General features: G+C 34.2%; 6 protein-coding genes across 7 annotated transcripts in view; 2 read left to right on the top strand and 4 right to left on the bottom strand.

Moving 5' to 3' along the window:
- The window catches only part of LOC120770542 (putative polypeptide N-acetylgalactosaminyltransferase 9), a 110709-nt gene extending 90057 nt beyond the window's left edge, over positions 1-20652 (top strand). The window contains exons 7-11 of one of the 2 annotated variants that reach the window (XM_040098099.1): positions 3806-3948; positions 6482-6572; positions 7370-7474; positions 17925-18032; positions 20471-20652. In XM_040098099.1, coding sequence (XP_039954033.1) covers positions 3806-3948; positions 6482-6572; positions 7370-7474; positions 17925-18032; positions 20471-20632 — 609 coding nt within the window. In that variant the 3' untranslated portion in view covers positions 20633-20652. Of the gene's footprint in view, positions 1-3805; positions 3949-6481; positions 6573-6812; positions 6924-7369; positions 7475-17924; positions 18033-20470 lie in introns of both variants that reach the window. The other variant, XM_040098098.1, reaches the window with a different exon arrangement.
- Positions 20653-31875: 11223 nt separating this feature from the next.
- Positions 31876-37492, bottom strand: LOC120770763 (putative polypeptide N-acetylgalactosaminyltransferase 9). Its single transcript, XM_040098347.1, has 12 exons — positions 37430-37492; positions 36025-36294; positions 35722-35935; positions 34948-35117; positions 34551-34715; positions 34301-34488; positions 34027-34245; positions 33818-33951; positions 32447-32537; positions 32282-32389; positions 32103-32210; positions 31876-32034 (listed from the first exon to the last, which is right to left on the bottom strand). Exons 2-12 carry the CDS (start codon positions 36281-36283, stop codon positions 31876-31878), a joined length of 1815 nt encoding a protein of 604 aa, XP_039954281.1. The 5' UTR covers positions 36284-36294; positions 37430-37492.
- Positions 37493-40250: 2758 nt separating this feature from the next.
- Positions 40251-41000, bottom strand: LOC120772213 (trypsin-1). The gene has a single exon (XM_040100693.1). It carries the CDS (start codon positions 40998-41000, stop codon positions 40251-40253), a length of 750 nt encoding a protein of 249 aa, XP_039956627.1.
- Positions 41001-41592: 592 nt separating this feature from the next.
- Positions 41593-43654, bottom strand: LOC120772233 (cilia- and flagella-associated protein 161). The gene is made up of 5 exons (XM_040100724.1): positions 43529-43654; positions 42955-43467; positions 42784-42885; positions 42577-42663; positions 41593-41816 (listed from the first exon to the last, which is right to left on the bottom strand). Exons 1-5 carry the CDS (start codon positions 43607-43609, stop codon positions 41715-41717), a joined length of 885 nt encoding a protein of 294 aa, XP_039956658.1. The 5' UTR covers positions 43610-43654; the 3' UTR covers positions 41593-41714.
- A 19514-nt stretch (positions 43655-63168) lies between these two features.
- LOC120771615 lies at positions 63169-64429 on the bottom strand. The gene is made up of 2 exons (XM_040099704.1): positions 64013-64429; positions 63169-63950 (listed from the first exon to the last, which is right to left on the bottom strand). The coding sequence occupies exons 1-2, from the start codon at positions 64419-64421 to the stop codon at positions 63259-63261; spliced, it is 1101 nt and encodes a 366-aa protein (XP_039955638.1). The 5' UTR covers positions 64422-64429; the 3' UTR covers positions 63169-63258.
- Positions 64430-71440: 7011 nt separating this feature from the next.
- LOC120770902 (putative inorganic phosphate cotransporter) overlaps positions 71441-72089 on the top strand; it is a 79138-nt gene continuing 78489 nt past the window's right edge. Inside the window, exon 1 of the mRNA XM_040098574.1 lies at positions 71441-71798. The gene's annotated coding sequence lies outside the window, so the exon portion shown is untranslated. The remainder of the gene's footprint in view (positions 71799-72089) is intronic.

Below are 72089 nucleotides of genomic sequence, written 5' to 3'. Positions count from 1 at the left end.
CTGGTGACGGAACATCCATATTATTTCAACGTAGAAAGTCTGATATTTTCATGTGTTTTGCTGTATTTGTTACTCAGTCCAGCTAAAGTGTCTATGCAAATAGTAGGTATGTAAATAAGCCTTAATGTAAGTAGGCATATAAAGCACTTGTGCGCACTTAAACCTTCACCCAGAGTGAAATAAGAGCTTACAATACGAATATACCTTCCATCATGCCATACTCCCACACTTTGGTTGCCAAGACCCCCAAGGATATTGTGCAATAAATAAACAAGCCACCTGGCTAGCCAAGCAGACCGTTTGTTGTCCGTGGCAAAAATAAAAGCGCACGATATTAAGTACACACATACATAAATACATACAAATGGGTATCACCTGTCCATGAGCCAAGTGTTGACACTCCATTTGTTCGGGCAGTGCAGGAAAACCTATATGCTGTTTAACACCTGACGAACAATAAGCAACTCGGTTAAGAGACGGAGGTGCATAGTGGGAAAGGGAGTGCTTGGTGAGGATATACTCTCGTCTACAAATATAAATATCGGGGAGAATAAGTAGAGAGTAAAGTAAGCGGGATTGCTATTACTCGCATGTGTTGTTACATCAATTACTGTTAGGTCACGTGCTGAAAGCAGCGGTCGAGTACTGGCTGACTAGGGTGAGCGCTCGCATGGAAACCGAAGCTCCACAAAGCGAATATGTTGTGTAAGTTACGACAAAGTCGAAAGGGAAAGAGTTACCATATATTTTGGTTAACGTATTAATTGGTAACAACGAGAGAGTCAGATACTAAATTTTACTGAAGCATAAATCTTCTGCTGACTGTAAATTTTAGTTAGATCTAGAAAGTATAAAATGCTTATGATTAAAAATTACTGATAGACTTGGCGCAAGAATCACTTGTGCGGAGCTAGATCTCAAGATGCCGGAATACTACAGTATTTTTCAAACAGTCAAGTTTCATGCGGTCAAAAAACCTATTTAGATAGCTAATAACGCAGAAAACGACATAAAGAGCTTCAATATATATGTACGTCGATAGCCAAGCGGCAATTAAACCAATAATCTCACATCGCACTGTGTCAGAGAATGTTCTTAGATGCAGGAAGGCGGTAGATATAGTGGCAGTCGAATAGCGACTGCATATATACTGGGTTCCACACCACAGGAGCGTTCCGAAAAACGAAATAGTCGATAAGATTGCCAAAAATGTCAATGCGCCCTAAAAACGATGCACAAGGAAATTTCCGGAAGGGTTGACAAACAGATCGGAAATCGGAGCGGAAAGAAAACATACATGCTTTATACTCAATAGGTTCTTGAAACGACTACTTCACGGTTGACAGCTGAGGGGTATTATTAACGATGAAACATGTAGAAAGTGCAGGAAAGTACGCATGGCAGAGACGGTGGAGCACCTACTCTCTTCCTGTGTGTCCCTATCTAGAACTCGCTTCAGATATGTAAGAGCATATAATTTCAATGGCAGAAATATGCTAAGTAAGAGATGGAGTCATGTATAGAAGTTCACGCAATTGAGGAAAGTTCTCTGAGCGCCATTCACTTGGGAGTGGCCAGGAAAAATTCTTTTACATATGGCTCAAACAAGCATCCTCTTCTCTTTCTATATATTATCCGGCCTTAGACCAATTATCCGCTGGGTAGCCATGGAACATAAGTTTGAAAGTGAGCTAAAGTGGAAAGGCGAACCATCCCTCCCCAGGGTTATGCGCTGGGTTTGGTTTGGTACCCGTCACGTGAACAACGCCCCCAATAAAAACGTTACAACAGCCTCGGATGATCTCATCCTGCGCCAATAAAGAAGAAAAAGAAGCGATTCTGTCAGTAGCACACTGGGTAATTTATGATTATTAGAATTTTAAGGTCTGAAGAAGAGATATCTATTTTACAGTTCTTCCAAAGCGTGAATTAACTCCGGACTTGGGAGCTCTAAGCTAAAATGTCTTTGACCTTTGTTACTTCAAGTCTATATATGCACCATTATAGTCCACGCCACTTTTTCTCGAAAGTCTTTTCGGAATAAAACCATATAAAAATGTAGTCTAACCGTAGTTCTGTTGGGAACTTTTCAAAAATGCTTTGATGAGCTCCAGAATGTAATTAAGGGAGACTGTAGTACGGAAGGAAATGAGAATTGAATTCGACAAAGCTGGGAATACTTAAAACCCTCTTTATGAACACAATTTTCTGAACAGATATTAGCGAAAAGTAATAGCTCTAGTAAAGCGATATGTTGTCTATAATGAGTAAGACCCTTTGATATCCAAAAGCTCATGTTTTATTCATCGAACGGTATAAATGTAAGGTAACTGATCTCAACGACCTGAAGCGAGTAAGACGATTTGATATTCAAAATCGTATGCTCTATCCTTCAAAGAGTATAGACATAAGATGACACGACGAAGATCTAACTGACCTTAATCGCTTAGAGAACAATAGCAATTACCTCGATTGCCTTCTGAGATAGAAAGCGAAATTTATCGGGAAGCTAAAGAAATACCATTTCCTTTTTATAGAATTACAACAACTCCAACTTCATACAGCGGCGTGAAAACAGTTTTGGATCATATAACATTCTGCATTTATCAAAATATCACCAATTCCAACGACACTGGCTCGCGGTGGACTCCCAAGTTTTTTCTCCAAATATATGGCAACTCTAAGCATTTGGACGCACGTTCTTTTAACCACTGATTAAGCACACAGAATTTTCAAATATAGCTTAATTTAAGCACAGCAGCCAACAATAACAACACGACAAACACAAAACACTTCCTGCCAAGCGCATGCAGTCAGCCGGGCGCTGACGAGCTAAAAGCAACCAATTCTGACACAATGTCTACACACTTTCGGTAGCAGCAATTTTTCTTGATTTTTCCTTTACCAGCTTGTTGTTGCTTTTGTTACGTGCTATGTGCTAGGGGACATGCTTTGCGCTCATGTTTCAGCAATTATCGCTGCTGTGGTTTGCGGCAAGTAAGGACAATCATTTTCCTGCTGCTGCCAAGAACAGCATAAGAGGAAAGAATGGCAAAAAGGCAAAAACAATAATGCCGAGCAACTCTTTATGAACATTAAGTTGTTGCTATTGCTGCAAATATGTATGTTGTGTGCGTGTGTGTTGCACAAATGAAGTTGCTATGGTGATATTAAATGTGTTTGTGTTGGCTTTAGGGTGCGGCAGCGTTGCGTCTTTTTCAGGTGATGCTGAAATTATTTGAAAACGAGCAAATTGCGTAGAGGCCCCCGAGACCAGGCGTCCAACCATCGGGCAGCAGGTAATTAGTGTTTCAATGACGCTACAGCTGAGACAGTAATTTGGCATTTTATACACACACATGTGCGTATATACATACAAGTATATACATGTGTGTGTGTGTGTGCCTCTGCATCCTTGCATTGTTTGGTATAAATGAAGATTGGCGTCCACTAATGAAACATTCCCGGAATTCAAGCGCTCGAATGTGTTCGCCAAAAATACACACACACACATACATGCATACATATATACACAGTATTGCCAATTATAACGTTACTTTTATTGTTGCCTCATGCGCGCTCCATCTGCAATTTCCTTGCTCAGCTGCCACGTCTTCTTGTTATTTTCAATTAGTGCCCCTTTTTGCGCCGCTCCACCGTTCATCCGCTTCTTAACTCATTTATACATTTGCTCTGCTGCCGTCTTCGTGTCTATTAATTTACACAATTTTCAATTGTTTTTCAATTTCATGTTTCCCTTTTCCCATTTCAATTTTGCTCATTTCTTATTTCCTTATTTTTGCAGTGGCGCTCTGGTGTGAATGTGTTGAAGAAGAACTCGGTGCGTTTGGCTGAAGTCTGGCTGGATGACTATGCGAAATACTATTACCAGCGCATTGGCCAGGACAAGGGTGACTATGGCGATGTGAGTGCACGTAGAGAGCTCAGGTGAGTATGAAATGAACAACTCTATTGAAAGCTTAGAAAGTAAATTATCGAAATCAGTGCTACCAGTTGACCGCAATGAATGTTATGAATTTTGAAATATTTTTTTGACAGGGTCCACTTTTTGTGCAACAAATTTAATAAATTAAACGAAATATTTTAGAATTGGAATGGAACTGATGAGTTTCAAGTAGAAGCAATAAGAGATTTGCATTTGAAAATTATTACGGTTTTCAGCTTTGTTATCACAATTGGAACATCAGAATATGTATAAAAGGCTAAGAAATACACTTATAAATCGAAAATGTTTAATCAGTGTTGCCACCTATTTAAATTTTTTTACGAATTTTTGGTTGTTAAAATTAATTACGTGTTACAGTTAGAACATCAGCATAAACAAGTCAACTTTTTAAACAGCGTTGCCATCTGTTTAAAAATGTTTATTAATTTTTCGTTATTAAAATTAATTACATGTTACAGTTAGAATAGCAGCATAAAGAGGGCTAAGAAATATAATTTAGAAACTTTTTAATCAGTCTTGCCACCTGTTTAAAACCTGTATTATCTTTGGTAAATAAAATTAATAACGCATATGGTACCGTTAAACATCAGCATAATGAGGACTATAAAAAAAACTTTCAAATTTTATTCAGAGTTGCCACCTGTTTAAAATTTTTTATTAATTTCTGGTAATTAAAATTAATTACATGTAACAGTTACAATATCAGCGTAAACAATACTTTAAAATTTTGTTCAGAGTTGCCACCTGTTTAAAATTTTTTAAATTAATTTTTGGTTATTCAAAATTATTACTGGTAACAATAAGAACATCAGCATAAGCAGGGTTAAGAATTATGCTTTCGAAATTTTTTAATCAGGGGAGCCACCTGTTTGAAATTTGTGTAAAAAGAAAGTTAAATTTAAAGAGAAATGTATGTAGGGGTCACAGTACATTAGTTTTAAAAATTTTTGTTTCAAAATATTATTTAAATCAGAGTTGCCACTTGGTAATATTTGGCAAAAAATGTATAAGATAAACTAAAGTTGTAATATACTCAAAACGAAGAAGTACAGTAAACGTATACTCGAAGCATATTTTTAATAAAGGTGGCAACCTATCTAAATTGTTGTTTTTTATTAATTAAATATAAAAATGTGCGCAGGAAACTAAGAACTTTCAAGAAAGTACTTTTGAGAACTACAATACTTAAAAATATATCTGTTGCATTAGGGTTGCCACATACATACATATATACATACATACATGTATGGTATTTAAAAAGATAAAGTATATCTGCATTATAATCAACAAGTTTAGAAAACGTATGCTCGGAAACGTATGATATTTTTGATAAAGATTGCCACTTGCTTACAGTTTTTATTAAATTCATTTGTTAAAATAAATTAAAATTTACAATATGCAGCAGCTATATATCTTTTAGCAAAATTTTTCTTGGAAATATTTATGCCAGTGTTGCCACGGTTCCTATATTTTTGGTAAATATTTTGAGTAGATAAAATTGAACTGCATTATAATGAAAGTAAAGAAGTTTCGAAAATATTTACTCGAAGATATTTTTAATAAAGGTTGCCACCTATCTAAATTGTTTTTTTTTTTTATTAATTAAATATAAAAATTTATCAAGATATCGAAGACTCAAAGGAAAAGAGTAGATCAGCGTTCTTGAGCCAGTGTAACCGCTGTCTCTTAATTTACTGAACTACATATGTCAATTTCGTCGTTTAACATGTACAGGTCGTCGTTCCACTGACTTCGTTATTCGCCATGAGGACTTGCAGAAGTTTGTCTTTGTTCGTCGAGATAGGACTTTACTTCTTAATTGCCTACTCAGTCCGAAGTATCAGCTGTTAGCAAGAGCTATTCTGCGTTAGATATCGAGCCTGATATTGTTGTTGCTATTCCAGCCTGGAGAAAGTAGCACTAAAAAGCTTCATACTTCGATAATACGAGTATGATCGATTAACACAGTTTTATCTTTATGGCATGGTTCCCAAACTCTCAAGACATTTTTCCATTTTTGCTTATGTTAAAGTATTGTTTAAAACTGCCTCGGAATTTTTCGGAATAACTTTGTTTTCTTATTTAAACACTTTCCTTGTAGTTCAATTTTTCCATCGGCTTATCAAATTACAAAAAAAAATATTTTTGGGCTGACGTTATAGTAAGCTTCAGAGACCTTCTAATTCAGCTGCAAATCCTTAATAGCACTGCAGCATATTTCATTCCATTTGTTATTTACAAATTAAATATAAATATTTCGCCGCTGAAAAACATTTTCATTCGTGATGCGCAGCAACCATGTAATTCTCAACATATTTATCGAAATCATATTATCAAATACACGGGTTATAAATAGGTAATTGTAAGCGTATTGGGTATTATTTGAAACATAATTTCTGCGGGTGTACAGATACGCTATATTAGTGGTACGCAATTCTTTCTGCTTTTTTTGTTTTTTCTGCTTCTTTCCACATACTTATATTCACAATATATTTTTATATACTTCCTCCACAGACGCAACCTTGGCTGCCAGAGCTTCAAATGGTATCTCGACAATGTCTACCCAGAGCTCTTCATACCTGGCGATTCAGTGGCGAATGGCGAGGTAAGTTGCACGTTCATTGCTAATGCAACCCACACATATTACTTGCCTGAATACTAATACAAATACGTATATGTCAAAATTTCCAAGCAAATAATATAATATAACAAATTTATATACAACAAAAAAACAAGAATAGCCAAATGTATATTAGCCACTGCCCAAAATATATAACTACATTCTGTATGTACGTAATTAACCACAAATTTTAACATGCCAATACAACAACAATACGAATTACAGATAAGAAATCTAGGCGTTGGCGGTCGCACATGCTTGGACTCCCCGGCGGGCAAGCGGAACTTGAAGAAGCCAGTCGGACTGTATCCCTGCCACAGGCAAGGCGGCAATCAGGTTTGTGCAAAAGTGTTTACAACTAAACACAAAACAACAACAACAGCAATAGCTGCCAGCAACAAAAATAATTTGCATGTTACAGCAGCAATGAGGAACCAAAACTATGCGACCGCCACAAGCTCCGTACCACAAACCAAAAACAAAAGCAACAATAGCAAAAATATTATCAAATATTTCATTTTATGTATATTTAATGTGTTTCGAGTAATTAATTTTTATACTTTAAACCACCCCCAACACCCACTTAGCGTTAACCCTTATAACATATATTTCCTATGTTGAGAGAAAACTACTAAACAACAAGAAAAAAATTGGAAAAAATAATGTTTCGGTTAAAAACAAAAATGGTTATGGGTTTGCCTGCAAATGAAAGTAAAAACAATAGCAACCACACTAGGCTTTCGTACTGATCGTTTGCAACCGAACTTCATTGCCAATTTCAGATTGCAAATATTTACACTGATATGTGTCTCGATTCGGCCGCGACTGGAAGCGAAGTGCAATCGGCCGTTGAACCGTATCCTTGTCATGGCCAAGGCGGAAATCAGGTACTTTATTTTACATTGCCTTCCTTACTCATACGTTCTACGCGCCAACTAGCGACACCCCACCCCACCAACCGAAAATTAACTTATTTTGGCTTTTTTGATTTATAATTTTTTTGTTTTCGTTTTCACCTTTCCCAATGGCGCCTACCTACCACTATAATTTATACCATTATCATCCTATTTATAGCGTTTATTTTAGTAGTTGAAAAAAATTCTAAAAATTCGCCAATCGGTTTGAAGGAAAATCATAGCCAAATTTTGTCTGCCTCAAACTAAAGCCCACGAAATGTATCATGCTAAAAACATTAGATTTTCATATTTTACCCATTTTAGTACTAATTTATTATTTTGGTGTTGGTAAACACACTTGAAGCTGTAGCTGGGGTTTTGGGTTGCGTAAGTGGGCTTATCAAGGGCTTGGATAGGAAAGCTTAAAATATAGCTTGAGCGATTGCAACTTTGTAAGGAGCACGGCTCCCAAATACAACTACTTTTTCACTTTCTCTCCCGCTTTTATATTTTTTATTTGCAGTTCATAAGCTTTAGAAAAATAGGAGGTCCTTACCTCGTAGAATATTTGCGACTTTCACACATTACTTCAAAAAATTCTTCATGCTAAACTCCATTATTTGCACTTTCACAGAAGCTTAAAGCTTTTGATTGAACATAAAACCACATTTTTTTAGACGAAAAGCTCATTAAGAGCTTCTTTGGCTAAAGCTGTATTAACAAATACTTACAAGCTAAGTATTCTACTAGCAATTAATAAAAAGAGGGATACTTGAGTGAGTTTATAAAAGTTTCTGACCGATTTATAGTCTAAAAATTTTCTTCAATACTTTTTGATTAAAATTACTGCATAAAATTTTAAGGTTTTCATTGAAATAGTTTACTAAACGACTTCTAATGCATTTCAGATTTATTGCTGAACTTGTCTCCATGCATAAAATATGCCGTCAGCCTAATGTGAGTTTCTCCAATGAAAGTTTCTTTCAAAAGCTTTTAGAAGAATATGTACTGACTTCATAATCTAATTAACTCTTCCTTTTCGGTTTGCCAAGATCTTCGATTCCAGATTCATAACCATACTAAACGGTTCTCAATGGCAAGCTTTCAGGGTATTAAAAAACAGCCAATATTATGGTGTAACTCAAAAGTTTACTGAAAGCATAAAAGTTTTCACAGTAATTAAGACAGTAATTATAAAATTCATTTCTAATGCTAAAAGTTCAGAAGCAAACTTTTGCATAGTTGAAATACTAAGCAGTTTTCAATGGGAAGCTATTAGGAAGTTTTATGGTATCCAAAATTGTAGTTTAACATAAAAGTTTACTAAAAGCACGAAAACTTCCACAGTTTTCAATTTTGAATAACGTTCAAACTGTAGCTTTGAAATGTAGAAGATACGTATTTTTATAATAGCACAATTTTTGCGCTGACCAAAGCTTTTTTTTAAATTTCTTTTCTTAACTTTTCATATGAAGCTTAAAAAGCTTAAAGCTTTATGCTCCTATTTTTACATCTCATCAAACTAAAAACTGTGTCAAAGAAACTTATAGAAGTGCAACTGCTAATTTCTGCCCTCGTACGCGAATTTAAACATCCAAAGCTTGCATTAAAAGCTTACAGGCATTTTAAATCTCTTTATAAAGTAAGAGTTTGAACTAATGGAGTATATATGAATTAGTATTGTTATATTTTTTGTTTTATTTCAACAACATTTTTTAGAAACTCAGTGTTAAAAGAAGCCTAGAAGTCTTCGAATTGAATGAGCTTAAAGCTCTAAATTTTAAAGCGTAGTACATATTTACTTGCTGAATTTCTCATGTAATCGCATAAATATTTTTTTCAAAAAAGATTTAGCTTATGTTTCATACTTTTTTTCAAGTCTATAAGTCTTCGAATTAAATGAGCTTAAAGCTTTAAACTTTAAAGGGCAGTATTTTTTTGCTTAATTTCTCATGTAATAGCAGAATTATTTTTTTCTAAATGGAATTAGCTTATATATGATCTTTTTTCAAGTCTAGAAGTCTGTGAATTGAATGAGCTTAAAGCTCTAAACTTTAAAAGCCAGTAATTATTTGCTGAATTTCTCATGTAGAAGCATACATATTTTTTCCAAAGTCAATTAGATAATATGTGAACTGTTTTCAAGTCTAGAAGCCTTTGAATTGAATGAGCTTAAAGCTCTAAATTTTAAAGCACAGTGCCATATTTACTTTCTGAATTTTTCATGTAATAGCATACATATTTTTTTCCATAGAAAATTAGTTAACATATGATTTTTTTTTCATTAATATTTATTCAAAAGGCTCGGTTTGTTGTTATTTAATATGTTTTTAATATTTAAATTAAAATGCTTCTAAGTATTTATTTAAGTCTCTCAGTATTATCGCTACAGCAAAATATGATACATTTTTTCACTGCAGAAAGAAAGCTTTTTCTGCTTATAATCCCAAAAAACTTGAAGTTCCAGGTTTTCAGCTTATTAAGCTTGAAACGTGCGCCCATTATAACCGTTATAAGTTGAATACCCGAAAAACGATTTTAAATGCAGCAAATCAATCAATTGGCCTCAATTATAAAGCTATAAACGAATAAATCAACCCACTTAGTCTAATTTTAAACTCTTTCATACAGTCGTGCTGAAAAAGTTTGCAGTCACGCTTTTTAATTAAATTCTCAAATTTTTCATATTCTCTCTAAAGAAATTTAAATTATTTAATTATTTTTTGTTGAAAGCGTGCATCAATTTAAATATTAAACAAACACATAACGGTATAGCAAAAAAATATTGCAAACTATTACGAAATAACGGTAAAGCATACTTTTCAGATGAAATAACTGAGGAAAATTGCGAAAATAAACACAAGATAAACTCGTATAAAAACGTCGAACTGGAGCATTGCCAAACGTATTGTTCTCGATTATTTTATACACTGGCTTATAGCGAGCTGCAGTTTTAAATTAATTTTTTTTCTCAAACTCTTTACTCATTTGCATCCGACGGCAATGTTGGGTGAGCCGACAGATTGCACTCATGCTATGATATAGTATACAGGTTTATACATACATATATACATGCTTTATAGTACATATACAGTTGGGCATTCTTAACTCGAACTCTTGCATTGGCAGTAGAAAACAAATTTCATCCGTAACTTGAAGTTTTTTTGTGGTCTATGGTGATTCGAGTTAGGGAAGCTCAACTGCATATATATAATATATTTATTTAAAATCTCATTTGTACTTTTCCTTTGGTCTGAGTTTAGCATAAGCGTACATTTACTTTGAATTAATTGATATTTTTGGTTGATTTTGGTAAAAAAAAAGAAACTAATTCACGGAGTTTGTGGCTGCGGCTTAATCATTGACCTTATTGTTATATTAAGTACATACATACGTACATATTCATCTAATTTTTTATTGCTGGCATGCTTTAACATCACATTGCAAGCCATATTGCGGCAATAAAAACACATAAGTTTTTATAGAAAACATATTTTATTCATAATTATAGTGCGTAAAACGGAATTTAGTAGAAAGTCATAATTATTCATAATTTTAAGTAACATATAATTGCATAAAAATCACATACATACATACCTACATTAATATGCATATAAAATACATAAACATGGTGTGAAGAGAAAAGCGAGAAATTTAAAACTGAAAACCACAATTTCATAAGCGGCTCGTTAATTAACCCAAAAATGGTAATTTAGGAAACATTAAAATCCAGTAAATTCCTGGATAATAACAAACCATAATTTATTAAACGAAAACATTGTTAAAAATAACTAATTGAACAAAAATTAATATTAATTCATAAAATATGGTCTGAAGTATTCATTTTTATAATTAAGTTAATAATATAAAATAAATTAAATTATCAAAATAACAAAAGCAACTAAAATTTTATAATAAAAATGTTTACAATTTATAATTAAGATTTATTAATAACACAGTTCTAACAAAAAAATATATATGCCATATAAAATACATACAACCAAAAAAACTATATATAAATATAAATATATATAATAGAATTTCTTTTTACAATCATGATTAGGGTTCTGGACCCACCTTTTGCGCATGTAAGCTTCACGTGAGGCACATCCTCAGGCTTTCACATTTTCATTGTGTAAAATTTCCACGTTTTTCCTTATCGAAAATATACGAACAATTCTGCGGAAGATTTGTAGGCTTAATAAAATCAAACGTGGAAAATTCCAATTTTATTTAATGAAAATCTCCCTTTGCATTTCAAAAGTAATTTGCATGCGCTCAGAAGAATTTACTATGCACTGTGACAAAAAGGTACCCGGTATCTAATTTGTCGTCTTCAAAGTAATGCTCACCAGTTGTAATACCCGATTTTTTCCAGTACTCAAAACACCTTTCATAAGCACTTTTTGGTATGAGCTTCAGTTCCTGCAGGGAATTTTGTTTTATCTCTTCGATCGACTGAAAACGAGTTACGTGGAGCGTCAATTTCAGTAAAGCGAACAAGAAAAAATCACACAGAGCGAAATCAAGTAAATACGGTGGTTGACCGATGGTGTTCATTGCGTTTTTGGCTTTAAATTCGGTCACAACCGTGGCTTCACGCGATGGTGCATTATCACCGTGTAAAATCCATGAATTGTTCTTCCACAATTCCGGTTGTTTTCACTTAAAAGCCTCAAATGGGCCTAATAGAAATCCTTATTGACCGCTTGTCTCTTCGGAAAAAATTCATGCTGCGTAAAACCGGGAATATCGAAAAAAACAATGAGCATCACCTTGATATTTGAGCGACTTTGGCATGGTTTTACTGGTTTCAGCTCATTTTTTCTCTCCATTCCGATGATTATTGACTTGTTTGCATGCCAACCTCATAAATCAATATCTTGCCGGCAGTTATAATACTCAGAATTTGGCATCTAAAATCCCACGATTAAGCATGTCCAAAAAACCTGTTTACGGTACTCTTTTTGAAAAAATTCAGCTTTATCGGGACGTGTCGAGCAAGAACGCGTTTCATACCCAAAATATCCACCAAACTCATGCGAACGGACTCGCGAGAGATGTCGAGCTTTCTTGCCATCTCTGTAACACTTGCCTGACGATTTTCAAGCACCATATTCTTCACTTTTTATTTCCATCATCGCGCTTATACTTAGCACAATAATTAAGGACAGTTCTGCCATCTTAGTGAAATACATTTTTTAGAATTTCCGTATGCTTTTTGCCACAATGTATGCCACCTAATTCACCGAAATCTGTGCAATCTATCAGTGGTAGTAAAAAAAAAGGCTGAAACATCTTCGCCAATGTCTTTTTTTTATTCAAATGAAATCAGGGATTTTGTACGTGATCAATTTAGGCATGGTTAAGCAATTTGAGAAATTGTTGGAAGTAATATAATAGTACTGTTTTGATAACAACAAGCTTAGTATGGAAGAATTGAAAGGTGGACGGTTCGGTGGTCCTCAAATGCTCTAAAATTCAAATATTTACACTAAAAAAAAAAAGACTTTTATTTATTTGCTTAAAAAAACAAATTTCTTAGTAATTAATTTTTTTTTTCAAATTTTTTAATAAAACGTATTTCTCTAAAAATTTTTATAATTTTCTAAAAAGAATAATATATAAACACAAAATTCTCTAAAAATTTTTAATTTTTTTCTAATAAAAAAAATAATTTCTCAAAAAATAATTTCCTTTTTCTACCTATTTTTTTATACAATTTATTCCTCTTTGTAATGCTATAAATTTTTAAACAAAAAATATTTACTCTAAATTTAGATTTCTAAATTTTTTTTTTAACTTTTTGTCCAAAAAAAAAAATTAATTTTTTGTCTTAAAAAAAATTCTTAACACATAATTTCCTTTTTCTACACATTTTTTATTAAATTGTTTTTCATTGGATATTTTTTTCTTAGATATTTTTTAAATTTGTTATATTAAATAGAGGAGAATGTATTTTCATACAAAATTTGAAAAAGAGTTTTTGTAATAATTTTTTTCTGTTTTTATACAAAAATATATTTTTCTCAAAAAGCTTTTTCTCAAAAAATATTTTTTTTGTCTTAATAAATATGTAATTCTGTTGAATAATTAATTTCATGCATATAAATTCCTTAGTAAATATAAAAATGTCTCAATATGGATTCTGTTTTAAGACTTTCTTAAAAACTATTCTTCTGCTTAATTATTATTGGTATTTTATCTAAAAAAGGCTCTTATTTATTTTCTTAAAAAAAAATTCTTAATAATTAATATGTTTTTTTACAATTTTTTTAATAAAACATATTTCTCTAAAAATTTTTATAAATTTCTAAAAAGAAAAATATGTAAACAAAAAAATTATAACAAGATTTTTTTTTTATTTTTTTTTTCATAAAAAAAATTTTCTCAATAAATAATTTAATTTTTCTACATATTTTTTTACACAATTTGTTCCTCTTTGTAATGCTATAAATTTCTAAACAAAAAATATTTACTCTAAATTTAGATTTCTAAAATTGTTTTTTAATTTTTTGTCCTAAAAAAAATGTCTTAACATATAATTTCCTTTTTCTACACATTTTTTAATGAAATATTTTTCATTGAATATAAAAATAATAATACATTTTTTCTTAGATTTTTTTAAACTTATTATATTAAATAGAGGGAAATGTATTCCCATACAAAATTTGAAAAAGAGTTTTTGTAATAAAATTTTTCTGTTTTCATACAAAAATATATTTTTCTAAAAAAATATTCTCAAAAAATATTTTTTTGTCTTAATAAATAGTTCTGTTCAACAATTAATTTTATTCATATAAATTCCTTAGTAAATATAAAAATGTCTCAATAGGGATTCAGTTTTTAAAACTTTCTTAAAAACTCTTTTTCTGCTTAATTATTTTTGGTATTTTATTTAATTTGTTCAGAGGAAATACATTTTCGCCACTAATACCCCTTACATATAAATTTCTTAATTTTGTATAAATATTTTTTTATTATAAACAATATGATAATTTTGTATAATTTCTTCATACATATATAATTATAAAAAGTATAAGCGACTAAATAAAATAAATATTTAAAACGTTTAAAACATTTAAAGATCCAACTTACAATAAAGAGAGAAAAGGTTAAACGCATCTTTTACAAATATCATAATAACAGCTCCCAAGTATTGAAAAAACTCAAACGCCATTTATACACAATTCACTACTTTATAATAACAATACAATTTATTATATTTTCTTTAAAAAAAATAAATTTACAATATTAAAAAAAATCATTTGACATACATCCACTTTTTACTAACTTCTCGATGAACAAAAAAAATTCAGCATAAAAATGCTGTTAAAAACTGGGAAAATATAATTTTCATTAAAAGGAAAATACAACGACGTCAATATATTATTACACATGCGCCGCAAACTATGCAACCTTCATTTTTTTTCAATTTGCATTCATTAATATTGCAAAATATTTCACACTTCCTATCACTATATTTTAATAGTGCCCAAATTAACGGCGCTGCGCATAAAAACCGAAATAAATTGCATTAAAATATGCACATGCTGTGCGCCTAGATGTATGCATGTACAGGTTTTTGTATGACAAACCTATAAAAACATGTTGCGAATATATTTAATAGGCTGCTTTTATAATATTTATATACATATATGAATATTTAATTATATTTCCGTAGCGTTTTGACATTTTAGAATGGCATGTAGAAAATGTTATTTAATTTCCATTTATATTTATGAAAGTTCGGAAAAAAAATATTTCAAGAGATAATATTGAGCGTAAGTTAAATGAAAATAATATATATTTTTTTTAATACGGCATGAAAATAAATAAATAACTAACAATTTTAATATAAATTTATTTAAAAGGCATTCTGAAATTAATAAAATAATCCATAAAGAGTGATCAAGAAGTAAAAATAAAAATTTTAAAAATATAATTTTTTCATACAACATGTATTTAATGGACTGAAAACAGCAAGTGTGAAATTTGAAAACACTTCTTACGCATTTCATTAAAATTACATTACATAATATTTACAATTTCATCATTTCGCGCAGCAACAAAAGAAAATGAGTACAAAAATATACAATTCCATTTGATCGCAACAATTTCATTCACATGCTCATTAAATTTGCTTCATATTGAAATGACATACATTTATGCATACACATACAAATTTTGAAATGAGATTCCAGCACATTGCCGATGCAAATTGCCATCGTTGCCTTAATGAAGAAAGTCTCAAAAGGCCGAGCATATTTATTAAACATACTTATGTAATATACGAAAAAGTTAAAGAAGCCTTGCAAAAGCCTCAAATATGAACCACAAGTCGAACTAGTCTGTCAACTGCCTTTTTACGATAGAAGTAGCTCGTTGTTTTTTCGTGATGTCGTCTGGAAGGTCGATTAAAATTATACCAGTTTTAGGCTAAATTACTAAAATCTTACCAGTTTCAAATTAATTAAAAATATAAATGTAGAACTCTAATTTAAAAAGGCCAGAATTATTCCAGTTTCAGACTACTTAAAAAGAGATCTGAAAAAATTGATCTCGAAAACTGGAATATAATTAAATATATTTAATTCATACACATAAAGGATAAAACTGCTTTCTGATAATTTCATATAGAATAAATTTTAATTTTTTCTTCAGGTGGAAGGTCTATTAAAGTTATACCAGTTTCATTTTACTTCAAAAAATATCAAAAATATATAGTTTTAAATGTCAAAAATTATACCAGTTTCAGGTTACTTCAATTTATTTCTAGAAAAATCTAGTTTAAAAATTAAAAAATTATACCAGTTTGATTTTACTTCAAAAAAATTTTGATTTAAAGAGTAAAAAATTATACCAGTTTCATTTTACTCCAAATTAAATCGGAAAAAATTTAGTTTAAACCATTAAAAATTATACCAGTTACATTTTACCTCAAAATAAATCCAAAATTATACCAGCTTCATTTTATTTGTACGAGTTGTTGTTCGAGTCGCTCTTCCCTAAAGTTTAGTGAGTTTCAGAGTGTTAGAACTCTTGGAAAATCGAACCGTATTTTATTATACTAGCTTACGTGTTTTATACCAGTGTCTATTCTAGTCGCCACTCCTCAGAGTTTAGCGACAGGTATAGGTGACTGTGAAACTAGTTCTATTTGATTACACCCATTTATGAGAATTAAACCAGTTGTGGCTCAAACTCAGCACTCTCGATTGTTTAGCTATTGGTTAGCTGACCACGAATTTAGTTATCTTGGATTACACCAGTTTATAGGATTTTTACCAGTTTTGGTTCAACGAGGCAAACTTCAAACTTTAATTTTACCAATTTTAATTATACCAATTTTTGTGATATCGGTTGCTCTTCGGTTTGCCATTATCCATAGTTTAGCGTTAGGTATAGGTATAGCTGACTGGGAGTTTAGTTCTTTTTTATACCAGTTCATGTGATTTATACCAGTTGTGATTTCAACTCACCACTCTCTTCAGTTAAGCTATTAGTCAACTGACCACGAATTTAGTTATTTTTTATTATACCAGTTTATGTGATTTATGCCACTTGTGGTTCGTTTGGTATTGTCGACTGGTTCATTTGGTATAACGACCTGCAAGTAAAGTTTTCTTTCATTATACCAGTTAGTATATTTATACCAGTTTTTATACCTGACTCGCTTTTTTCCAAAAATTTGCCGCATTAAATGAATTATTATAGTTGGTATAAGCACACATTTCTTACTTACTCGATTTCAGTCAGCAATCATAAAACTAGGAATCAGTATTTTTCCTCATTCGTAAAAGGCTTCGCTGGAAGAAGAAATTAAGTACACACACACTCCTCAGCAACATACTTACACGCAAACAATACCATACCCATAATCGCCTTTGGTCATATATTATTTTTCTTATTTATCATTCATGCATTTCACGGTTTTTCCATTTGCCATTTCTTATTCGCTTTTTTTGCTTATTTCTCGTACATAAATAATTTTGCTTTAATTCATTTTTTATTTCATTTCTCTTCCGTTTTCGCCATTTTTATTATTTCACGCACGCATTCCGTTTGCGCCATTTTTTTACAGTTGTTTCTTTTATTGTATTACAACTCCACTAACGAAATAAATTCAATATTTTATTTTACAACAACTTTGCCCCTTGGGATGTGCCTGGAATACACACGCACGCTCAACACAACTACATGCGCCGCACTTGCACTGCGCCTCACATTAATGTTGAATGGATACCGTTACGACATCGAAACACGTGCGTGCTGCTGTATCGCTGTGTATTTATGCCGTTATACAACCGACCAATCAACTAAACCCCAACCAACGTATGCTCGGTGGTCGCCACATGACAAAACCAAATACACGCACACGCGCTAATGTACGCAAACACACACGTATGCAACACCGTTATGTGCATGCAACGCGCCGCAGTATTGGATGCTGAGCAAAGGCGGTGAAATACGACGCGATGAGGCCTGTCTCGATTATGCTGGCAACGATGTGGTTCTGTATCCATGTCACGGCTCCAAAGGAAATCAGGTAAGCCTCAAATGGTTTATGAAACGCCGCGAACGTTTGGGGAACGTAAGTGGGGGTAAAGCACATAAACTTGAAAAAGATATATGTTTGAATGTATGGCGGAGAACCAAGAAGTTATCGGTTTATTTTACTGTCATCTAGCGCGATTGATTGCATAATTTGGAAACAGTATCGTTTTCAAGGAATGAAACAAAAAATTGAAGAATGGTTTTGGGGAGCTGTTTTAAGGCTTAGGAAAAAATATACAAAAATTTGTATCTAAAGTCTCAAAGGCTTTAAATTGATATGGTTGGTAGAGAAAGAGTATAGATATTATATAAATTCAGTCTGAGATCAGGAATCCATAGAGTAAACCCACAAAATTTGTTTGAATTATGAAACAAAATTCCTCGCAAGTCACCTATTGAAATGTAAGAATTTTGGAAAGAAAGTTGCGAAGGATGATCTGGAAGAAGCTCAGGTTTATAAAATTAAAAACCCCAACATTCTCTACAATTATATTTTATGGGCCATTTTTTCAATGGAGAATATGCCTTACGACGCAGCTAATGGAGGAGGTCAATTGTCAAACCACCGGGACTAAATTTACTCTCGCCCTCACTGTATTATCTCCTCACTGAACCAACCTGTGTTCCTGATGAAGTTCCTCAGTATAACAAGTTTTATTTGTGCAAACTCTGAGACATCGTCAAGAAACCCTCAACAGATAGTTCCGATTATTTTTCTATGCAAAGCTTTGCATTCACGTAGAAGTAGAACAACTTGTTCTCATTCATGTTCTACCTCCTGATTCTACAATAGTCATTGTATTGTGTGCCCAGTCTACCGTTACTGACTGCTAATTCGAAAGCGACCTGTTAGAACACCTACTATAGCTTCTACGTACTTCCCTTTGAATTTTAATAGTCGACATGTGCGACCCATATTCCATTTATACCACGTTTGCGTGCTTCTTGAATGTTGGGGATTAGATTTTAGTGGTTTCAAAGCCGCTTGGTTATTTATATCTATGGGTTGTGAGCACAATCTTTGTCAGAGCAAGAAAGCTCCCTTTAATTGCTGTGATCTTCGCTTGAAAGACCATGCAGTTGTCTGGTTGTCGGTAAGCGATTTTGCTAACTAATTTTGATGCAAAGACACCACCTGCCACTCAATTAGCTAGTTTGTTCCTATACGTATGGATACTTAATGCTTTGGGCCTATCTACCTAACCCCTTTCCCTCCCCTCTCTGGAGGAGAAGTCAATTTTGTGGACCGTATAGTAATATAATTGAATATTCTATAAGATTTCGAACATCCGCGTATTGGGTCGAAACGGGAACTTTCTAAATATCATAGAATGATCCCTTTTACAGGCGACTATTAGAAAGGATTCCTTTAGATTAACAGCTGACTGCGCTGCCATCTGCTTACAGAACTAGTCTGCAGGCAGTAAGCATAAAATAACAATTAGTGAATGACTTGCCGTTATTTTAAGAGCTTCGATACTCTTTCTAAAGGTTTTGAAGAGTCATTTTCAACATTTTGTATAAATTTGAAATTCTCTTCTAGAAAGTAAGATTGTCGAAATCGCTTTAAAAGCTAAAAGAACAAGTATTAGAAAGAGAATATTGAAATTCTTCAAAATACTAGAATATGATAATATTTATATAGATAATACTTACTAGATCTCTCGACCAGGGCGACCTATAGTGCCATGACCTTCATGAATTTTACGACCTCTACCGGCTCGTGCTGATCTCCCCCTTTTGCAATGGTTTTTAGGACACAAATGTAACAGAATTTAATGAAAATGTTGGCTAAATATTAATTTTTATTGTGTGTATTCGATATCCGGTTTGCGAAAGAAATTCTTTGTACTTAAGACAAAAAGCTGAAAGTGAGGAGTTGGTCCATTAGTTATACTGAGAGTCTTTGAAGTGTTTTTTATACTAAAACAATACATTCTAAGTATAATTTAAAATAAAGCGCTCGAGTCTCCAACACATAAACTGTAAGCTTTGTACTTGCAATAACTCTCACTTGCCCCACAAAGTATGCAAAAATTATTTCGCTGCAATTTAAAGCACTATGCGCCGTTGAAATTTGAAACAATTGTTAAGCTGTTTCAGTCAAGCATTTTTGGAGAGTTTACTGTATGGATATAGGTCTTCGACTAGTTAATGACCATAGTCAATAGCGATAAAATTGTTGTTTAGTTCTTCTTTACTACTTCCAAATGTAAAAAAATAAAAAAGAATTCAACTAGTCTGAAGGACAACCGTAAGATTAACGAAAGCGAAAATTAATTTTGCTTTTACTAGCCTAGCTTATTTTAAAACATATATGTATTTGCAATGCTCTTAACACATTTTTTCTCTTTCACATTTACCCATGTTCTTCTCACCACCGCTCAATCGCTCTGCCGCTCGCCAATGCCATCGCCTCTCACATTGCAGTTCTGGAAGTATAATCAGCAGAAGCGTCAAATACGACACGGTTCATCAGACAAGTGTCTGGCCATATCGGAGAAGAAGGACAAAGTGGTCATGGAGGAGTGTGATTCGAATCAATTGCGACAACAATGGAAGCTCGAAAATTACGATCCATCGAAATTGTGAGGTTACTTTTATGCCAACGGCACAGTTTTATTGCCGACGCACAAGCGACGAAAATAGCATAAATTACGCACAGGAAATGCACAACAAAAACAGCAACAACAACAATTGAAACAGAAGCACAACCAACAACAACAACAACACGGATATATAGAACATAAAGCGTCACAACAAATGAGATACGGAAGTGGCGGACAAGGACAACAGCAGCAGGGAAAGCTACAAAAGCAACAAGAACATCAACGACAGCAACATAAATTGCAGCAAGCAACTGAAGTGGCGCAACTGGCGAGAGAACGCTTCAAGCAACAGCAGCACCAGCAACAAAAACAACAGCAGCAACAACAACAACAACAATACCGGCAGAAACGGCCCATTACAGCAGCTGAAGTGCAATATGGTCACAATTATCCGTGGCTGTAATGTGAGGCGGCACTCACATACACACACATAAATAGTGGAGCGCATCACTCATACGCCGTGGCCAACAGTCGGGCTTCATATGTAAATATTATATAAATTTATAACCATATGTACTTATGGTTGCTTGCATGCAAGCTGTTGTCGAGCATTTCCAGGTAGCAGGATGTTGTAGCAGAAGTACTTACACACACACATACATACAGAAATACAATCATATAATCGTTAAGCTTCCGGTCGTGTTGAAAAATGTATAACTTCACATACATATACACACACACATTTGTGCATTTACGCAAACCAACTTAAATGGCGAAAACAAAGGACGACTGTTGTACAGTAACATTAAGTTTAGAGTAAGACTAAAGTAGGCAAAAAAATAAGAAAAAAGATAAGCGAAAAACATATTGTAATATAAAAAACTTGAAATTTAATAAAAAATAAAAAAACTATCATGCGATAAAAATATTTATAAAGCAGTGTATGTAATGAAATACAATTAAGTGCAGAATTTAAGATACACTATACATATATACATATACATATGATAAAGTAGTTAATGTTTATTTTGTAAAAGTGCATATGAAGTCAAAATAGTTTTGGAAATTAAATAGTAATTAAATTTAAAAAATGTTTTAATTTTAAGCAATCAAGACTTAGTCAAATGTAGTATAACGAAACTTAAGTATTAAGTTGGTAACGCTGCATTTAAAATTTATATCAGATTGTGTAGGCAAGCTGCTTCAAAAAAGTGTTCAAAAAGCAAAATATACGTAAAAATATATTTTGTGTGAGTTAGTGCGGATTGATGAACGTTGTAATTTTTTTTAATAACTGTGTTTTCTTAATAAATTTCAATTATTAAATATTTCAAATTTGAAAATTCCGAAATTTAAGATTAACTATACTGTGTTCAATATTTTCGTCAATAATAATTATTAAAAAATAAAACTTTTTAATGAAATAATTTATGTACATGTATGTATGCAAAAAAAAACTTAAATCTTAATTGTCTTAATTAAAATATTTTAATTTATTGATTTTGATTTATATTTCAATTAAAAAACTATTCATAAAAATCAATAAAAACTGTTATTAATACAAAAACTTGATAAATATTAAATTATTAAAATTTAAAAAATTAATCAACTGAACAACAAATTCACATTTTTTTTAATTAATTAATTGTTTTTCTTTGGAAATTTAAATTTTTTTTTAGTAAAATTAGTTTATTGTTTTTTTTTTAATTTTAATCTTAACATATTTTGGAATTATACAAATTTTAAATCACTAAACCAATCTTTACTGTTGTTATATAATTAATTAGTTGTTTTATTTAGAAATGTATTTTTCCAAAATTATAAAAATTTAAAAGTTAACACAATTAATTATTTTCTTTTTTTAATTTTAAGAAGAAGTTCATGTCCATATTCCAAAATTTTAAATTTACTAAATTCTTGCGAAATTTTTTTAAATGTAAAAACATATTCCAAAAAATATTTACCAAATCAAAAATTTATAAAAAAAATTAATTAAATAATTAAAAAATTTAATTTTATTAAAAGAAATTATTAAAAATTTAATTTTATAAAACCTAAATTCATTAAAAATAAAATTTAATTTTTAATTAAATAATAACGAAAATTTAAAAAAAATTTAATTTTTCAATAAATTTCTTTTAATATTAAATAAAATTAAAATTTTCTAAATTCTATTTTTTAACATAAATTTTTATTAATAAAAAAATTAAAATTAAATAAAAAATTAATTAAATTATTTTAATTTTTCTTTAATTTCAAATCTTATTTTGTTTTACATTATTAAACTTTAAAAGTTAACATAATTAATTAATCTTTTTACTCTTAAAAATACCTTTATTTCAATTTTTAATTCAAAAATTTATTCAAAAATAGTATTTATTAAAAAATAATTGCCTTATTATTAAATTGACGTTCTAAAAATAACAAAAAAAGAATTAATTAATTAAAAAATTAAATTTAGTTAAAATTAAATTAATTAAATAATTAAATTTAATTAAAAGTTAAAATAATTAGGAAATAAATGTGATCAATTTTGTTCAATATAATTAATTAAAATTAAATTTAATTTGGTAATTATTTTCGTTTACAAAAATTTATTTTTAATTATTTCAAATTAAATCAATTCAAATCAAAATTAATTAAAGTAATAAATATTGATTTTTTTTTTTAATTAAATAAAAAAATTTAAAATGTAATTAGATCGGAAGAGCACACGTAAAAATTAAATTAAATTCAAATAATTTAAAAATATGTTAAAATAAAATTATTAGTTATTTTGATTAGTTTTTAATTTAATTAATTTATTAGTTAATTATATTGAATTAAAATAACAAAACATAAATTTTTATTCTAATAATTAATTAATTATTTTTGAAATTAAAATTAAATTATTTATTACATTTTATTTTAATTAAACATAAATTTTTTTATTATAATAAAATTTAATTTTTTAATTGTTTTATTTTTCATTATTTCAATTATTATGAGAATTTTAATGGACGAAATTTTAAAATCTTGTGTCACAATTTGTGAAAAACTTTTATAATGCGAAACTTTTTTACAAAATTCTTATAAATAGAGATACAAACAAGAAAATAAATATATTTAACATATCAATATCAATCCACATTTCAAAAATCAATTGAAAACTATCACTTATATTGCAAAAATTTTATAATAAACTTATAAAATTATTTCAAAATAATTAAAATAATTAACATAATTAAGGCAAAATTTTTTGTAGTACTATTTCTAACTTATAAACTATATTATCAAAGAAACACACAAATTTGTTTAAAAAAAACTTTATTTTTTTCATTTTCTCTAAATCTTTTTATTTTTTTTGTGTTTATTTTAATTTTTAAATTTTATTTTCAATTGCCAGTACTGATTACTAGAAAAGTCTATTAAATACGATTACAGCGTTCATCAATACAAAAGCCAGCTTGATTGTGTGGTTAGTGATAAAGAGGAAGTTGCAACATTCCTGTACTAAAAAGCAAAAAAATAAAATAAAAAAACAACAAAAAAATAAAAACAAAAAATTTTAATACGTAAATAAAAAATAAATAAAATAAGCAAGCGTACGACCATTAGTTATTTGAGCCAAGTTACACTTCCATTTAAACTCTATTAAACCTAAAAAAATTATTTTGAAAATATTCAAAAATATTTTTTATAAATCGATCTGTAAATTTTAGTATTTTATTTTTAAACTGATTATTATTATCCGTTCTATTTTATTTTAGTATACATATGTATGTAAAATATTTTTTTTTTTTTTAATTAAACACACCCTATATTTCGTCACCTAAACTGCAAAATAATGTAACATCACATTTTATAAGTTTTCAGACGAAGGAAAAAAGTTAAAATAGAAACTACACATATTCAAAAAAATTTCAGTTTTGGTTATATATTGGATATATATTGGTTACATATTGGTTATATATTGGTTATGTCTGCCAACGGAGACTGAAAATGTTATGCTACATATGTATTTGCAATATGATGTAGTGAATAGTAAGCAATAAAAAACTCAATTTCGATTTTTTTTATGTTACGTTGTTTTGTGTTTTAGGTGACGATTTATAACATAATTATTTGTTATTTTTATTTTTACGTTTCGTTATAATTTTTTAAATTTACTTTTAAATACTGTAAAATATTTTTAAATAATTAAACATGATGCATTAGAAAACTATATATAAAATTTTAAATTATATAAATTAAATTATGATTTTTTTGATTATTTTCTTCTATTTAATTAAAAAACTCATTTTAAGAAAAACTAATATCTAATTTTCATTAATTTATTTTAATTTTCGTTTCGTAAATTTTATAAAATCTGCTTAAAAAATTAAAAAAAAAAATAAAATAAATGTTTAATTTTATTTAATTATTGTTTTTTGTTAATTAAATCATAATTTGTATGTGCAATTATTTAAATCAAACCAATTTGTTATATATAATATTATATAATTTGTATATAATCTTGCCAAAATTAGTTTATCAAATTTAAGTTTATGTGAAGAATAAATTCAAATTATTGTTTTATCAAATATTTAATTTAGTTGAAAATTAAAAATAAAAGAAATTCACTCACAAACGCTTTTTATTTCGTAAGTTCATTTGGTTTCTTCGACCTTATCTTGAATAAACTTAGAAATTATTAGTAACAAGATAAGTTTATTAATTTGAATACTTTTAATTTATTATTAAGGCAAGAAAGATTTTTAGGATTTTTTCAAATACCAAAAAATACTGGACTTATAAGCCCACAGTGACTGCAAAATTTAACAAAATAGGAAACTGTCGCCGAAAGCTTAACATTTGGCCAGACTCCATATAGTTTAATTTAAAGTTGGTACAGAGTGCAGTCAAAAAAAACAGTCCTTGCTGATGGCCTTCAAAACACTTCACAAACAAATAAGTCTCTATGCAAAAACTTAACTTTGAGCGTTCAGCTTGTATGGCAACTACATGCCATAGTGTCGAATATGGGCAGCTCCTTGTGGAGAAACGAACGTGCGCAAAGTTTCAGCTAGATATCTCAAAAACTGAGCGTCTATTTCGCACATATAGAGACGGACATTGCTGCTGACAATTTAAATATAAATTTTATTGGATTTCCAACATATCTATCTGGCTGTTATAAACTTCGTGGTGAACTTAGTATATCCTATTTTGGTAATAACTGCGGTAGAATTTGTGTGCTCCGAGACCTTCAACTGGATTCGACTAACTGCAAATTATGTTAGGTGCATGGTTTTGAAAATTTCGTTAAAAACACCTAAATTTTTATTATGTCAACATTAAATTTTATCATACAGACAGGTATTGTTCGATAGAAAATTGCCATACCACTTGAAAAGGAGCGCAATAAAAATTGCTTAAATTTTATTGTAGGATTTGTAACAATCAAATGCGAGAGAATATCATCACCTAAAATGCAGAATATCAAAACATCAGCATCATGATACGTTGTTTGGTATTTTGGGTGACGATATAAATTTTCTGGAAAAATGAAAAAATTATGAAAAATATATGTTTGATTTATATACTAAAGAAATTTATAGGCAAAAGCTCGTAAACTGCAATATTATTAGCATAGCAGTCTCCTACATTATTGACTAATATGCCCATAAACTTATCGGTTATATTGTATTATAAAATTTATATATTATATTACATAATAATATTGTATTATACAATTTTTCTACATTTTAATAAGTTTTTTTTTCAAAATATATATGTACATATTGCTCATATTTAAGAAATACTTTTGAAAGAAAGAAAGAGATAGCATATCATTTTTGGAAATCTTAATAAGTAAATGTTTAATTGAAAGAGGAAGTTAGAGAATTTTACGGTTTTTTATGCTAGTTGTGCGGTATTGCCTACATTTTGGCGCGCTGTTTTAAAGGAAAAAAGGGGAAACAGCGTAGTCGAGTATGTTAAAAGCGTTAAATTTTGTTTTTTTTTAAATTTACATTCCAATTTTCAAAAATTATAAATCTACTAAATTCTTATGAAATTTAATTATTTTAATGCAAAATTTTATTCAAAAGTTATATATATTAAAATATAATTGCCTTGTACATAAAATGATGTTTCAATATTATAAAAAAAAAATTACTGAAAAATTAAATTTAATTGAAACAATAAAAAATAAAATTAAAATAACTTAAAAGTATTTAATAAGAAATCAAATTTAATTAAAATGATTCAAAATTAAATTAAAATAATTTAAAATTGGATTAAAATAATTTAAAATTAAATTTAGTTTTTCAAATAAGTTTCTTTTCATATTTCGAAAACTTAAAATTTACAAAATTCTATTCAATTCGCTAATATTAGGTTTTTACCAATGTAAATAAAATTAAAATTAAAAAAAAGCTAATTGATTTATGATTTTAAACTTAATTTCCTTTGAAATAATAAAAATTTAAAATTAATTAAAAACTAATTTTATTTCTTTAATTAATTAAGTTTTTGTTTTTAATTTTAAAACGTCGAACAGCAAAATTAGAATGAAGCTATTTTGAAAGTTTAGAAAGAAAATTAGTTACTTTGTTTTAATTTTTCAAATTTTATAAAGTTTAAATTTACTAAATTCTTATGAAACATAATTTTCGTCAATGGAAAAATTTATTCAAAAATTAAAAACTAATTGTCTTGTAAATAAAATTACGTTTAAGATTAAAAAAAAAATAATTAGATTAAAAAGTTTAATTTAATTAACAAAATTAATTTTAATTGATAATTAAAATTTAATTTAAATAAATTTAATTGTAATATTTAAAAAAGTTTCATTTAAGTAATAATTAAATTTAATTTAATTTTAAAATTAATTAAGAATATGAAATATAATTTTTGTCAATGGAAAACTTCATTCAAAAATTAGATAAAACTAATTGCCTTGTTAATAAGTTTACGTTTTAAGATTAAAAAAAAAAAAAATAAATTAAAAAGTTTAATTTAATTAACAATTAAAATTAAATTTAATTTAATATTAATTAAACTTTTTAATTTTAATTTAATTTTAATTTAATTTAATAATTAAATTAATAATTAATTTTAAAATTAATTTAAATTGAATTTAATTATTAATTAAATTAAACTTTTTAATTATTTCAATTAAATTTGTTTTATATTAAATTTAATTAAATTAAAATTAAATTTTTTAATTAAATTATTTTTAATTAATAATTAATTTTTAATTAATAATTAAATTTAATTTAATTTTAATTGTTAATTAAATTAAATTTTTTAATTGTAAAATTTATTTCAAATTAAATTTAATTATTCATAAAATTAAACTTTTTAATTATTTCAATTAAATTTGTTTAGAAACTATAATAATTAAAATTAAAAATAAAGTGTTTTTAATTTTTAACCATTTTATTTATTTAATTATTATTATTTTGATGTTGAGAGAGTCATTTGATAATTTTAGAATTATTCATCTTTTGAGTCAGTTTTGAACAGCGATCTATTGTATTAATTGGGAGTATATGCTACGGTGCAAAACATATGTTAAAACATAAAAAATTATGTAAGAGATTTCAGCCATAAATAAAACAAAATTTATATTTTGATTTTTAAATGTTTTACTGCAAATAACAACAAAAAAAAAAAACTATAATGAAAGAAAATTAAACCTTTTTTTACAAAATTACTGCAGCATAAAGAAGACATTTATGTTCCATGGGTCAAATTATGACAAAATAAAACAGAAATTTACGCTTCTCAGAATTCTATATGGAAAACATAAATAAATAAAGCTATACTACCTAAATAAAATATAAATAATAATAATAATAGAAAAGCTATGACATCTTTATTTATTTATATTTTCCATTTCGTTTTCTACATGAATAAATTCTCAATAAATTAATTAATGTTGCAAGCCAATACTAATTTTGTAATTTGTCAACTAATGTAAATAGATTTCTATTTAATTTGTGATTTGTGAACAAAAAACATATTTATTTTAATCAAAACATAATATAAAGTATGCGAAATTGAAAATGTGCCTTCTAATTCTACGAAAAGCTAACAGTTATTATAAATTTCGTACTCAAGAGCAAATCAACAAACATATGTAGTATATATATATGTATATAAACATATGTATTATATAATATAAAAAATATGAACATACATATGTATTAAAAAGTCTAATTAAAGTATAAAAGTCGATAAGCCTAATAGTTTTTAAATAGATATGTTTGTATGTATATAAATAGAGATAAGCACACACATGCATACATACACACAGACATGTATGTAAGTGTTTACAAAAGTGTAAGCAAAATGTGTAAATAAAATTGCGCTTAATTTTACTGAATTTCACGCAAGCATTTGGTACATACATACATGCAAATATCAACATACATGTACATACTTGTATATACATACATGCATATGCATATAAAACTACATTTATATATATATGCATGTAGCTAAGCGAGCGCATAAACCGCATTTGCAATACTAACACAGCGCTGCTAACTAGTCTAGGCCAGCATTAAATAATAAAATAAATCTAGCAATGTTTATATGTATGAAAACGTCTGTCTGTCAGCACTGCAAATTATTGCCACTTCGTCAGTTAGCTGTAAACAGTACGTATATCTTTTACACCAATCAAACATTTATAAATTCACACAAAAATATATCTGCCTAAAAAAATTAAAAAAAAAATTGCAAAACAAACTACAAAAACATGTTTACATTGAATCATTAGCAATGAAATTATTTTGTTAGCAAAATGGAAAACACTTTGTCATATGCAAACAAGTGCACTCACTACTAGAAGTGCACGACAAATATTTTTAATTGGCGTTGAGTGCAATAAATCATATTTAATTTAGTTTTTTTTTATTATATTTTATTTTTTCTAACAACATTTCAAACACTTTTATTTTACTATTTTATTTTACACTCTCCACAACTTTAAATTTCATATGTCAACGCTTGTTTTGTATGAAAATGTAGTTTTAGTGCGACGTAGCATACTTTTAGGGTAAACATATCGAAAATATATTGAACTATTATATGAATCATAATTTAATAAAAACAAAGAGGCGTAAAAACGTAATGTTTTAATTATGTGTTTTTAATTATATATAATTATATGTATATATTTAAATATATTTATATATATATGAAATATTTATATATTTAGTTATATCGCAAAATTATTTGGACTGGCAGGCATCAATTGGATTGTGTTAGCAGGTAAGCGAAAATCATTAAAATATTGTTTCAAACAAAAATAATAATAATAATTAGCTATGAGAAAGCAAAAAACTTAACTTTGATTGCACCGACGCTATAATACCCTTCACAAAAGCAAAATATTACGCAAAAAACTTGATTTTCAACAGTCAATTTGTATGGCAGCTATATGCTATAGTGGTCCGATCTGAACAATTTCTTCGGATATTGGACCATTGTCTCAGAAAGGCATCTATGCCAAATTTCGTGAAGATATGTCAAATACAGAAGTTTTTCATACAATTTTATATGGCAGCTATATATGTAATATAACATAATGACTTGATACCGACAATTTCGACAAATGAGCAGCTTTTTGAGACGTACAAAATTTCCGATATCTCTAAAACTCAAAAACTAATTAAACCGCTCGAGTAGGTTAATAAGCTGTATTTCTATTTCTGTTCTATTTAGTTCACACTATTCATTATTTCTTATGAAGTTTTGAGCAAACTCAAAGCATCATTCGCTAATACTCTGGAGTCTGAAAAGACCGACAAGAAGCTAAATTTGATCAAAGTTCATAAATACCAAGCTACAACTAGTCGGTGGGATTCTTGCCCTCATTAAGGGCCTCTAGACTTCAACCAGCCGAAAAGAGGCTTCAATTTTGATTGAAAACTACCATGGGAGAACAATTTGGAGGAGAGTGTGTGGAAGGCATTGGTTACCTCATTTTGTTGTACAGGAGCTATTGGGGAGAGATGGGATCTCTCACCAAAAGTTGTGTTTTGGCTTTACGAAGCCGTGATTAAGCCCATACTGTTCTATGTGTACGTGGCAGTAAGAGTACCAGAAAGAGACATTCCGAAATCAACTTCAACTGCATCCTTGATAACTTGGAGCACTGCGCCGCGGATCATACTTCTAGGATCATATCCTTAGAGCAAAAACCTCGCAGGGATATGTGCGTGGGGCAGTGTTGCTGGAGAAGAAGTGCAATTAGCATTTTCGCGGATAATTCGAAATTGAATGTGAGCAAGTCTTCTGTCGGAAACTTCCAATCCACTTTTGCTTCAGACTATCAGACTATAGTAATGTCTTTCATGAATTCTTCGAAGTACTTCTTTTCATAATGAGGTATCTACTCCGGTGGCAGAGCTGCTATACAGGGCTTATGCTCACTGGCAGTGAGTTCAAAGCTAGACAGGGAATACATGAGCTCACTAGCAGTAACATTAAGTCACTTCCATAACTTGCCTACGTGTCTGGCCACAGCAGAATAGTCGAAAATTGTAAAGCCAATGAGCTTGTAAAAAAATTCCATGCGCTTTCAGCAAGCGTAAGTCAACGACCAGCACTTGTGCGGTTGCAAAAACCTTCTTCTTCTTATAGTGAAACGTAAAAAGTCCATTGAACTGCTAGCTCTTAAAAAGGCTCACATTGCCGCAATGATAGATGTCTTAAGTGGACGCTGTCCAATTGGCTGTTGCGCGGTGTCTTTGATGTATGCCACTTGCCAAAGTTGCAATAAGGAAGAAGAGAGGCATTATTTAGACAGTTTCTCCTCCACTGTCCAGCTTTGGCTAGACTAAGACTGCAGCATCTTGGTTGTTATACTTTCTACGAGCCCAATCAATTTTCTGGAGTCATATAAGGCGCCTCAATAAATTTTAGACAGACTTTGAATGTTTTTGCGATATGCGACGATCATCTTTTTATTCATGCCGTAGAGTTCTGGGCTTCACAACGGACAAACGTGTGAAACCAAAATTCTTGTTTTTTTATAGAAAATTTCGGTTATAAATCCCACAGACCAGAACTCTCAATGAGCAACATTTACACACTTCGAACAGAAAGTTCTTCACCTAAATCTCTAACTATCAAGATTGTATAACATACCCCCAAAAAGTTGTATATTGGTATTATCATTATATGTTTTATTAGCTTATACTTCCAAGTAGAGTTCGAGACTATCTTTGGACGAAAAACGACATACAGTATTTCTACATAAATATTTCAAATAGTGGCATATATACACCTACATACATATGTATATATCTACATTGGCTCATCAAATTTCTCCAACAGCCATTTCTGATGCATATTTTCGGCGTCACATATATTCACAAGCAAATCTTCGCCATTCGTTGATAGAGCCAAGCATAAGTTCGAAATGACATGTCTTAGGAAGCGATTTACCGTGTCGTAAGTCCAATGCTGTCAAAATAAAGACAAAACAGTGTAAAAATCGGCTTACTATTGGTAGCTTTAAATCTAATGCCTACCTGATTTCCTTTCTTGCCATGACAGAGAAATATTATCACAGAATTGCTGTCATAATCCAAGCAATAATCGCCGTGGCGTATCTCACCAGCAGAAGTCATAAACCAATGCTTTTCGGACAAAAGTGTTTATTTGCTTGTTTTTGAAGAGAAAACTTAATTAAGCAATTATTTCATTTTACCTGATTTCCTTCTTTTCCATGACATGGCCATAGGCCAACTGGTAGTCTTGATATTGCTCGGCCATTCACATCTAAGCATTTATTAGCGCCAGCGCCTAGATTTCTTATCTAAATGTCTGATAGTTATTTTCAAAAAGTTGTGTTCGTAATGCAGGAAATACTCACCTCTCCAGCGGAAACCGGATCTTTGGGTATTTCAAGTTCTGGATATATATTTTGCACATACCATTTGAAGCTTTCGCAATTAAGCCTTTTTCTTGAAGAGAGATTAAACATTCATCAGATTCAAAAATACGAAACGTAAAGATATCTGACATTTTATAAAACACAGTATATTTTCACAAACTACATATAGAATCTAGACAAGAGTTAACCCCGAGCACTGAAATTAGCGTAGCTAAGAGATCCGTTCTTTTAAATCAGAACTCTTTCAAAATATAAGGGGTTCTCTGAAGAAAGATTGCTATTCATTGGTAATGGATACCAGGTACTTTGTCTATGATTGATTGGATTGTCTTTTTTAAGAACAAAACAGTATTTCTCGACATCAAACAGTACAAAGTCTACAAAACAAAACTTATGACTGGAACAAGAAGGCCAACACAGAAGCGTAGGGACTGTTTTGATACTATATATATATATATATACTTTCTATATGAAAGAACTGCAACTGGACGCTAGCAAGCTCAAAACTAACAAATAACCCAGACCAGATGCGAACGCTGCAGAAATACTCGAAACAATTGCCGCAGAGTGACCCGCAGTACTCTTAAATATGTAAAAAGTCTGCATCGAAACAGGAATATTTCCAGAAATTTGGAAGAAACAACGACTTGTCCTAATCAGCAGGAGAAAATGGGATCCCAGCTGGCTATCAGCATACCGCTCTCGATACAGCAGGAAAGCCCGGAGCTATCTTAGAAACAGAAAACAGCTCTACCAGACTAGAGACGGACCACAACGAATAGAAGTTACGTCAGCAGCAGCACAAGCGTCCATTTTAGGCCCAGACCTGTGGAACATTAGCTTTGACGTAACACTACAACTTGAAATGCCAAACAAATCATGTTTAATCGGCTCGCGGACAACATAGCAGCAGTAATCACATCCCGAGACACAGAGGAAGCACGAAGAAAGCTGAATCAGGTCTTGATTCGAACGCACATATAGCTTGACTCACATGAACTCCAGCTCGCTACAGAAAAAAAGAGCTACTGAGGAATCACATTCTTCTCGTAATAAGAATGCAAACGACCTAGGACATTCGAAGAACACAAAAGCTGTTAATTACCTAGTCGTAAGACTGGATCCCAAATTAACCTTCGTGGTACAAATCCATCTTGTTAGAATGGGTAAAGTAGAAGAGCCGTCATGCCTATACAACGACGCGACAGAAGACGACGCGGAACACACATTATTTTCTTTTAGAGACCTGCAAATGATGACAGCTCTGATGATGCGGAAGGCTTTTTCCAACCCCCAACCCGCAAAAAAATATAGTATATGTAAATTTCGTCAAAATTGAAACCTTCTTACCTCAGTGCGATTTGCGAATCTACATTCCCGTAATCACCCTTGTCAAAATTCACATTGTAATAAAAATATTTGGCGTAGTTATCCATCCAAACTGCAGCTAAACGCACAGAGTTCCTGTGTTTGTTATCTGCCACCTGTAAATATCATTGAAAGTTATGATTTCTTTCTTTAAGTCGTGAAATTCCCTCGCTAACATCACATATTATTACTTTGTATGGAGCAGTTTGTCGAAAAATGTGTCCAACGTAAGAGCAGGGTATCATCTCCAGTCTACCACCGCACATCCAAGTCTTAAAAGATAATTCCAAATTCTCAGCACCCCAAATGAGCAAGCCGGTGTCATAAGTGCCGAGCTGTTCGAAAAATATACGATTGATTGCGAAAAGACCGCCAGGCATTGTGGGCGAATACACCGGCTCCATGGTATGCTGTGCAAATTGATCTTCATGAGAAACGAGTTGAGCTCAAACTTCGCACACTCACATTTCTACGCTCGAACTCACGCTTGGGTGTTGGAATCCATGTGAATGTTAAGTCCCAATCGAAACCGCCAATAAGCGTATCATCTACATTTATGTACTCGAATGTCTCGTGATCGATAGTCGCAATATTTGGATAGACGACTGTGCTGTAATTGCGCGCTATGCGATCCAGTAGCGGTTCTAGCCAACCTTAAAGAAATGGATTGGAAGTGTTGATTTCCATTATAACATAAATCTAGTTATGGATGTACCCTCGCCGCACTCGCAATGCGAATCGAGAAACGTCAAAACCGGCGCCGTGGCATATCTTGCGCCGAACAGTCGTGCTCGTATTAGACCTTGGCGTTTCGGCGCGCGTAGTATGCGTATCTTTGTGTAACTCTTAAAGTAATTATCGAGTGGTTCTTTCAGATGTGCTGCAAAATGGAAGTTTACCTCATTAGAATTGATTGAAGTTTGAAACGCCTCCGAAATTAGGTTGGCCACAGAGTGCAGCGGTGAGCGGCGCTTTCAAGAAATCGGTCTATATCGGACTATCGGACTATTCTATGAATTTGTATCACTTATAAGTATAATAAAAATCGGCTCTCTTTTAATTTACAATTGCTACTCTGCAACCATCCTTAATACTCAAGTTCACTCTCTTACCCATATCTGAGAAATCATCGACCAAGATAATGTTTTTAATCAGCTCTTCTGGAGATCGGTTTAGCACCGAGTGCACTGTTCGTAACAATGTTGACCAGGCCTCATTGTGGAAACATATTATTACATCGGTCTTTGGAAGATCGCGCAGATAACGATCCGGTTGTTTGCACCTGGTAAGAATTGTAATGAGAAATAAAATATTGCGCAATAAATGTGAAAATATCTGTAGGCAAGTATTGGGCGAAACTGTTTTGAATTTTGAGGTTATAAACTTCTCAGTTAAATTACTATTTCTGGAGGTAAATGGAGGTTATTTCGATTTCGAAGACTGTGTGAGAGACCATATAGCAATTATCTAAATATTTTTTTATAGCAAAGAAAATTCGAAAGTTTGACTCCACCTGCCCAGGGATAGATTACGTTAAGTTAGTCTGATAGGCTAATGAGGCATCCATTGCAAATTTCATGCGGAGTAATCAGCTCTTATGATGTCTGTCTTTGACGATAACCATAGTTGAAGAAAAAATCGCTTTAATTAGAATACTAAATTCGATCAGGGGTCATAAGCATTCAACGACAGCTAGTTTATAACCATAAGAGGTTATAAAGATTATCACGTCACAGATCTTTCAAACATTAAAAACTTGAGATCATAATCTCTAAACTTCAAAATAGTTGCCAGTTTCGAACGAAATTTTTAATTTCTACAAATACTAATACAATGTTTATAATCTAAACCACTAATTTCTATGCTCTTCACAACTCTCTATTTACCAATCATGCCGCAGATCAGGCAGCGTTCGTTGCACCGAAATCATATCGGACACATATTGATTGAACATATTATTCTGCCAACCCTCATTCACGGCCTTCTTCATATCCGCTGTCATATTTGCGGGCAAATAAACCGGTTTTCCCAACTCGCCAGGTGCATTGATATCAATTGTGAACGGAGGCAGAACACTCGACGTTTTGTGGACCTGTGGAGCTAATATGAAAAATCGTTATAGAATGCACAATATTTTAGGAAGAAGAAAGCGAGAAGTAAATTTCATGTAAACTAAGGCAATTTCTTACTTGTGTTTATTCCATTCGCCATGTTATCTAAGACCGCATTACTGTGGCGTAACCCAAAGTCAGTTTCAAGAAACTCCGTGTTCTCATCACCCAGTTCCTCGTTCATATTCGGCGTTTCAGCAAAGTCTGGCGCATGTACAGCCACTTTCAGTAGCCGTTTGCAATAAATGAGCAGCATATATATAGCCACTAACACTATAAATTTGACCACTGTTAGTGGTTGGCGTATTCTGGTGAGTTTTGGAATAAGTCTCATCATTCTGAAAACACCTTAATATTTGATGTAAAAAAGTCAAAACTGTTAGATAATACGGATCAGGAATTAATTTCGAAAAAAAATCGATAATTACAATAAAAGATGTAACTGTAATCTGGTTTACTTTTGTACGAGGGCTGCTATATATATTCTGGCCTAGGGCAACACTAAGTGTTGCCAGGTGCAATCTGACATTTCCATTGGAAAGTTTGACATTTTTTAGCATAACATCACTCAGAACGTTTTGTCATTTAATAGTGAATTGTTTTATTTACAGGGAATTAAAAAATTCATCTCGGCCAAAAAATGGAATTGACTCGTGAACATTTTCGTGCGATCATTTTTCACAACTTTCGACGTGGATGATCACGACAAGAGTGTATCGATGAACTAAAATCTTTGTATGGCTATGAAGCACCATCCTATAGCACTGTGAAAAACTGGTACAACGGATTCAATCGTGGCCGACGCTCGCTCAAAGACGAATTCCGTGAAGGTCGTCCAAAAACAGCCGTTGTGCCAGAAAACATCGATGCCGTACGTGAACTGATAATGCAAGACCATCATGTAACATACCTTCAGATAGAGGCATGCCTATGCATTTCTCCCACCAGCATACATTCGATATTGCATGAACACCTGGCCGTAAAAAATGTTTGTTCTCGTTGGATCCCGCACAATTTGATAATCGCTCAAAAAAATCGGATCGCGGTGCTTCAAAAGACGTTTATAAGATCGTCACAGGTGACGAATCATGGATCTATGCGTATGAGCCCGAAACAAAACAGCAATCGACAAAAAAAAAAAAAAAAAAAAAATAAAAAAATAAAAAATAAAAAATAAAATAAAATATAACAATTTTCGTTGTTAAATATGCCTATTTACATTATTAGTCCAGAAATATATATAGCAACCTATGTACGTAATAGACTTCTTTGTTTTCTTTTCCTCCTTGAGTTCTATTAACTAGACCGTCGATACTTGTTGGCGGCTGAATTATGGAGACTTCTGTATTTAGCTCTACGTTGCGAAAACTAGGCTTTATTTCGAGTTTCGAACGAGAAGAAGAATGCCTGAAGTATTATTTTTATATTTTTACTATGTTATTGTAACATCACTTTGTGTGCTCAGCTTTAGTATTTCACTTACTTTTTACTGCTTCAAAATTCTAATTTTCTATACCATTCGCTCCGATATTTCACAAACACCTTTTCACCGGCCTGCAATAGCTTAAAATGACGAAGTACTCCCATAACTATTATTACTAAACTTTCTTCAACTGCTTGGGGCATTATTCACGCTGATTAGCCGTATAACTTAGCGACGCTTATTAGAGCTCACGGCTTACGCTATTTCATTTATACCCTACAAATGTGTTACTCAAGGACGATCCATTTCGAGGTTTCCTAATTTTTTAAAGAAAAAAACACAAAAATTTCAAATTCAGTAGAGAATGTTTATCATCATTCCAAATAACATTTTTTGGCATTTTCCTTTTGAAGATTATCCCTTTCAAATGTTGACCACGGCTAGGTCTCAGATCGTCCATACATTGAGTTCATTTTCCGATGCCTCGTTCAAGCACTTCGACCAAGTAGCAACTGGCAAATGACACGCGTGATGTTTTGCTCCAAGGCCTGCATGTAAGCGGGATTGCCCGCATAGACTTTAAACTTTACATACATATGTTTGCCTACAGAAAAAGTCTAACGGTGTGATATCACACGATCTAACTGCCAATCGATCGTAAATCCATTGATTAATGCGTCTTGTTGAAACCAAATGTCGCCGAGATCATGAGCTTCAATTTCATTCATCAAATAGTCGGTTATCATGGCGCCGGCATCAGTTTTGAAGAAAAATGGACCGATGTTTGCACCGGCCTACAAATCACACCAAAATTTTGTATTTCTGAATGAAATGCTAGGACTTGAATCTCTTCTAGTTGCTCTTCGTCCCGACAATTTTGCTTGTTTACATACCCATTGAGCCAGAAATGGGCCTCAATTGCTGAACTAAATTTGGCTCGAAAACGTCGGATCTCCATGGACCTTTTCAAGAGTTCATAGAGCGAAGCGATGTCGCTTGGAAGGTGGAGCGGCTTTAGTTCTTGCACAAACTGTATTTTGTACGCTTCAATTCAAAATCTCGACGTAAATTGCGCCAAGTCTTCCATACTTCAGTCCGATGTGCTACGAACGACGCTGAATCGACTCCCCACGTTCTTCGTATACACTTTCAGCTACGGCTGTAATATTTTCTTCACTACGTCATGGATGTGGTCGAATATTATCCAATAATGAATGCTGGGCCCGATATGTTTTTTTTTCGCAAAATTGCTGACATTAAATAAGATGTAAGTGAGTGTTGAAGACAATCGACCAATTTGAGCAAACATCTGTGCAAATATTATCTGTAATAATTAATAGCCGTAATTAATGAGTATTTAGCTATATTGTAGGGTCCCAAACTATTATTCAATTGGCGGAAAAGCAGCCTTAAATAGAGGAGCTCAAAAATGTTTCTGAAGATTAGACTAATAAACGAAGGAGTGAAATTCCGTACCTCTTTCTTTACTGGCATCATGAGCTATCAAAGTTGGACTTTGCTCAAGATTAGCTTTACACTTTAACCAATGAAATATTTCAAAATTTATACGAGAAAGCGATCTAACTGCCTGAAAACGCATATCAAACGGCGGGCAGAATAAATTGGAAGCTTTTTTATCACTAAAATAGGCATGCTTTGTTATTCTTTATCGACTGTTAAACAGCAATAGAAAAGTCTCATCATCGTCATCGTAGTGGTTAAATACACTTGGAACAAGAAAACGAATTGTTTGAATAATAACGGCCTAATGTTCATTTGTTTAGTATGAGTCACCCAGTAACTTTCACTGACACGTTATGTGCACAGATGACGCTGTGCGCGTTAGAGTTACAGTCGGCGCTTCAACCAAAACTACAGTGGTACCTTAACCGTTGATTGGTTGGTTAGAAATATAGAAAAACATTGCAATACAGTGGCTTTTAAGTATATAATACAAACACATACATTTACATTTATATTCATCTGGAGGAGGATGTTTGGAAAGGCTACATTTGCTAAGAAGCTTGAAGGTGTCTAAAGAGAGGGTCTCAGACATCTCTAGATGCATCTCTGGTGCAATGTGAACTATACCAAAACTAGCACTTAATGCCGGGGGCACCCTTGTCCCGCTCTCTTTAGAATGGGACCGAGATGGATCTTCATTGGCATCTTGCATTCTAGCACAGCATCAAGCTCGTGAGCGGCTAGCAGACGCTAGTCTACTGCGCGATACTTTTGGCCTAGGGTAGAACGTAAGAGATCTTTTGAACTACTTGTCCATAGCAAAGTCAAGGAAGGATACATTGTCTCATAGGCATTTATGCAGTAAGGTTAAAAGTCTTGACGGACGAAAGTGGTCAATGTTGTATGGGGGAGGGTGAGGTGGAAACCTTCGGATACTTTTTTCTCCACTACCCAGCTTTTGCAAGACTGAGGATGTAAGATCTAGGTAGTGTGACTTTCCGCGTACCAGCAGACATAGGCGAAACTGACATTAACCGTCTCAAAAGGACGAGACCTGTTAACATTGACCTCTTAACGTATCCTAACCTTTACATGTACCTGACTTTAATCGCTTTGGAATGCACAGTGGCAAACAAAAATTAACCTAGGATTACTCCCTAAGAAAAAATTCGTGACTAGACGACCAAGCTAGCAATAAGGATATCTAAATAAATTTTTCAGAGAGCTATCTTGTACGGCGTTCCTTCTCATCCAATCGTATTTAAAGGTTAACGGGTTCTTAGATCCAGATATTGCAAGAATCACGCTTCCATAAAGAATTTGAAAAATATATATATAGTAATCAGACGTTCTAAAAATATTTTTCAAAGCAGGACTTTATTTTTCTCATTTCCTATTAATCGTATCGAATTTCACATTAAACACCAGAGTTCTGTTTGATCCAAGAGCGTAGTGCACCGATGTAAGTGTACATAGCCGGTTTACCAGCTGCGCCACAACCGAAGCCCCATGAAACGACGCCAAAAAGTTTATTGTCCACTGTCAATGGGCCGCCAGAATCGCCTTGGCAGGCGCTGACTTGACCACTTGGATGACCAGCGCAAACCATACGGTCCGTAATGCCGGGAATGTTCTTGGGATTGCAGAAGTCACGACTCCACAATTGCACGCGGGCATACTTCAAGCGATTGGGCAGCTGCAGATTACCATTGACCGCACCAAAACCGCTGATAGTGCCAACCGTGTCGGCCGCGTGATTCGCCTCCATATCTGCTAATGCAATTACGCCGATATTATCATCCAACGTTACAGGCGTGCTCAGTTGTATAAGCGAGAGATCGTAGTCTTGCGTCTGTTTATTGTATTGTGGATGTATGATGAATTTCGCAATATCAAAGGACTTTCCATTACGGGTGAGCAAATCCACCGTACCGGCGATGACGCGCATTTGCGAAGGACTCTGACCAATCGTGCAATGGGCGGCAGTGACAATCATAGTGGGCGATATGAGTGAACCACCGCAGTGATGACGTCCGCGCAGTTGTAATGAGACCTGATGCGGAAACTGGCCGAGCAGCGCAAAGTTGCCGCCTATAATACGCGTACCGCCGGCAGCAGGTTCAATGACGATTGCGCCGAGGCAGACCAAGCTGAGTAGCAGCAACATTTTTTAGTAATTTAAAAACAATAAAGCTTGGAAAAAATTTTTCAAAAGGCTCTCGTTCAAGAACTCAGGTAAACTATGTACTATGCAAAGAATGTTGCGACTTTTATACTCGTAGTCGTCGAATTCGCTTATAGCTGGATCGAGCATTAGAAACAGCTTTGTTGTCTTGCCTTGAACTATGCGTTTGTTTTTATTTGCTTACCTCGACGGAAATTAGGCCAAGTGTAGCGCTGAGAAATTACCATCCAGCTGTGTGTGTAAATTGGGTCAGAATTTTTCGCAATCACCATACGCAGGGGCAATGACTACCTGGTACCCTACTGCGTAGTAGGCGGCTCCGAGCGCTTGTTAACATATAAATGTTTGTAGGATTACCCGCTTACCTACCTGGATCCAGTGGGTCGCCTATGAAAGCATTGCACTTGAGTTAGTCACTGTGCAAATATTTTCCTGCTGTCTTTTTATAGTGACTGGAGTCATGCTGTGCAACCGTTATCTTTCGCTGAGCGACATTTTGCGCCAACAACTGTTGAGATTTCCCAAAAGAACCGTCAAACAATCGGACATGCAAATATGTTTTTTCATGCGCTATTTTATATTTAATTTGTTGTCGTTTTTGTACAAGTTTAATTTATTTTTTTAATTGCATTCTTTCCCTATACTTTTTGCAGCCGTTGGGTTCAATGATTCCACGTCTCTCTTTGGAATATTTACTTAACGTTTACCCTCACTTTGGCCATTGCAAATCATCCAAATATTTTGCCAACGTTCGCGATTGTAGATGTCTTTATAGTTCTGCACTGAAACGAGGAATTCCTGAAAGAAATGTTCAAAATTGTGTTAGGAAATATAAAATTCAATTCCATGACTTTTAAGAATTGTTCAAAGCTTCGAGCTTGAACCGATATATTATATTGAGACCCTTACCACATTTGAGTTGAAAGATGGGCGGAATTAAAAAGCACTACACCCTTGAAGGTCGAGAAGTTAGAGTCAGAAGAAGACGATGATTAACATCAAAAGATTCGTCAGGAAGGCCCTCTCCGAGCCGCCAAACGAGGTTTCAGACAAGACGACTCCCTATTGTGCGACTTCTTCAGTCAGCTCCGATTGGATAAGGAAGCGAAGCAAATGGATCTGGAAGTGAACGAGGTCCAGACGAAATATCTGCCATCACCAAACAAACCGTCATCGCATTCGCGACTGGACTCCCACGTCATTGTTGACCGTCCTAACGTCGATGTTATGGATAATTTCATCTGGCTTGGAATCAGTATTAACATTAACAACAACGTCAGCCTCGAAATCCAACCCAGAATAACTCTTGCCAGCAGGTGCTAATTCGGACTGAGAAGGCAATTGAGAAGTAAAGTCCTCTATTGACGAATAAAGATCAAACTCTACAAGTCACTAATCATCCCCGTCCTGCTGTATGGTGCAAACAGTCTGTAGCCTTCTCAATAATATTTTCTATTACCGATTGACCTTAAACCTTCGTTTATCTCGTAGACCTTCTCTTCTGACTTCCTCGCAAAAGTATAAAATCAGTATAAAATATACTGTTCAGAATACTCACCGGTCCAAAAAGTGTTTGCACGACGACGTTTTCCGCCGCAAGATTCTTATTAGTTGGGACATGTGTGATAACTAAAGCGGTGTTGCTCTGAAAGTGTTACATAGGTGAGTGCTAAGCTTAAGGTGTGGCTTCGAAAATTCATTGGAGTAGAATCTATACAACCACAAAAGGTTCAAAAATATTATTTAAAACCTCCCTAATACTCACCGGCACTGGCGCACCATGACTCTCGAAACGCTTCTTCGGCTCAATATGAGTGCAAAACCATTTCGTATATGCCGAGGGTATCTCCTTACCCGGACCACAGTTCTAAGCGATGTATGCATTAACAAACTTTTTTCCAAACACATGACTTAGTAAAGAAAGCTCAAAACTTACACTTTTCCTACATAAACCCAGTGGCAGATTAATTTCGCCCCACTTCCGCGAATCAAAGGTAGTATAAATCATGCTCTTCAAATCCGCCGATTTCGGTGCACTATACAATAGCAGCATATCATCTTGACTCTCCACACATTCCAAGCGAAATTGTTGTCCATACTTGATCACCTCATTGGTGCGATCCTTCTCATCGCCACTGACTATACGAAACGAATTGCGTACACAGGGTGTTACCGAGGGCGCGATGGTTATTTCACACTCGTCATTGATGTTCTGACTATGCCGCACAACACGCTCATTGATGATGACCGAGAGTGCGGGCTGTGCCTTCACATGCTCTTCGCAGATATTCATCTTCATGGGCATTAACTGTACAATAGCGCCGAAGTAGACATTCTCTTTGGGCGCCTCCAGTTCGATGGCTTTGTGAAAGTTATCGAAAAGGCGACGCGTCTTCTCCACCAATAATTGACCGCGGTCGCGTAGGCTCTTGAAGGCTTGCACCTTTTCCTGTTTGTAGGCGTACGAAAGTAAATATTTTGTTGGCATTGACGTTAAAATCAGCTCAAACCTGCTCCAAACAGATGTCCTCAAACCAATTGCCAATGCGCACCACGGGCCGATAACGTGCGGTCGGTATCATCGATGTCATTTTAAATTAGTTACTATAAAAATTGTAATTATCTCTTTGTGTTTAAACAATATAAAATAAAATTATACAAAATATTTGCGAAGTTGCCTGAATTTTATGAAAATAAATAAAATTTTAATGTCTTTTGCATACGAGTTTTCAAAAAAAAATATTATGAATACAGTTCGAGTTAGTTCTGTGTGGGAATAATCGTGCTTTTATTGCAAGAATCAAGTATCGATAAAGTAGTGATTGGTAGGTAGATTCTTTAAAAGGGAAGGTCGCAATATAATATATAGTACGTTCAATATGCTTCCAAGTGAGTTCTAGCGATATTCAACAACTCGATTTTCCTACCCTAGCTTCCCAGTTTATTTTAAATTGGAATATTGAGAGCTATGAAAGATAATCTATAACTATATATATTCTTGATCTGGAGAATCTCCTCTATCCGACCATACTCATTTTATTCCCGAAATCCTGGGACGGTATACTAAACCCGACCCGATATTCTTTCTCAACTAGCTAAAGGCAGGGTATGTGCTAATGTTCCAACGTTTCACCATCTTACACGCGAGCTCTCTATTCTAACGATTACTAATGTAAAGTGATCTCAGGGATGCGTTGACAGTACCATGTTACTCAATTCTCTCTTAACAAAACTAGAAAGAAGCGTTTTAATCTATCTAGTATTCACATTAACCAAAATAATTTAGTGGTACGCTCTATATTGACTATTTTTCAAGACCTTCTTCTTAATCTAATGAAGATATTGCTTACGCAGTTATAGCTGAATCAACAACAGCGCCCGACTCGTGTTTTCTTCTTTTCGCTAGTTGGCACCAATTCGAGATACCAAGTGCAGTCGGTTCCTTCTCCACCTGATCGGTCTAAAGATGTGGAGGTCTTCCCCTTCCTCAGTTTCCACCGACGGGTACTGACTCAAATACTTTCAGAACTGGAGTGTTCTCACGAATCACATACACTGTCTATTGATCCCCTGAACAATCAATGTCGTACAACTCCATCGACTGCGGTATTCGCCGTTGTTAAAGCTCAAAGAGCCATAAATGTTCCAATAACTTTCTTCTCGAAAACTTCTAAGACGGACTAAACATTGTCCACGCCTTCATATCATATAGCAGGACGGGGATGATGACGTACTTTTATAATTTGGTTTTTGTTCGTCGAAAGAGAACTTTTCTTTTCAATTGCCTACTGAGCCCAAAGTAGCATCAGTTGTCAAGAATTTTTCAAGACCTCAGTTGACTATTATCAATTAAAGCGGTGTTCAGTAAAAATGTAAGACTTTTTGAAGGTTGTGCAGTTCTTTCTATGTTTGACTCTTTGCGAAACTCAAAAATGCTTTGTAAATACAAAAAAGAGCATAATAGTCGCCTAAAGAAGTCGAGTTAGAACAACCATGCCATTTTCATTCAGTATATTCAGTATTTGCAGGATTGGGGTCGAAACATCTTAGCAGTCATATCAGCGAATTGACTGGAAAATAATTAGTCTTCTCAACAGATTTGTAATATAGTAAACCCAAGGAGCTTTGTCTATAAATAAGTGTTTTGATCCATTTTAAAAATTTGTTGGTCCTTAAATGAATATTTTGATCCAGTTTAAATTTTTTTATTGGTAGAATTATTGGTTGTGGGGTTCCTATTGTGGTATTAAAAGCTTGACGTTTATTTGTGGTTTTAAACTGGATTAGATAAGGGGAACGGCATAACAAGATTCTGAAAGCTTACTTGAATAGAAAAATAATATAATTCTTTGTGGCTTATAAATAAAACTAAAAACCCTCAGTACCGCTACTTTGGATCTCTTCTTACCTTAGTGGTATTTATCTTAATGATTTCTTATAAATAGAGGGTCATACATATTATTTTTCCTCATCCCCGATCATAGAACCAGATTAGATTCATAGTAGGAAGCTGTTGTTGTAGCTGTTATCTAGTCCCCGTTTATATGGTAAGGATGTCATTGCTTGCTGAGCATATAGTTAGTTTATCGAAGCCGGTTCTTGATAAGTAGGATTTTAATATGTCACAGTATCCAGAACGAAGTTATGAAATGGTCAAAAGTAGAAACTCAAGCTCTTTGAATCCGATGGGTGGTGGTTGGACTCTAAGTTTGCTATTAATTGAAAGGGAGTCGGTGAAGGTATTGATTGCTCCACTGTAATGACGGTCAGTGCGTGTCTTAAATTTGTTACGTCTGAAGTCTGAATCACTTGATGTTCCTATGAGGTGGCTCCGCTTCAAGCAGACGACTGCAGGTATGATATATGTGAAAACATTCCAGCAGAAACTGCTGGGGTTGAAGTTCATTGTATTTCTTGGTCGAAGGCATGCGGGCCTCTCCATTAAATTTGGTAAAATAGTTGAGCACACAACTATTCCTCATTTTTATAGTTTGAAGAATACCATAATGTGGACATGGTTATCATTGGAGCTGGTCCAATATTTGTGGTAGCTATCTTGATTCAAACCTCAAAATATAAATTTGTTTAAGTTTTTCTTTATTTTTTTTATAATTTTGTTTTCACTTAGGCACAACTTGGAACCCTGGACATGAAAAAAATTCTGCTCGGTTATCTTTGTGCATGGTTTTATAACAAGCATCTCAAGCAGAGTCGACTACAACTGAGTTTCCAGTAATCCTACGTGATTTGCTCCAAATAAAGTAATGCCGGCTTCTACTTGTCAATTATCACGTACATCGAACCCATGTGGCATCAACACCCACGTCAACCGTTTACATACGATTATAGCCCTCTGTATGTTAGTATAATGAGCATGTTTCTGGGAAACTTCATACTTACGAGCCCCTTTAGTAAAATTTTATGTAACGGAGTGTTTTCTGAAACCACAATTTTATGAATATTAAATAAGTTAAGTATTACTTAAGCAAATTTAAAGTTCATTGGCAATGAAAACGGCTATTATGTATGTGATATTATGAGCATCAACAATAAATATATGATTCGTGTACAATATTGAATAAGCCGTTCGTTAAATAGACATTAATTAGAGAGACTTAAACTAGCTAATGGTTTAAAGTGAAAAATGCTTTAGCGCTTGCCTTAAGTACTAATCGGATAAAAGTCGCTTAGATAACACAAAGTCTGTAATAAAAGTCAAGCTTGAATAGTGAGGGCGGTGAGAAAGCTCCATATGAAAAGCAGTCAATCAGCAATCCAGTTGATTTATCGATAAATAAGTGGTTTATAGTTAGTTGGGTTATGGTATCAACGAGCGGCTTAAATAATTATTCAAACTCTCAGCTGATGAGCATGCTTACTATGAGAGATTGAAAGAAAATCCAAATGATGATAAAGGCATACATTTTAAATTTTATGTGAAAGGTCTGGGAAGATGGCAAGGGGCGTAATTAGCGCGTACCTTAAAGTGGTGCTGAAGGAACAAGAGGTTAAAAAGTATCTAAGCAGATCGTAAAGGCCTAAATTCTAAGACGCACGTAAGGTAAAGTGGGAGATTCAAACCCGAACTTTAGGTGGTGGTTCTTCAAATAAACCTGCTTAAGTGGAACGTCGCCTCTGCCGAACTCCTTCTGTATTTAGCGAGGATCGGCTACGATTCGACTTTTGTTTAGAACCCGTGGATAGTCTTGGAAAACATAGTATCTGAACCAAAGTCTCCAACATATTATACATACATTCCGAGTGTTACGAACAAAGGGAGAGCAGCCATACTGATTAAGAAAATTATGTATTCATATGTAAATTGATTTAAGTTTCTATTCAGATGACCTGACTGTAGTAGCCGTAAAGGATGGCAAGGATGTGAACCTACTCCTTTTATCATGTTACATGCCTCATGATGATGAAGCGCCAACAATAGAACTCCGGAAGTTGGTAGATGTGACTGATATAGCGAAAGATACGCTGATGATGGCTATAGACACGAATGCGTGGGGTCTGAAATCAAAAGGTCAGAATCTATGCTAAACTCTAGAATGTTAAGTAATCTAGCTAAAGCTCACCGGGGGAAGAACCAACATAAATATAACGACCTCCAAGAACGTTCCCGAATTAACACTGTATACTAGCAAAATAGTCACTGACGAAGATTGTAAGGTGCTTTGTACAAGCTTGTTTTCTGATAATAGGTATGTGAGACTTCAAGTATAACGCTCAGCCCTCAATAAATATGAAATTGTAAGGAATCCTAAGTACACAAAACTGTTATTAAGACAGTACGATAGTTATAGGTAGTAATAATTAGACTCGCGACATATGACCGAATCTCTGAATTAGAGGAACGAACAGTCACCCTCATAAACATTCCTAAGAAAGCGCGCTACATCGCGTGCTCTCCAGTGCACGGACAACGTAGCTCGACGACACCCTAGTGGAACAAGGAGCTCGGATCACTTAGTGTTAAGGAACTCCTAGCGATGCTCGATGAAGAGTCTGGTTGAAGTGAGTTTAAAGATGTATTTAAGAAGTATAAAAAAGTGTTTAGTAAAGCCAAGAGGCAGTCGTGGAGCTTCAACGACAAGTTATAAAATAGAACCGTGGTAGCTAGGCTTAGGAACTTATTATCCAAGTACCAGCTTCTTCGCAAAAATGTGGAGAGTGAACTGGACACAGTGATGATTCTCTGGAAGACATGGTCTACACGCAATTTCCAAGGTTTGCGGACTCTAAAAGCTTTCAATCTGTATATGATGGAGTGGAATACGTCCCCTCCGTTATCGTAAAGAAAGACAAAATTCTTTAAGCATTGAAAGACTTCGACATCTTCGCTATTTTACGAGAAACGATGTAAAATGTAATAACAGCGCTTTCCGTCGGAGTGAAGTGAGAGGGGTATTAATACTGAAGGTGGTCAAATAAAGTAAACTAATAGGCTCAATTAGGTTAGGTAAGCTGGCTGATACCTCAGCGTTGCAGAGGAGTCACGCTGTGTCTGTTTATTCAGTCCTTTGTGATGTCACATGAAAAGCGCCTGTGGCTAGATATTAGCCATCGCCAAAGCGCCCTGAACCAATAAGTTTAACCTTATTCCTGACCGACGTTGCCATTTTTACTTGTTTTGATGTACGTTTGACATAAAATATATAAGTCTATGACGTCATGAGAACGCTTCGGTTAGAGTTACTGCTGGTTAGGTGTTGGTTAAACTGAAAATCATTCAACAAGCCGGTCAAGAAGGCGAGTTATACTTAACTGACTGACGAATCGTTGTCAACTGTTATATGTATATACATATTATATATATATGTGTATATATTATATAACGCAAATGCACTAGTATATGTGAACCCACATGTATGCATAAATACTTCATTCTCTCTTATCGACACTGGCGATATTCACGTGATGTGCTGAGACCCCAGCTTTCGCTGCTCGCCAACTTATCACGTTCGCTATCTAGAGAATCTCGTGCTTGTTTCTAGCAACTCAATTGCACTCACAGAACATTTGCTGATAGCAGTTGGCTTTTTTGTTGTTGTTTTATTGTTGTTATGAAAAGTATAAACAATTTTGAGAAATAAATTTCTTTTTTGCTGGCTTCCTTTTATTTTTCAAAAGCAGTTGAATATGCAAGTGTGTGTTCGTCGAAGTTTATTGGCTCGAACGGCATAGCGGGTTAACGGGAAAATAGCGTTACATATAAACTCATATATAGATATACACATATATCTATATATAACATTATTTACATTTTGTTACTATTTTATAGTTTGCTCCGTATGCCTAGGTTAATAGATTTATTAGCGGCAGAGATAAGCTGGCATATTAGCAGACTAGATAGTAACCCGATCCAACAACTCATGTGAGACAACTGTATAAATACTGACGGTCGGTATGTGTGTTGTTGTAAGTAAGACAGCACCACTTTAGGAGGCTTGTGTAGGTGACATTTTAGCTGTTAGACGGTAAGCTGTGTGCTCTGCGTCAACAAATGAAAATGTTATAAAAAAGGTGAAAGACAATTTACGATATACATACATATGTACATATGATGAGTGTGTACTAAGCTTAAATTGAAAGTAAGTTTTGTTGTTTTAGTGTATGCTCAAAAATAACATTGAAAATAAATGGGAATGGCCATTAGATGTGATTTTGACAAAAGTTTAAGCTTTTTAATAAATGATCGACCATTTTCGTAAATATGCAAATATGCACCAAACTTTTATGCCAGTATATCTTCGGCTACGGCTATGGCATTTATGTCTTATTGATTACACGTGTCTAAAAGGCCTCAGTCTGTACATTTCTACCCATGAATCACTTCACATCGAAACAGCGTCAATCTAACCGCATCTTATTTCACTCTACCTGGCAGCATTCATAACCGAAAGTGGACTATTTCGGAGGTCCATAAATCATCATTTCCTGAATTAAAATGACGTACGCGCCAAACTACAATTGAGTCCTACTTTATCTAATATAAAAACGCTATCGACCGTTGCAAACACGATATCGATGGCAGTGTGGGCTCAATATATCTGCCTGTAAATATATGAATATAGTTTGGACGGTCGCTTTATCAAACCGTGGATCCAATTGTCCAGTCTTTACAATAAAAATCTTTGGAAACCTGTGAAGACTGGCATTATCTGGTATTCCAAAACTCTAAATTTTACTAATTTTATTGGTAGACAGGTGTACGGAAATCCATCAACCGGAAGCCAATGGAAAGGATTCAGAGGCTTGCTGCGCTGTGCATAATGGGAGCTTTAAGAACAACTCCAACAGCGGCTCTTGAACTGGTACTAAGCCAGCCACCTATAGATCTCTTTACTGAAAACTGCGCATCTAAATCTGCGGGACGACTACTGGCTGCAGGATAATTTACATACAGAACATTCGGGCATGGCTCGGTGGGTAAAGAAAGGTTCAAAGTACATATTGAAAAAACGGCTGGCGTAAGGGAATGTTAGCAACACTCTAAACATCTATACTGATGGCTCAAAAATGGAGAATGGAGTTCATGCGGTAATGTACTGTCCAAAGTACGGAGTAAGGAAACCTTTTACTTTGGCGGACCACTGTAGTATATTTATTTGCTATTGCGAAAGCAACGGAGCTGGCCTCTAATGCACCTGCAGCTAACTCCAGAGTCAACATCAACGTAGACAACCAAGCAGCAATCAAACTTCGTACAGCATATCGGTCAGGAGTGTTTTGGGAAGAAAGGCAGCAGTAGAAAATGTTGCCAGAAGTAAGCAACTTCATTTCTACTGAGTGTCAGGCCACAAAGGCATCGAGGGCAATGAAATAGTGGACAAGATTGTCTTGAATGGTGTACGGCTAGCATCCGAGAACATCATTGGAAAAGCCATGCATTGTCTATACAACGATCTTGACAGAAGCATGGTAAAGAAAATGAAAACCCGATGGATCGAGTTACCTGGGTGCAAGACTGCAAAAGTCAAAACGATAAATCGGTAGTACACAAAATTCCTATTGGCACTCGATAGAAGATACTGTAGGATAATGATGGGGATACTAACTGTTCACTATCTGGAGGCGGCGCAGCGGCGCAGAATAGGGCTGGTAGATCGAGATGACTGCAGGAAATGTTAAGAGCAGGGCACCGGGGAAACAGTGAAGCATCTCTTGTGCACTTGTCCCGCATTGGCAAGACTATGCTGTAAGCATCTGGGGTTCGCACGGTGTGATACACTAGAGGAGGTATCGATAGTGTGGCCGCAAAGTCTGTTAAAATTCGCGTCTAGCACAGGCATTCTAAAAGATGACTTCTTCTCTTGGACCTAGGAACTGAACTCCAACTGGTATCGTAAAGAACTAAAACTGGTCTATGCGTGGCTTATTGGCATACCAGATTAACCTAACCAACTAATTTGACTACTAAATTTAGTCATTTGAAAATCAAAAAACAAAAAAAAAAAAAAAAAAATGAAGGAAATACTTCTAAAGGGATCACCCTTTATACGAGGGAACCATTAGTACGTTCAAGTTTAAATAGAACTTACGAACTGGCATTAAATATGGCACACCCTTGAAAATTATTGGTATAAATTTAAGAATATTTTATAGCTAAGCCATAAACTCGCCTAAGTCTGTCACTGCTTTTATTACAAATAACTTTATAGCAACTAACTGATGCTTTCGACTGAAAAATAGCAAAATATTTGTATAGTAGTGCCTAGAGCTTTGTTGGGCTGTTAGTTAATTTATTTATACCTAAAATAACTACGTCAATTTGTTATTGTATACTGAAAATGTTTATTGCTGCCAAAGCCTGAGTTTTTCACATTTGTCTTTACAAATTTAAGTGATAATTGTCAATTATAGTAAAACGAAGAAAACAATGTAATAATAACTGTAAATGAATACTTTTAACTGTGAATAAAGTTCCCTTAAACTATTTGCAAAGGGGAAAAATCGGTTATGTTTTGTCAATTCATTCAAGAGGATGTGCAAAATACAATAAATTTTGAATAAATAACGGGTGATTGAGGGAGGGAGCATTTTTATCGAAAATTCACGCTCTGTAATGGTCAACATAATCGGTAATACTGAGCGTACTATTCGCAACACAGCCACCCATCTTGGGAACCAGCATTCATTATTGGAAAATATTCAACCGAATAGACTACGTCCAACTCGCAGTGAAGAAAATATAGCAGCCGTAGCTGAGAGTGTGCATGAAGACCGTGGAGAGTTGATTCCGCGCCGTTCACAGCAACTCAGACTGACGTATGGAATGACCAGGCGCACTTGGGATATATAAAGTCTAAAGTTCATGCGGACAATCCCGCTTTTTATTCAGGTCTTGGCAACATCACGGCAACATTGGATCTCATCCGATCCGTCTGTCAGCCTTTTCGGAAATTTCATTGAGTTTCGTTTGTAAAGACATCGAAGCCTATTAGAAGAAGTGATTGTTTAAATATCGGTCGGTTGCTAAAGTAGAGTATATGAAATATATAAACAAAAAATATATAAAGACATCGTCGTATCAACGTCTGTGAAGCAATGCTTTCCGACTATCAGGATCTCATGAAACGTATTATTACTGGTGATGAGCTTTGGATCTATGGTTACCAACCGGAAACAGACGATCAGTCGGCCGTTTTTGCACCAAGATAATGCACCGCCACATACTGCATTGATTCTTCATGAGTTTTTCACCAAATTTTCAAGCAATGACGGACTGCAATCATCATATTTGCTTGATTTACTCCATGGGACTTCTGGTCATTCAGCAAAGTCACACGACCGCTCCGGGGAATCCATTTTGAATATACAATATTGAAGACATTAAATGTGAATTGCTACGTGCATTGAAGTCTATTCCGGAAATGGACTTTATCAGCTATTTTGAGGATTGGAAAAAACGCTGGCACAAGTGTTTTGACGTCAAAGGAGATTGTTTTGGGGGGGACAACATAGATTTTGATGTATAAACTAAGAATTTTAAAATTATGAATAAAGTCTTACTATTATTGCTTTTGGTATATTCTAACTTGCCACTATTTGAGTGTTTCTTTGAGAGTACTGCCCGCTGAGCACGTAAAAATTTTTTCACACTTTTGAGTAAACGACATTGATCACACAGCTGGCACATGCTTACTGATAACGATGGCCAGCAGAGTTCGTCAAAATTCAGTATAGAGACAGTAAGCTGTTGGTGAACTCGTGTGGGCCATAAAATATGCCGACTGCCAATGTCTGTTATAGAACGAGACCAACTAACAGATTCAGAAATGTGCGCAAAGGGAGAAAGAAAAGCCTTTAGGTAATTTAAATAATCGCACACTCACACAAACAAAGGCACATTTTAATTACTTAATGAACCACGGCAGTCGCTGCTATCAGTTGAATATCAGAAGTTTATTAGGGCCACTAAATAATATGGTCAAGCGAGCACTTCGATTTATGAGCCTCTATATACGAGCCTCTACGTATCAATCTGTCCGCTCGTGGAACGAATTGATTGAATGGACATTTGTATATGAAAGCAGACTTTCGATTTTCTGTAATCGCTATTATAGTAATGCAAAAGTATGTGTGTTGTACTAGAATATGGCACCAATCGATTTAAAGGTTATAAATAACTCATACACATACATATTTTTATATTTTCTATGGCAACCCTTCATGTTTCTGGGTGTAGTTTCTACTATTGCGCATAGCTGATATACAAACTGAACGATCGGAATCAATTGCACTTTTATTTGAAAAGATTTCTTTACAAAATTTGGCACGAATTACTGCCCAAAGCAACCGTACAACATTCAAAAAAAATGTTTAGATCGGACCACTATAGCATGTAGCTGCCATGTATGAAAAACTTTCTCATTTGCCGAGATATCTTCAAGAAATTTAACGCGGATTATTGTTCAAAGCAGAGGTATAACCTCTGAAGAAATTGTTCAGATCGGACGACTACAGCATATAGCTGTCATACAAACTAAAGGATCAGAATCTAGTGGTTGTATGGAAAACTTACTCATTTGACGAGCTATCTTCAAAAAATTCAGCACAGATTATTATTCAAAACAACGGTATAATCTTCCCAAGAAATTATTCAGATGAGACTACTATAACATATAGCTGCCATACAAGCTGAACTATCGGAATGAAGCCCTTGTATGGGAAACTTTTTTATTTGACGAGATATCTTCACGAAATTTTTCACAGATTATTATGCAAGACAGTGGTATAATTTCCCAAGAAATTGCTGAGATCGGATACCTATTACAGATAGCTGCCATACAAACTGAAAGATCGAAATGGAGCCCTTGTATGGGAAACTTTTTTATTTGACGAGATATCTTCACGAAATTTTTCACAGATTATTGTGCAAGACAGCGGTATAACTCCCCAAGAAATTGCTGAGATCGGATCCCTATTACAGATAGCTGCCATACAAACTGAACTATCGGAATGAAGTCATTGTATGGGAAACTTTTTTATTTGAGGAGATATCTTCACGAAATTCGGAACAGGTTACTCTCCAAAGTAACGGTGTAACCTAACAAGAAATTTTTCATATCGGACGACAATAGCATATAGCTGCCATACAAAGCCACCGAAAAAAGTCAAGTTCTTGTACAGAAACTTTTTATTTACGAAGGGTATTACAGCTTCGCTGCAAGTGAAACAAATTTTTTCTTCTTTTTTCACTTTTTGACGAATTAAACAACAACTTGTTGCTAACTGTATTCGCTCGATCACGTGCTGCCTGCACTATATGTGCTCGTATTTATATTTATTGCCTCTCGTGAGTGCCTCTGCACCTCTGCCATCTGTTTAATTTCCATATTTGCTAAGTTCTCCATTTGTTTTTCGCCATTGATTGAAACGTTAAATAAATATGCCTCAAAAATAGCTAATAATAGTAACCAATTGCTATTTGTAGTTGTTGGAAATTTATGGCAGTCACCAGATTGTATGTTCAAAACGTGTTGCGTCTCAAATGTGATTTTGTAGGCGCAACTTTGCTTACATAATATTTTTATCAGCTGGCGATCTAGATTGTATATTTAATTGATTGGGTTTATTGACAATATTGCTGTTTGCACAATTTGTAAACAGCTCTTAAAAAGAAATAAGTTGACGGTTATGAAAGCTTTTACAGTTATTTTTAAAACAACACATAACATTTGTACTCAAACGTTTCCTCTATAAAAATACAATTTTATTCACTAAAACAATCTAATTGTTAGCATAACTGTTGTCGTTGAAAACAATCTATAACTGACTTTAGTTGATCATATAAATATACGACTCCGTTTCGTTTATATAAACGAAAGGGAACTCTCTGGGCCTAACTGGAAACTACCTTTATTTTTATTCTCTTACTAAATTAACTTAATTGCTGCTTTCACATATAAGATCTAGTTAAACAAACCACTTAATACTAAATTCGGACTATAAAGTGTACACTTAAGAACCTTCCTACCAATCTTTCGGTTCCGGCGTGTCACTATCGATGCGTGTGTAGCCTAACGTTGTCCTGATGGAACATAGTTCCTCTCCTAGTGGTCAAAACTGGTGACCGCTTACTTAGGTTAGGCTAGGTTAGGTTAAGTTAGATAATTGTTCTCTTAAAAAGGCGGGGTTCATACTTAGGTTGTTATGGACAGTTCTTTCTTAAGGCATACGAAAAACTTCTATAGTTGGCTATCAGCAATTTATCGGCAAAAACACCCAGAATCTATCACAAATTTCCTTGGGTGGTTTATTTCTACTCTGCTATTTCACCTAGTTGTCTAAAATTATGAGATCTAAGGGGTCTTGTTTCTTGATTAGGCAAAAACGCGACCATTTGAGGAGGAAGTATTGAGGTAAGTCTATATAATCTTCTTAAAAACAGCTGATACTGCTGGCATCCGGTGTGAAGTTCAATCTCACTTCATGATTCCTGATCGAACTGTGTCGAGTTATAACTTAAAGGTGGACCTTGCAGAGAGTGACGAGATCCTTAGATCCCTAACCATTTACCCTTAGCCAGAAGGATTTTCAGACTTCACATCTGCTTGTAGTTGATCAAAGCTTACTAAGAGATCTGAGGCCCAACGGTACAATACAAATAGTAAACTGCAAGAAGGCAACGGACCACCTAATAGTTCATATTTCTATTCACAGGATTTTGAGACTGTACAACTACTGGTAGTTTATCAAAGCTTACTGAGCTGGTCTGAGGCGCAACTGTTCAGTAGTGAACCGCAAGAAGCCAGCGGATCTTCTACCAGTTTTCATTCCGCCATTATTGAGACTAAAGTACGTGTCTTAGCAAGTTCATCAGCCTTACAGTTTTCTGCAATACCGCTGTAGCCAGGCACTCTAACCAGTCTAATCATAAAATAACTCGATGCTAGAGATAAAGAGTCTACATATCCTTTCACTATTTTTGAGCGCACAGTCAATGAACTCAAGGCGAATATTGCTACCACACCATCAGAATGGATAGTTACCACTCTGAAAGAGGCTGCGCTTCGGAGCAGTAGACTATGACCTTTAAGGCAACCAGCTCCTCTTTGAAGAAAAGGTTTGGTCAGGAAAGCTATAACTGGAGCTTATGGCAAGTTCGCGACAGTGTATTAATCCAACATCTCTCGCCGCAAGCTTTAATCCATTCATAATTTCACCGCCCGCTCCTACATCGAGTTGTTTCCTCCCTTCTTGCTTCCAAGGTACGTGTGCAGAAAACGACTGCCAGGGCTAGGTTCGGCGACCTGGTAATCCAAGTATTTTGGAATGAAATTGTCCAGAGTCCAGAGGGTAGCCTTCGTAGCCTTGAACATATATTCTCGGTGCTATATGCAGCAATGCCATAGTTCCTGTAGTTCGTAAAGCCCAACAAATACTGATGGGACCAACAATCTTCACATACCTCAGACTCCAACTCTTTATCTCTGCTGTCTTTCTTCTAAAGGCCTCTGGTTCAATGAAGTCGAAAGTACTGAGTTTCATTTATTCGAACAAAACATAACAATCGATATGACTGATCCCCAAACCTCCAGACAAACACCTTTACCTTCTAATGTTACATATTTCATCAATATGCAAAAACAATTGGATTTTTAAGGAGCTCAATTTTAGTAAAAATATGTTATTTTACTCTTCATAAAATTTTGGAGTTATAATAGCAGAGTAAGCTTCATACAAACATGATACCTAATGATTGTTGTCGCCTCAGAAGTCTATAAGATTTCGGAGCTTAAATTTATGATCCTTTACTAAATAGTTCTATTGCTGAGTTAGCAGCCTAGAACCTGCAAACATGACCTTGAGACGTCAAACACTCAGATTTCCAGCTGCCTTATCGTACGCAGACGTTAGATGAAATTTAGTGTAATAAAAACCGTTATTTGACATCATGAAACAAATTTTCCAACGGTCGGCACACTCACATATCTTTGTAGACACTTATTATAGATAGGTATGTATGTATATACATATGAAACATATTGAAACACAAAGTGGGAAAAGAACAGCAATAGCTGATTACTTTAATTGAATAATTGCCTGTTATATAGACAATTAACGCATGCGATTTTATCTCTATAACACTGCAATATAATTCATTTATTTGTGCAATTGCACTACTTAATTGCTTGTGTGAAACTGAACATAGACTTATAAACACATAGAGTATATGTAGTCTGGTTCATAAGTCTCGTTATTAAATGAGTCTGTTAGAATGCGTCAATGGATATTTACAGAGCGTTTAACACGTTTTCCAACTGTAAATAAGCAAATTAATTCTGTTGATACCAAAAATACTTAGCTTTCACCGAATAGAGACATGAACACCAAATTATGATATTTTCATACTTTTATGTGTCTTTTTTCCGTTACATATAAGATTTTTCAGAGGGGTATCTTTGCTTAACAGCTGTCAAAATAAATAATAATGTGTAGGTTTGGAGTTTCCTAGGGGGATAGCTGTCAAACCAAACTGTCAAAGTGAACATTCAACATTTTCTAGAGGGATTGCTGCTAATCAACTATCAGAATTTAACACAGAGGTTTACATTTCTTTAATTCAGATATAAGAAAAAACTCATATGGAACTTTAGAATTCCCCAGAAGAATATCTGATTTGGAATTCCTCAGAGCGATGGCTGTCAAATCAAGAAAAAAACTCAAGTACAGGTTTAAAAATTTCTCAGAGGAATATGTGTCAAATCAACAATCAAATTAAATACATTTGAAGGTTCAGAGCTTCTGTCAAACCATAATGTAAACATATGTGAAGGTTTAAGATTTCCTGGAAGGATAGCTATTAAATCAACAGTCGAATTAAACACATTAAAGTTTGAAAATTTTCTAGAAGAATAGCTAATCAACTATCTAAGTAAGTAAGCAGAGGTTTAGAATTTAAAAGAAGTATAGTTGTCAAACCAACTGTCAAAATAATACACACATTGGGAGATGATTCATTTCCTAGACGGATAGATGTAAATCACCTACTATAGAAAACACATGTGAGCTGTAGCTGTCTAACCAAGTATCATATTAAACACAGAAGTTTAAATATCCTAGAGAGATAAAATTCCTTGGAAGGATACATGCACAAAAACTCATGTTTATATACAGAATTTCTCAAAGTGATGACTGTCAAACTAACTGTCAAGAAAAAACCCCAACTGGAGGTACAGAATTTCTCAGAGTGATGGCTGTCAAATCAACAGTCAAAGTTAATACATGTGAAGGTTCAGAACTTCTGTCAAATCATGATGTAAACACTTGTGAAGGTTAAGGATTTCCTAGAAGGAAAGCTATTAAATCAATAGTCAAACTAAACACTTTAAAGTTTGAAAATTTCCTAGAGAGCTAGCTGTAAATCAACTATCAAAGTAAGGAAGTAGATGCTCAGAATTTTCAAGAAGGATAGTTGCAAAAAAACTGACAAATTCAAGGTTAAGAATTTCCCAGAGAAGTAGCAGTCTAGCCAACTACTAACTGTCAACAACGCATTGCGCCGAACCAAGTCCAAATTCATTGAGAAGACAATAGAAGTCAGACCGGATAGATACAATTTTGGAGAGAAAAGATTTCAGAACACAATTTACAGTACTTGTATAGATATACCTGGCCGAAACATACGAATTCAGTTATCAAAACTGGAAGATTTTCGCACGAGTTACTCTTGTATCATACTCTCATGTATGTACATACATATCGACCGAAAAAACAGAGCAGTAAAATCCGGTGATTATATTTTATTGCTCTGCGATTATTTAATTTTTCCTATGTCGTTACTTGCTTTTTTGTCTGCATTTATTAAGGCACTAATGTGTGGTTTTATTAGCCGCCATAAAGGTTGCGATATCGTATTAAGCCACCTACGAACTTTAATTGAACTTTCGCGCGAATAGCAGGGCGTGCCGAAAGCTTACCAAAATTGTCATTGAGGAATTAGCTCAGAGATGAGCGGTTTCCTATGTGCCTCAATCATGAAATTTTCTATAAATCACTTGCTCGAAGGTTATATTGATTAAATAGATCCATGCAAAAACCAATTTATTGCTTTCCGTTTTTTCTCTTCCATCGAGTGAAATTCTGGTACTTGGTTAGTCCATTCCGGCATTGGATTATGAATATTTCCTCTGAATTTGCTTTGGGTGCTATGGAAGGCATGATAAATATTGATAGATATATATAATATTTTATATTCTCTATATTATAGATATAGTTTCAAAATGGGGCTTGGATCCAGTATTAGGAAAATTCATAGCACGTACTATCAAATCGAGTAGATATAGGCATTATAAAAAATGAATTAATCCAGATATTCTGCACAGGAGATCTTAATGGTTTTTCCCAACAAGAAATAATGTTAGAGTGACGTTGGGCATCATTCTTTTTGGGAACACCCTAATGTATTATTACATAGACGTTTATTCAAACAAGTGAAGCAAAGAAATTAGTAGGTGTAAAAAACCTTTACAACTTTCGAGCGTTAGAGAGATTCTGGTTCACGTTTTCACACTTACTCGAGCCGTGTTCTTTTTATGTTCATTTGCTCAGCTTTTCGTTTAACATTTTAATCTCACGTGATATGAAATTGCAAGTGTAGTTTATTGCTCGGCACTTCTCTTCTTTATGATGCAATATCTTATGCCGTCTCCAAATGGAATTAAAATCTGCCAATCTCGGATTTTGTGGACTTTTTCGATGTTTTAGGGTGAGGCAACTGTTTTGGAAGTGCGCGAGGTTTTCTCTGTTCAGTGCTAATAGTGTAAATATAGGTGTCCCTTCATGAGAATTATCTAGGTTTTGTCAGAAATTCTCATGTATTTCAATTATAATAGAAAGCCAGTTCAAAAGGCTGGCCCCACTCTTGATGAAATTAATATGAAGCTAACTTAAAGACATCGAACGTCTATATGATATAAGTGACGCCCCACAAATGAAGAAAATCCATTAAAGAGCAGAGCAGGGATCTATACTTGGTCCAAATTTATGGAATACTAACTCTGATGACATTTTATACGTTGAATTTCCAGACGGTTACTACCTCGTTAGCTAAGAGGATGACATCGGCGCCGTTCTAACCGCATGAAATAGCGACATAGCCGGACGCAAACTGTTACAAGTCATGCTGCGAGCACAAAATTGGTTGGACTCACATGACCTTAGCCTAGCCGCAGAAAAAACTGAGCTTACTTACTTACTAGGAAACACATCTGGAGGAAAACATGCAAGTTCATTCAGAAACTGTCCAAACGACAAAAACCCTACAATACCTGGATATAAGTATGAATAACAAACTGGCGGACTGGGCTCAAATATAGTATACTGCTGAAAAGTCCGTCAATATTGTCGCCCTGTATAAATACCTATGGTAAATACCGCAGATCCCCAGGTCTGCTTGACTGTAGAAGAAAACAACTCATGGGTATACGATACGATATATTAGACGTGAAGCATAGACGGAAAGTGTTTGTCAAGTTACAGAGATCAGAAGCCCAAAAGAGTCACATTGTATCCGAATCCACAGACCTGGTGATAAGTGGCGTCAAACCAATAGATCTACCCGCAAAGAGAGACGAAAAGACAACTCTGTTTATTTCAGAAATATAGAAGAAGAACGGAATAGAAATACACATACGAGTATACACAAGACAAGAGGCAAGGAATCACTTGAAGCACTTGAACTCTGCACGATCGGCGGATGAGGGAGCGTAAAGGAAAATGATTGGAAGTTATGGCACAGGAAAGAGCACGGCGAAGCGAACTACTCTTTAACACAGAGAAAAGCAGAGTTTTTCTCCAAATGTTTACGAAGTCGAACCACTAGACGACGCAAACCATATCTTTTTAAAGTGCCGACGATGGAGAGAAACACGGAGAACATTCGAGCTTGTCCAGCGATGAAAACTGGCAGTAAATTGCCAGTATAAAAAAGAGACATGGACGCAGAAGTTTGAAGCTGACTATAAAATCGTAGACATACCCTGGCCTGCAATTGGTCCATCTTGGAAATATTGCCCTGAAGTAATGGAAAAGCGATTCCGGAGCAAGGCAAACCCCTTCTTATGACCAAAAAACAAAATTGCCAATATGTTCGTTACATTAACAAAATTAAATGAACTTATTTTCCTAGATATAAAATGGACTCGCACCTATACTCGTACTACTATTCGGTTCAATCGGTTCAAAATTTGGTTTAGCCCCCTTAGACGTAATATTAAGGTTTCGGCGCTCTGTTTGAATTTTAGATACACTATTAACAAAGAAATTCTAAAATTTATTAAAATAATATTTTTAAACTTGGCCTTCGCGATAACATTTTAGGTGATCCCTCGGATAAAAAATGAAAAAATACGTGTTTAAGTTAAAACCTTAACTTAGAACTTTAACGTGGGAAGAAAAAAAAACTGAAAATTAAATTTTTGGTCAGACATTTTTACAAAAAAATGAAAATTTCGCGAAATTTTTATTTTCAAATAGTTGTAATCGAAAAAAAACAGCTTCGTCCAAGTCTTTAAGAATTGAACCTCAAAGACCTGTGTAAAACTTCATAAAGATCGTTTTAGTAGCTCTCGAGAAATCTTGCCAACCGACTTCAAAAACACAGTTTCGAGCAAAATACGTTTAAAGACGACGCACTTAACCTATCAAGCCATGAGCGCACAAGTTCTCAAATTGTATCTCCGAAACTATTACTCGGATCAACTTTAAAATTTAGGACAATATTCTAGAGATGTTGTGGTTTTCAATAAGACAATAAAAAAATTCGATATTTTGAAACACGTAAACCCACGTAACCCCTTTATTATTCCTAGATGACAAAATGCCACAACATTTGTTCATTCAACAAGGAGGGTCATGAGAACTAAAAGTGGTTGAATGTTGAAATGTTTTCTCTATTCGCACTTAATAATATAGACTTCACCAGTTCTCCAATCCTCGCGTTCATTATTCATCTTGGATTTTTTTTCTTATTTTTTGTTATAGCAAAAATTGTATAAATACATCTGTTTCTATTTCAGTTTTACAAGACACATATGTCTGTACATCTTGTATGTATGTATATCTATTTAGTGTTCTAATAAGGGGGCGTAAACTTTACATTAAGTTTTCACATATATTTCATTATATTCTATATGAAAATATAAATATTTATAAATGTTAGGGTGGATCACAAAAAAAATATTTTTTTTTCGTTTGGTACTCTGAAAAATAGGTTCCTAGACACCTCTAAGAAAGCCTCCCCAAGCATGAGTTCTTTATTGTAACGGGAAGGTGCTCCTTCTTACAGTTTTCTCTTTTTTCTTATTATTAGAAAGAAAAATTTATATCTCGCTTCCAACTACTTGAAAAAAAATCTTGTTCCTTAGATTTTGTAGGAAATTGAATGCTCTACAAAGCAGGTCTCATACGATTTTTTCGTAAACTCAACCGTTTAAAAGATATTAACGGTTGAAGTTTGATTATTTTTGGGAAAATTTTTTATTTCTTATGAGTTTTATAATCCATGAATAAAATCATTACAATTGATGAAACTCATAGGTTTTGGGAGAGGCTTTCTTAGAGGTGTCTAGGAACCTATTTTTCGGAGTAGAAAAAAAATTTTTTTTTTTTTTTTTTGATTTTTGTTTGTTTTGATATATACAATAGGAATCAAGAAACAATTTCAAACATTTATTTTAGTTATAGAAATAATCATATACAATATTAATAAACACTTATATAACAAAAGTTAGTTCTTATAACTCCAGCCAATTGGTAGTTCGTAATAAGGAGTTCCAACACCCATAGCATTGGCCCAAAAATCCTTTAACTCACAACAAAATGTATAACCTTTGTTAGTATCCGTAAATTCGGAACACTCCAACTTATGCTCATTACAAATTTGGCTACAAATATTATTACAAAATACTTCTTTTTCATCGTCAAATGGATTATTCAACGTAATAAAGACGATATCAATCGCGAAAGTAGGATGCATCACCACCTTATAGAACCATTTTGGCACAGCAATCTTTTGATTTTCACCCAAATATATGCTAGTATTCCGAGAAGTCAGTGGATTTCGCAGTTCTAATACGCCTAAAGTACCGGTAAATACCAATAAATCGGATTGCTTCGAAGAGGCGATCTTGCGCACAGCGTTTTCCACGCGTACCCAATTCCCGGCATTCACAACTTGCCACTCGGGAGCAACGTTCGCATAATAGAAAGTGGCATACTGTTCGTAACAAAAAATGAAATCGGCAACTGGTGCGATATGACCGCGTGCAAGGAAACTGGTCTCACCGATGAAGTTTTGGTTGGCACCAAAAAGCGCTTTGAAACGTGTTTGTTGAGTTGACTTTTTATATAAATCATTCAGATTACCTTCCACACCTTCACTTTTAAAAAAAGATGGGCGGCATTCTGTCTTAGCTCGATCTAAATGTAAAAATTAAATATAAGCAATTGAAAATATCAAATATACAAATAATAGTTTTTACCATTTTGGACAAAGCCATTAATCAAATTACGTGAGTAGATCGTGCGCTGTTTGTCTTGATTGAAGCAAATTTTGAAAATGGTATGCCAGTTGTTGTAGTTAATTCCCACTTCATAAAATACACCATGGCCTGCAGCGCAAATAGTGTTTGTTTGCCATAGCTGAGTGGTCGGTACCGAATCACATTTCATATCTTGTAACGCATGTTTCCGTCCCATATAGCGAAAATTACCATTTCTACACACCAATGTTACCATGTTTTGATTTAGAGCAAGCACTTTATTGTTCCTTCCAGTACAAAGCAGTGTTATTTTGCCATTCTCCTCAATTGTAGTGTTTGTGCTAGTAGGTCTGAATAATCCAGTATTCGTCAAAATAATAGGTGTCTTCTGCTGCACATCCCTCGGCATCCTAATTGTGCAATGTTTGGCTTCAATTTTAAAGAATATGGAAAAATTAATGAAGGCCAGAAAATTATATATCTATTGGCTTAAAGAAAAAAAGGAAAATAGTTTCAGATATCGTACGGCAGCAAGAGACACGGAGGCCCTAATATTCAGTATCGATTGAAGTTACGGTCTTGAGAACTTGTGCGCTCGAAGCTAGCTAGGATAAGTGCGACGTCTTTAAACTCGTTTTTCTCGAAACTGTATTTTTGAAAACTGTGCTTTTGAAATCGGTTGGCAAGACTTCTTCAGAGCTACTTAACCGAAATTCATGAAATTTTACACAGGTCTTTGAGATACAATTTTTACAGACTTAGCCGAAAGATTTTTTCGATTACAACTATTTGAAAAAAAAATTCGCGAAATTTTCAGCGAAATTTTAATTTTTTTGTAAAAATTACTGCCAAAAATCCAATTTTCAGTTTCCTTTTCCTTCATTCAAATTCTAATTTAAGGATTTAACTAGAACACATATTTTTTCACTTTAGATGATCCTGTAAGTCCTAAAACTGCCAACGCGGGCGCATCTTTTTTCCGAGGGGTCACCGGAAATATCGTCGCAATGGCCGAGTTTAAAATATTTTTTCCAAAAATTTGAGAATTTTTTTGTTAATGATGTATCTATGTAACAATAAAGAATACTGATAAAATATCTAATTTTTTACATTAAAAAAATTGTTGGAAAAAGCTTGTTTTTTACCCGAGGAAACCCATATAGCCCCTTAAGTAAACGAATGGGATCGTGTTTTGAGTTTTTCAACGATTTCGATTTTGAGTAGCTATGTTGCTTTTTAGAGCCACTAATAATGCTAGTTTTTACTCTATTATTTTTATATCCAATATCCTATATACTCTATATCCTCTGTGCAACAATTAAGTATTACAGTGAGGGAAATGCTTACCGTAAACACTACTGAACACCAAAAAAATCGACAAAAACTGCCACAAGTTAGGCATTTCACGGTTTAGCAAATTATCAGCGACCTAAAGTGACGACTAAATTAGAACTAACTGCAGTTTGCATAATATTCTTCATTTATATAAAATTATGTGTACAAATGTTTGTATGTATAATGGAATTATTTACAAAATTTAAACCCCTGGCCATTTTCGTTGCGTTCATGGTAATATGGTTTTGTTGTTCTAACGTTTGAGACAACACATGCTCGATATCAATGATCATTATGCCAAATAACTAATCTCATTGTTGATGCCACAAATAATTCGCTTTCAAAATTCGGTGCATAATTTTTACAGAGTTTCCTCGAAGCATCTGTTAAAAGAACATACCGAACTGTAATTATAATCGTCGTCCATCCATGCAACTCTGTAAGCTATTTGAAATCGCATCCTAAATTAACGGTGTGTATTTGAAATGTATTTGACGTCACAAGCTGTCAAAATTGTGTCAACTAACGCTCTTCATAAACCTATAACAACCGGGGATATCTACTAAAAAATGCTAACCGTATGTCATACTTCCTTACATGATTGACTGGAAATATATTATCTACAATTAAATTTTATTCATTGTGATATATTGTAATTTCTGTTATAGGCTTTACGCCCACAAAAATTGACCAAATCACTGCCAAATTAGATAAACATAAACATGCTGTTTATAGCAGAACCAAATTAATATAGTCATCCGACTTTACGCAAAAGGCATCGTAACCATTCTACATAAGTGGTCGTATAAATTTTGTACAGACCATTAGAGGGCTGAAGACGATGGACAGCTAAAAGATGATTTTCTCAACGAAAATATCAAGAAACCCACATGGCTTTTTACAAGATCTTTTTCTACTCTTCTTACTTTATGTTTCAGGACTGTAGAATCATAGCTTTCTAAAACTGAGAGACGACGCCCGTGGACTATTTACATACTACAAAACTTACGTAATGAAATACAAATCTCAGAACTTATTGTAAATATTCATTTGAAACTGAGCGTTATTATACTGCTCTTAGAATATCGAAATGAATGGGGTGTCTATCTGGCTTAGACGAAGATCTCGACCAGTGTCATGCATATTCAGCGCAGAACTTCATTATGTTTTCGCAAGGTCGCGTCAATTGGAGATTCCAAGCGAAGCCAGGTCCTTCTCCACCTGGTCTCTCCAACGGATTTGTGGTCTTCCTCTTCCTCTGCTTCCTCCGGCGGGTACTGCGTCGAATACTTTCAGATCTGGAGTGTTTTCGTCCATTCGAATAACATGACAACGTCAGCATAGCCGCTGTCTTTTATTTCTCTGAACTATGTCAATGTCGTCGTATATCTTGTACAGCTCATCGTTCCATCGAATGCGATATTAACCGTGGCCAACGCGCAAAAAACCATACATTTTCCGCAGAAAATTTCTCTCGAAAAGTCGTAACGTTAACTCATCAGATCGATGACAACATCCATTCCTCTACACCATATAATAGGAGGTGACTTAAAGAGTTTGGTCTTTGCTCGTAGAGAGAGGACTTTACTTCTCAAGTGCCTACTCAGTCCCAAGTAGCACCTGTTGGCTAGAGTTTTTCTGCGTTGGATTTCGAGGCTGACATTGTTGTTGGTATTTATATTGGTTGCAAGATAGACGATATTATCTACGACTTCGAAGTTATGACTAGCAACAGTGACGTGAGAGCCTAGTAGCGTGTGCGACGACTGTTTGTTTGATGACAGGAGATATTTCGTTTTGCCTTCGTTCATTACCAGACCCATCTGCTTCGCTTCCTAATCCATTCTGGATTCTGGTTGTTACCTACGGAAACATCAAGACAGTTTTCAAAATAATTTCGGATGACTGCAAAGTGAAGTTGTTTGTGATAGCAGGCACTTCAAAGACATCAACTGAACGTAGACATCAAATATTAACGAATATTTGCGTTTGAAAATATGAACGGGTGCCTCCCGAGCTCACTTTTGTTCGCAATAAACTCGAGATCTTGCATCGATATGTGACAATGAATGAAAGATGACTCCATCATATTACTCCGAAGTCCAATCGACAGTCACCCATTCTAAAGGAAAAGAAACGCAATAGTCGGCGGCGCATGGAATAATTTTTATTGACTACCTTGGAAAAAGGAAGGACCCTCAACAGTGACTAGCACATAGCGTTATTAGATCGTTTGAAAGACGAAATCGCCGGAACATGGCCGCATTTGGAGAAAAAGAATGTGACTGTGTCACAACGTTGGGAAAACGATGGCAAAAATTAATGAATTGTGCTTCGAATTGCTGCCGCGTCTACCGTATTCTCCAGATCTGGATTTAGGTGGATCTTACCTTCCTCTAAAATTCAAAGCGAACCAGCTACTAATAGAAAACGCTGACTCTTCTTTTCCATACCTATCCACATAGTATTAAAAGAGAACGCAGAACAAAGTGGTCAACATGACAAAGTAATTCCATCAGTTAATAGTTTCGACAACCTTGAGCCTCCCAACTCAGTTCTATTTATACACCACAATTTATTAAAATTTTCACAGGTGTGGTGTCAGGCACCCACCAGTCATTTGCGGCCATAAACGCTACGCCGGCTAACGAAAAAAAATAACAACAACAACAATAACATATAAAAATATGCCTTTTGTGGACAAATCAGTGCTCGTGTCACTGCTGAAATTTACCGTTGTCTGGAAATGCACGAAGTCAAAGGTGCGGAGCGCTGACAGCTGCTCGGCTGTTTTTGTCAGAACGCCGGCAAACAATGGTCATAGGTTATGTCAGAGAATTTTAACATTCTCTGGTTATGTCTACAATACAGTTTCGTAGATACACGCTGCCAATTCTCACTTGTCGTCGCACGTCAACGTCAGCGTCGACGTTTTCGTTGCTGTAATATGTATGTATGCATGTGTATATGTGTGTCGTTGTTGACGCTATTTGCGTCGCTCGGTGTAATCATTCGACAAGTGTTGCTCACTCAACCAAATTCGTATTGACTTTGTTGCCGTTTTTGTTGCCCTCTTTATACCCCGAACAGGGTACATACATATGCATATTAAATTTACCACTAAGCTTGTAAGAACCAGAAGGAAACTTCGAAAACCCTAAAACATATAATATATATTGGGTCATTTATTAAGTAATTTCGTTTTTACTGCAATTTAAGCACGTTTTTTTATTGTGTAAAATATTTTATGAAATTATATATTCTCCATTTCGACCTAATACCTTTTGATAGCTTTCGAGGAAGAGATTATTGATTTCACGCTCTTAAAAAGTTTGACCCCTGCAGGTTCAAAACTAGTCCAAGTGGGTTACGACGTCCTGATTTGAGGTGAAGGTTCTCCCATCCACAAAAATTTGCAGAGAACGGAGCAAGTAATAGTTCAAATGTGTCAAGTTTGGAGAATAAGCAAAAGCTTCTGGCGAGCCATGAAACTTTTATGATATTTCGCATTATCCTGGTGGAATATGACACTTTTTACTATTGATCAATTTTGGGAAATCACCTCCTCATTCTGGATTCTTCTATTAGAATGCATTACTCAATTTGTCCAGCTGTTCACAATATACTTTAGAATTAATCATGATGTTTTCGAGCAAAAGCAAGATAAACGATGGCTTTGAAATCCTACTAAACAGACAACATAACCTTTGCTTTGATTACCATCGGCCTTCGAAGTGGTTTGAGCTGGTTTTACCTTTTAGGCCATGATTTCTTGCGCTTTACATTCTTTTACACGACCCACTTTTCGTCTCCTGTAGCAATGCGCTTCCAAACTGCAATACTTCTTTGACGTTTGATAAGCAAATCACAGTCCTTAATGCAACGAAGCATTCATTTTTGAGGAACCTATATGTCAAGCTTTGAAATTAACCCTACATGTTTCATGTGCTTGTGAACGCCCGCGTTAGACAATTCTAAGCTTTTAGTAATCTCTTGAGTTATCATTCGACGATTTACATCGACCAATAACTTTATTTTATCTACATCGTCTTCGAGAGACCTTTCAACATGGGGTGCATCCTCAAGATCGAAATTGTTGAAACGAAATTATGCATTTTGGCATTAGTATTCGGTCAATACATCTTCTCCATACAAATCACTTGATTTTCGCCTTATTTCTTACTCTTGAACAGTAAAATATGCCGAAACTGCTGTTAACAATCGTCCATTTTCGATAGGGCACCAAACAAAAACTATTCCAAAAAATTAAAGAACATCTTTACAAACAAACTCTAATATATATCTTCTTCTTCACTTGCGCAGACATTACTTACGCGGTTATAGCCGAGTTAATAACGTCAGTCATTTCTTCTTTTCGCTCTTTGTCACCAATTCGAAATACCAAGCTCAGTCAAGTCCTTCCACATCTAATCTCTTTAAAAGAGTGGATTTCTTACTCTTCCTATGCTTCCTCCGGCGAGTACTGCCTCAAATACTCTCGGAGCTGGAGTGTTTCCATCCATTCGGACAACATGACTTAGCCAGCGTAGCCGCTGTCTATTAATTCGCTGAACTATATCAACATCGTCATATATCTCGTACAGCTCATCGTTCGATTGACTCCGATACCGCCGTTTCCAATTCGGAATGAACCATAAATGTTCGGCAGAACTTTTCTATCGAACACTGCTAAGGCCGACTAATCAGATAATGTCACTGCACATTCCTCCATATAACAGGACGGGAAAGATGAGGGACTTACATATATAGTTTGGTCTTTGCTCGTCGAGAGAGGACTTTACATTTCAATTACCTACACAGTCCAGTAGCGCCTGTTGGCAAAAGTAATTCTGAGTAGGATTTCAGAGATGTAATGGGGTTTAATCATGCCTCTGAATAAGCAGATACAGTCGTAGGGCCATACCAAATTCCTACTCTTGCGTCTTCGCCGCGCACCCTGGAAACGTGAGTAACCCTTGTGTAAGATGCGGTAGCTAGCCCGTAGGGAGCCCTGGGTCACGGCTAAAACAGAGGAAGGTGCAGCGAAGCCACTCCGACATATTCGGTTTAAGAGTTCGCTGAAGACTAATTGCAGTGTCTGTTCACCAAAAGTGCTGTTGCAAGCGGGCGTCGGTCTTGAAAGAAAGCCGCTCCTTATATAAATGTTTTGGGTTTGAGACACGCCAAGTGGAAACCGCGCCCAATGAAAAGGAAACAGCATCAGCTGTTGTCAGTAAACGAAATTACTAAGTGAAAGACGCGATATGTGAATGATCAGCGTTTCGAGCTGAGTCGATTTACCCATGTCCCTCTGTTCGTCTGTTTATACAAAAAATCAAATTCTTGTATGAAAAACTTTTCTATGGATGAAGATATTTTCTTGAAATTCTGCATAGATTTTTTTTTCGAAGGCAAGGGTATAATCTCCAAACAGATTGTCCAGATCGGATCACTATAGAGTATAGTTTGTATGATAAACTGATCGGTCAGAATCAAGAACTTATATCGAATACTTCTTTATTCGACAAGATATCTTCAAGAAATTTTACTTATTTAGGCAACTGTAAAGGGTATAATAGCTGCGGTACAGCCGAAGTTAACGCTTTCTTATTTTCTTAGCTTTTTCTTTTATTTTAATTTTTTGTTTCAATTTTTTATTTTTTGTTTTGATTTTTTTATTGCTTTTGTTTTTTTGTTTTTGCGCCACAGTCCGCGTGATTGTATTGTTTTCGGCGCTCTTTTAATTGCGGCAACCACAACTACAACGCAACGTTTACCATAACAGAACGCGCAATGGCAATTGCAACGACGAAAATGGCGCCAACGTCGCTGTCGGCGTCAGCAGCGCGCTGCTTTATTCAGCAATGTTTTTTTCTGCATTGTGTTTGTATTTGTTGTTATTATTGTTGCTGTGGTAATACTTTGTCACTTATTTGCTTTAAATTTTTTTCTTCTTCTTTATTTGCTCGTGCGCTTGTCATCATCAGCAACTCAGTTGTCTGTCGGTCACAGTCGCCGGTTAGGCCTGAACGAGTATTATACATAAACGATCAATTAGCCAAGTTAATTCACTGCCTCGTCAGCTGTCGACTGAAGCAGAAGTCTCGTGCAAAACGTGTCGTGTTGAGTGCCGTTGTTTTTATTCCCAAAGGAATCGTTTTTGGCTCGTGCGCATACAAAGTCATACCGAAGTGCTTTGTTGCTAGAATACCGGAATTTTGCTCGTGATTTCATTTGCTTTGTTTTGATTTTCATTTTCGTTTTTGCTTTCTTCGTTTATTGCATTTGCATAACAATTGAAAGCACATTTTTTTGTCGTCCTGCAAAGTGTGAACTGGTATTAAGCCACTTAACGTGCTCAATAATATTTCGAAGATTTCGTAAATAGTCGCGAACTGGTTCAAGCAGACGAAGTGAGTGCTGAAAAAACGTGAAACAACCATGCTGAAATGTAAGTGCAAATCAGTATATTTTTAACAAGTTACAGTTACAAAAAAAGTGTTATTTTTGTTTAAGTGAAGCGTGAAGCTCAGATTTATGCTCGGAATAGAAGTCTATGTCTATTCAGAGCTTGTTTTTCTTTACAAGTAAGGACTGTTTGAAGTAGTCCTCATCAAGTTTAAGGCGTTTTTATAAATATTCTCTTGCTATTCCTTCAAGAATTGGACTTATATAGACCTTTCCAGTTTAATTATTGCTAAGTTCATATATTTTCTTTTTATTGCTTTTTTAGTGGCTTTAG

The sequence above is a fragment of the Bactrocera tryoni genome, chromosome 3 (assembly GCF_016617805.1).
Source record: "Bactrocera tryoni isolate S06 chromosome 3, CSIRO_BtryS06_freeze2, whole genome shotgun sequence".
Lineage (NCBI taxonomy): Eukaryota > Metazoa > Arthropoda > Insecta > Diptera > Tephritidae > Bactrocera > Bactrocera tryoni.
This window is presented reverse-complemented; position numbering and strand designations above follow the sequence as displayed.

Excerpts from the sequence above, each read along its gene's own strand:
- LOC120770763 (XM_040098347.1), bottom strand. The coding sequence starts at position 36,283 with ATGATGAGACTTATTCCAAAACTCACCAGAATACGCCAACCACTAACA. Across the intron at positions 32,538-33,817 it reads GATTCGCAAATCGCACTGAG|AAAAAGGCTTAATTGCGAAA; the intron begins GTAAGAAGGTTT and ends TCTCTCTTCAAG. Across the intron at positions 32,035-32,102 it reads ATGGCAAGAAAGGAAATCAG|CATTGGACTTACGACACGGT; the intron begins GTAGGCATTAGA and ends TTATTTTGACAG.
- LOC120772213 (XM_040100693.1), bottom strand. The coding sequence starts at position 41,000 with ATGTTGCTGCTACTCAGCTTGGTCTGCCTCGGCGCAATCGTCATTGAA.
- LOC120772233 (XM_040100724.1), bottom strand. The coding sequence starts at position 43,609 with ATGACATCGATGATACCGACCGCACGTTATCGGCCCGTGGTGCGCATT. Across the intron at positions 43,468-43,528 it reads AGGACATCTGTTTGGAGCAG|GAAAAGGTGCAAGCCTTCAA; the intron begins GTTTGAGCTGAT and ends GCCTACAAACAG. Across the intron at positions 42,886-42,954 it reads TGGGTTTATGTAGGAAAAGT|AACTGTGGTCCGGGTAAGGA; the intron begins GTAAGTTTTGAG and ends TACATCGCTTAG.
- LOC120771615 (XM_040099704.1), bottom strand. The coding sequence starts at position 64,421 with ATGCCGAGGGATGTGCAGCAGAAGACACCTATTATTTTGACGAATACT. Across the intron at positions 63,951-64,012 it reads TAATGGCTTTGTCCAAAATG|ATCGAGCTAAGACAGAATGC; the intron begins GTAAAAACTATT and ends TTTTACATTTAG.